Source organism: Vicia villosa, unplaced genomic scaffold (assembly GCF_029867415.1).
Source record: "Vicia villosa cultivar HV-30 ecotype Madison, WI unplaced genomic scaffold, Vvil1.0 ctg.000321F_1_1_1, whole genome shotgun sequence".
Lineage (NCBI taxonomy): Eukaryota > Viridiplantae > Streptophyta > Magnoliopsida > Fabales > Fabaceae > Vicia > Vicia villosa.
This window is the reverse complement of record NW_026705143.1, coordinates 489-72,577: the sequence shown is the minus strand read 5'-3', so window position 1 is coordinate 72,577 and position 72,089 is coordinate 489. Positions and strand designations below refer to the sequence as shown.

Sequence of the window (72,089 nt, the reverse complement as noted above, 5' to 3'; positions counted from 1 at the left end):
TTCGGAGGACAATAAACTGTTTATAAAAGTAATATTTGTTTAGACAGATATTTCTGATCTATCAAGTATTTTGTAATAACAAAGATTTGTCTATACCAATATCATGTTTAGAAATAGTTTACTGTCCTCCAAACTATTCGTTATTACAAAATATTTCAAGAATTTTTTCCCTGAGATTTTTCTTCATTCCTAAAGATCAATTTAAGACTAGAAAATTCTACGATTTTATTCTGGTAAATTTTGAGTCTATTACGCTTACCCATCAGACTGATAAATCTAAAACTAAATTCTCTAAATTCAAAATTAATAAGGTATTATCTCCTTCTCATTGGAAATAACCTCCATCGAAATTAAATTCTTTTTCTAGAATGTTTACTCCACATTATTATTCTTACTTTGATTACATGAACGTTTGGTTCAATTTTTTGTCTGTTGAACATTTCAACCACACTTGGTTTATATGTTTCAACAAGAATATTTCACTTAGCTCCCTTAATTGGTTTATCTAGTGGTTCCAAATTGTTGGCCTAATTTTAAAAATATTTCCTGATTATGCCTCAAAAGCATTCAACAATTTAACAGAAAAAACTACTTGTCCTCATTACAACTCTTTATTATGTTTCTGTGTTGTTTTTGGAATTACATGGATTTCATCCTGAACCATTATGAGAAGGATCCTCTTCTATTCAATTAGTCAAGAAATTTTCTATTAAATGATGGTCAAAGTTTAATCCATATTTGCTTTCTCCATCAAGACTAGATTATTGGTTCAAGTCTCATCTTGGTCTTTGCAAAGAAAATGCCATCTCCCCAAAAGATACACATTTCTTGTTAGATTGATCAAAATTATTTGCCTATTTATCTGCTGCTTCCAGCCATAAAGAATTGTTAAGCAAGATTAAAAAAAATATGACTGTTTTATTTGAAAGTGATAGTGCTTCTAGCACTTCTGAAAATATTAATGAGGACGATTGTTATGGAATCATGGATCTTGGATAGGCTGAATCCTATAGACCAGTCAATTATTTCGAAAAATAAGTTCAATTGTGTTGAAGATAAGATTATGAAGATTTCTCTTGTCAGCATTATTTTGCAGATAAAATCAATTATGGTGAAGATAAGAACATAAAGACAATAATGCCCCCTTGTTGGCTTCAATTATCTTCCACATTGACTTATTTTTGAATTATTGACTCTACTATATTTTTGAATTGACCTTTTATATAGGGAAGTGTTAGAAAATGGTATGATAATCCTGGATATCTTCAAGAATCGTGTTCGTTCACTTTCCGAACAAAGTATTTCGACCCTATTCTTGTCTGGGTTCACGAAATCTTTGCGGGGATAATTCTCGAAGAACAATCTGTTTCTGACAATAGAAAACAGATCAGAATGTAGAGGAAGTATATTTTTCGTATCCGAAACCGAGGCCAAATGACTCCTTATATAGGAGATCAACAATAGAAACCGAAATGACACACCTGTTCGGTAAAAACAGTTATGTCTGTTGGGAAACGACACACCTGTTCGGTAAAACGGTTATGTCGGTTGGGAAAGGGTGCAACTATTCAAACGAATTTTTCGAACGGGGCGCTGCCCCGCACCCTGCCCGCTGACCTGGCAGCGGGACCCCAGCCAGGGGCGCTGCCCCGCACCCCGCCAGGGGCTCCGCCCCTTGGACCCCGACGGGGCGCTTTCCCGCACCCCCCAAGGGCTCCGCCCCTTGGAACCCCGTTTCTATTATTCGTATTCAATTGCATGTTTGGCTCTACGAGCGTGCACTCCGCACTATCCTAACTCGTTTCAAGCTTAACGCATAATTGCATCGGCCTACAGTAAATCACATTACTACCAAAATACATTGATGATACTAAAATCACCAACAGGTAGGACATCGGGCGATTAGGGTCGGTTTCGGATCATAAATTGCTCATCCAAAGAAAACCGCGGATGGAAGAACAAAGACCATTTTTGTCCGTTTTGGGTCTCGGTTAAGTCGAACTATGAGTTTATCGGGTTTCAGTTTATTTGGGTGGTTTCAACCGGTTTGAAATCGATCTAAATTTTGAACTCTTGAGAAAATAATCCAAAAGAAAGTAGAAACAACTCATACATAAACCATTAAAACAACAACAGCAACTATTAAAATAGATAAACCATTAAAATAACAATAGAATAACCATAACTTCAGTAAAATAGAATAAATATTTTTAATTGGAATAGATGAAAACGTTGTGAAAAAGATAACTTCAGTAAAATAGTAATTGGAATAGATTAAAATGGTTGTGGAAAAAAGATAAGAGAAGTAAGAGGATGATGGTTCTTAGAGAAGACGAGAGGTACACAATACACAGTAAGAAGATCAAGAAGAGAGATTGAGAGAGGGAATGAAAGAGAATACGTGAGAGAGTGGGAAAGTGATAATCAGTTATAGGCTAACGTGATAGACCCAATTAATTTGTTGGGTCTATCATATTAGCCTAGAAATAGCATACTATTAGTACAGGTGTGCACAACTACGTGCATGTTTGGTTTGGCTTTTGAAAAGGCCAAAAGCAATTCTAGAGGTATAGAATCCATTCTGGATAATTTTAAGATGTTTGGTTTAACAAAAGTAGAATTGATTCTGTCTCCAGAATTGATTCTACTTGAAGCTAGAATTTGTAGCTTCTGCCTCCAGAATTGATTCTGGATGATTTTTACACTGTAATTTATTATTCAACTCACTTTTACAAAAATGTATCCAAACATAAATCAATTATGCTAAACTCAATTCTGCTAGAATCAATTCTATCTAGGGATGGCAACGGGTGCCCGCGGGTGCGGGTTTCATACTACCCAAACCCGCACCCGAAATTACCACCCGAACCCGAACCCAAACCCAAAAGCTATTCGGGTGACAAAATAACACCCACGCCCACACCCGTTGGGTTCGGGTTTTTTCACCCAAACCCGCAAAAAAATACATAAATATATTTTTCCTACAATTTTCTTACAATTTTCCACAATATATATATATATATATATATATATATATATATATATATATAATATTTATATATAATATATATATATTTTATATATACATATATATATATATATATATACATATATATATATATATATATATATATATATATATATATATATATATATATATATATATATATATATATATATATATTCGGGTGTGATTTCAGGTTTCGGGCGCGGGTTTCACACTACCCTAACCCAAACCCGAAATATCGGGTGGCACCCGAACCCAAACCCAGTCAACTCGGGTTTTCACCCGTTGACTCGGGTTCGGGTGCGGGTGGGCCCCGCGGGTTTGGGTCTGTTTGCCATCCCTAATTCTATCAAACTCAATTCTACTAGAATCAATTCTGTCCACCGCCAATCCAAACACACCCGTACATCATTAGGAGTTTCACTATGTACATCTAAATTTTTTAATTGATATAATTTCGGACGGATACGGATACCGATAAATATGATTTTAGAAACTGAACCGTCCAAATATATCCATAGTAAATCGGTTTTTTGCAACTTTGACACCCATATCCGAACCAACCCACTCGAAGTGATAATAAATATTTTGGTTTTTTGATTTTTCGATCGGATCGAATTATTTTGTCCACTCCTACTTTAATATTATTATTTTCATTAACATCCGTGCCACTTTGGTATATATATATATATATATATATATATATATATATATATATATATATATATATATATATATATATATATATATATATTAGGACCATGGATTAAAAAAAGGTAATATAGCACAAAAGCATGCTAAAAAATAAAATAACTATAACAAATTTAAATTCAAAATTAGGATTCAAATTTTTTATGACAGCATTTAAGCTTCAAGATGAAGAATATTAGTAGCAGTCAACACAAGAACAGGGGAGTTTGTTACTTAGTTATTTAGTTATGTATTGCAATGGAACCATAAAAAGCATTACCGAACGAGGGATTCCAAAAATTCTGATCTGTGTCTCTATCTTACAACCCCATAAAATTTTAATATTTATGACATACCACATCTGTGTCTACTTCAAGAATTTGAGCATTTCAACATTTCATTGTCCGCATAAAACAAGAATTAGAAAAAGTACTAGTAAGTTTCATCTTTATAAGCAGCTACTTTAGCATTTGTTGGTCGAGGCTCTCTTTACTCTCGCAGGAACATTTTATACTTCAATTATTCTTATTCCCTCTTGATATAATATAACAACTATTTGTTGGGATTCAATTGTCGTATCTACTTGAATTATTATTATATTCACTCACATACTGCCTTGTATGTCTCAATATAATAATAATATTAGACTATGACAAGTTACACCATGCCATGACCGGCACGTAAAGGAACAGTGTTTTCTCTCCTCTATGTTGTTGTGATATGAAGTACAAATGGTGGTCAAGTGCTAGCCACGTCCACGTGTCTCGATGAATAATTTCCCTTGTATGTATTTATAAAGACTCCAATGTTCAAGCAAGTTAAGGGAGACTACCAATTTATATCATATTTAAAAAGTTGTAGTTTTCCCTAAGGCGGGTAACCTTTTAAAGGGGCAGATAGAAAATGTGAAATTCTGAAATGGTTAGACAACAATAAATGATAGACACGTAGACAGATGATGTCAGACATAATATCGACACTGACACATTAATATTTATAAGAATTTAAAAAAATAAATAAATTGAATTTTATTAATCTTTTATCAAAAGTATTGACGCTATCGAACTAGACGGACTCTTGGACCCGAAGCAATTTGTTTATCAATTTGTTTATCGTGTCGAGGGAATATGATTGTGTTTTGTTTTTGGATCGAAGAGCTTCATGGTTGAACCATGAGATTGGGTCAAAAACAATTTTTATATTGAAATTTAGTACGTAAGAGAGAATTGTTTCTTTTCAAAAAAAATTAGTTACATATTTTTTAAAATGTGAAAGTAAACAAATGTTATGTTATTTGAGTACCAAAATATGTCAACTTATGTGTTTATTTCAATCTCTTTTGTATTTTTACTTTACATTTTACACACATTTCAAAAGAACACACAAGAAATAAATTGACATCGTATTTTAACAATAATTTTTTATGTTTAAAAATCATTTCTCAAATGTTATATAGAAGATCTCTAGCTTAATCTACTCTCCTCACGTTGAATTCCAACCAGAGATATTCCAATTCTACTTTTAAAATCACAATGTTGAATTCCAGCCAGAGATATCTTAATTCTACTTTTAAAATCACAATTTAAAGATTATTCTTAATGACTACAAAGAAAATGATTATGACTGCAGATGTTTCACAAATAGAAACGGACTGACAGATACCAGAGGTGCATAGCAACTCAAAAAGAAAGAAAATAATAATTATCAGGCCCTAATCAAAAGCAGGATACTAAAAAAACATCTGGAAAAAAGTTTGAACACGGATTCGCCAAATAGACATGACAATGGGGACAGAGTGGGAACGAGTTAAAACATCACCATCTCCGTCCTCAAATTCAATCGAAAGTAACAATGAATCACCATCTCCGTCCTCAAATTCAATCGAAAGTAACAATGAATCTCCATCTGAGTTCTCATTATTGAAGAGTAATTCAATATTCAGAAGATGAGCATCAGAAGTTCTGATGTGGGCCGATCTTCTGATTGTTACTCAGAAGATGTTGTTGACCAGAAGATGTTATCTTTTGGGTCCCATTAGCTTAGCTGTTTAGTAGTAAGGGTACTTTAGTATTTTGTAGTACTGTACTGTTTGTACCTTAGACTTGTTCACTAAGTTTACTGTTTTAGGGCTTATGTGGCAAGATTTTCTTTTCCTATAAATAGCCTTGTAATAGCTATCATTAATAGTAGAATACAACATTTATTCTCTCATCTCTTTTGCACCGTTATTCTATTATTCTCTTTGTCATCATCTTTATTCATTGTGCACCAACAATTGGTATCTAGAGCTCCGGTTCCAAACACAGGGAAACACGAGTGAACGTGAGTTTGTGTGACTGTGTGATTGATTTTGTTTCTGGGAAACAAAGTTGTGTTGAATCACATTTTTCTTGATTGTTTGTGGGTTGGGAAACACTGTGTGAGTGTGAGTGAAATCTGTTTTTGTCTGCACAAGTTTAAAGATGAGTGGAAGCAACTTGAATACCAAACTTCCAGTTCTTGATGGTAAAAACTGGAATAGATGGATGATTCAAATGCGTGTATTATTTGGTGCTCAAGATGTTTTAGATCTTGTCACTAGAGGATATGTTCCGGTTGTAGCGGATGCAACAGAAGAACAAAGAGAAGCGCAGAGGGAAACGAACAAGAGAGATCAAAAGGCGTTGTTCTTCATCCATCAGTGTGTGGATGTGAATGTGTTTGAGAAGATTTCTGATGCTATGACGTCTAAGGAGGCGTGGGATATACTGGTCAGGTGTTACGTTGGTGACGTATCAATAAAGAAGGTGAAGCTTCAATCCCTGAGAAAGCAATATGAGAATCTCAACATGAAGAACAATGAGAAAGTCTCTGAGTATATCTCTAGAGTGATTGTGATCACTAATGAGATGAAGGCTTGTGGAGAAACCCTTTCTAAACAGGTAATCATAGAGAAGATATTGAGGTCACTTACTCCTCAATTTGATTATATTGTTGTATCTATTGAACATTCTAAAGATCTGGAAACCATGAGAATAGAAGAGTTGCAAAGCAGTTTAGAAGCACAAGAGTTGCGTCTGACTGAAAGAACTTCTGAGAGAGAAGTTGAGCAAGCTCTGAAGGCTTCTTTTGTCAAGAAGGACCAGAAGCATAGACGTGGTGATAGATTCCAGAAGGAAGCCTCAACTTCTGATGAGAAGAGATATCAGAAGGGAAAGTATAAGAAGAAAGGTCAATGTTACTGTTGCAAACAGTTTGGCCATTTTGCTAGAGACTATTTGGCAAACAAAGGAAAGAGATCAGAAGAAGCAAATATAGCCAGAGGAGGATCAGATGATGAACTTGTGCTATTGATGGCTTCAGACTCTGACGAAAGATGTTCGTCAGAATGGTGGTATATGGACACTGGGTGTTCAAATCACTTGACTGGAAACAAATAATGGCTGATAGACTTTGACTCTGAAAGGAGGACAAAGATCAGATGTGCTGATGATAAGTATCTTTATGCAGAAGGTATAGGAAATGTCAAAGTCAAAGTGAAGAATGGAAAGACTGTTCTGATCAAAGACGTTTGGTATGTTCCTGGAATCAGAAGCAATTTGATGAGTGTGGGTCAGCTCATTGAGAAAGGTTTCTCAGTTGTTATGAAGAACAATCTCTTGAAGTTGTATGATTCCAATCAGAAGTTGATTATGCAATCTGAACAGGGAAGCAACAGAACATTCAAGGTGAATGTAGAAACAGCTGAAACAGAGTGTCTGAGTGCTGAAGGCTCAGAAGGTGATAGTAAGCTGTGGCATAAGAGGATGGGGCATCTGAACTATAGAAGTCTGGGACATCTAAGTTCTAAGAAGCTTGTACATGGCATTCCAAAGATTGTGAAGCCTGAGAAGTCATGTGAGGTATGCATGAAAGGCAAGCAACCCAGACTGCCATTTGTATCAGAAGTTGCTCCAAGAGCAAAGCATGCTCTGGGAGTAGTGCACTCTGATGTGTGTGGGCCATTTCCAGAACCTTCACTTGGAGGAAATAGGTATTTTGTGTCTTTTGTGGATGAGTTCACAAGAATGACGTGGGTAACTCTCATTAAGTTTAAGAATGAGGTGTTTACAGAATTCCAGAAGTTCAAGGTGAAGGTTGAGAAACAGAGCGGTCAGAAGATAAAGATTCTCAGAACGGATGGTGGAGGTGAGTATAACTCTATAGAATTCCAGAAGTTCTGTGATGATAATGGAATTGAGCATGAGGTTACTGCTCCTTATACTCCTCAACACAATGGTCTTGCTGAACGTAGAAACCGTACTTTGCTTGATATGACGAGAAGTATGCTAAAAGAGAAGAAGCTTCCTCATAATCTATGGGGAGAAGCTGTTGCTACTGCAGCATATGTGCTCAACAGGTGTCGAACGAAGAGGCTGAAGGAAATTGTTCCTTTAGAGAAGTGGACTAAAGAGAAGCAAAGTGTTAGTCATCTGAAGGTTTTTGGTTATGTGTGTTACAAACACGTTCCAGAAGCTAGAAGGAAGAAGCTGGATGATAGGAGTAGAGTGATGTTATTGGTGGGGTACCACAGTACAGGTGCATACAAGCTCTATTGTCCAGAGACTAACAAAGTTGAAGTCAGCAGAGACGTCATTGTGAAGGAATCAGAAGTTTGGGATTGGAGAGAGTCTCAACCAACTTCTGATGTAGAGATAACTTTTGAAGAAAAGTTAGAGTCAGAAGATGAAGCATCTTCTGAAGATGAGTCAGATGGAGAATCTGATTCTGATCCAGATTCTGATGATGATCCAGAGTCTGGTGGTAGTCATGATTCTGGAAGGGAAAACTCTGAAGACATAGGGTATGGAGGACAAGCTTCTAGAGATGATCATGGAGGTGGTGACTCTGGAGTAGCTGACTCTGAAGTAGCTCAGCGACCACAAAGAGTCAGAACTGTACCAAGAAGGTTTGCAGATTTTGACATGTTGCAAGACACAGAAGTTGACTCAGAAGGAGATGTCATTCAGTGTGCCATGTTAGTAGATTCTGAACCAGTGAGTATTGAAGAAGCGCTCAAGAAGAAGGTCTGGCTGAATGCCATGAAAGAAGAACTTGAGGCTATAGAAAGAAACAAGACTTGGAAGCTGACTGAACTTCCAAAGAAGAAGAAAGCCATCAGCGTCAGATGGGTTTTCAAGGTAAAGCTGAAGCCAGATGGATCAGTTGGTAAAAACAAAGCGAGGCTAGTGGCTAGAGGTTTTCTTCAGAAACCTGGACTAGATTATTTTGAGGTGTTTGCTCCTGTAGCTAGACATGAAACAATCAGACTGGTGATTGCGTTAGCTGCGAACAGAGGTTGGTCCTTGATGCATCTGGATGTAAAGTCTGCATTTCTGAACGGTCCATTATAAGAGGAGGTATACGTGTCACAACCCCCTGGATTTGTGAAAAAGAATAAGGAAGGGATGGTGTACAAATTACACAAAGCTCTGTATGGATTGAAGCAAGCGCCCAGAGCTTGGAATTTGAAAATTGATTCATTTTTCAAGAAGCAAGGGTTTCAGAAGTGTGAGATGGAATATGGAGTCTATGTGCAAAAAATTCTGGAAGTAATATGATTCTGTTGTGTCTGTATGTTGATGACATATTGCTTACGGGGAGTTGTACAGAAGATCTGATGAAGTTCAAGAAGGTGCTGATGAATGAGTTTGAGATTACAGACCTTAGGAAAATGTCATATTTTCTAGGGATGGAGATTCTGTATTCAGAAGATGGTATCATTCTGCATCAGCTGAAGTATGAATTAGAACTTCTGAAGAAATTCAAGCTGGAGAATTGCAAAGCTGCTGTTACACCGTCAGAAACGAATCAGAAGTTGGATTCTGATTCTGAAGGTGAAGATGTTGATGCTACGATATTCAAACAGCTGGTTGGTTCTCTAAGGTATTTGTGTAATACCAGGCCTGATATATGCTATGCAGTTGGATTGGTTAGTAGGTTCATGAGTAAACCTAAGTGGTCCCATTACCAAGCTGCTGTCAGAGTCTTGAGATATATCAAGGGAACTCTGAAGTTTGGCATATTGTTTCCTTCTGGGAGAAAGGAAGAATCAGAGTTATTGAGTTATTCTTATTCTGATTGGTGTGGAGACAGAGTTGATAGAAGGAGTACTTCTGGATATTTGTTCATGTTTCTGGGAGGTCCTATTTCTTGGAGTTCCAAGAAGCAACCTGTTGTTGCTCTATCAACCTGTGAAGCTGAGTACATCGCAGGCGCTGTAGCTGCATGTCAAGCTGTGTGGCTTCTGAATCTATTAGAAGATTTGAAGATTAGAGTGAAGAAGCCTCTGAAGCTGATGATTGATAACAAGTCTGCAATCAATCTTGCCAAGAATCCGGTGTTACACGGAAGAAGCAAGCATATTGAGACTAAGTATCATTTCTTGAGAAGCCAAGTCCAGAATGGAACATTAGAAGTTGTGCACTGTAGCACCCAGAAGCAGATGGCTGATGTTCTGACGAAGGCGATCAAGACGGATCAATTTCTGCTCTTGAGGGATGGAATTGGCGTTGTCAGCTTTGAGTGAAGAATATGAATTAAGGGATGGTATTGAAGAGTAATTCAATATTCAGAAGATGAGCATCAGAAGTTCTGATGTGGGCTGATCTTCTGATTGTTACTCAGAAGATGTTGTTGACCAGAAGATGTTATCTTTTGGGTCCCATTAGCTTAGCTGTTTAGTAGTAAGGGTACTTTAGTATTTTGTAGTACTGTACTGTTTGTACCTTAGACTTGTTCACTAAGTTTACTGTTTTAGGGCTTATGTGGCAAGATTTTCTTTTTCTATAAATAGCCTTGTAATAGCTATCATTAATAGTAGAATACAACATTTATTCTCTCATCTCTTTTGCGCTGTTATTCTATTATTCTCTTTTTATCATCATCTTTATTCATTGTGCACCATCACTCATCCGCGTAAATTATAAACAAAAATTTAAAAGTAATTTTTTTATAGCAATAAAAATCAATAATTAAATCAAATAATTATTTTGATTTAATCTATATTTTCAACAAAATAAATAATAATTCTAATAAATTAACTTGATGTTTTAAGATTAATAAGGATAAATGAATAATAAAATTATTAAAAATAAGGATGATAAAATTAATTTAATAGGTGGGGTGAGACAATATGGTGGGTGTGGGATGGATATTAGTGTTTCCCGTTCACGTAATTAAAAATCAAATTTTTTCGCACCCGTCTCCGCCTTCAATTTAATCGAGTTTTCCATTAGATTTAGGGCGGAGACGGCTGAGCTTAGATTTCCTAGAAAGAAAAATGCTTATACTCACGTCCTATATAGTAATCGATGTTTTAAAAAAGATAAGATTATTACGGAATTTCCAAATGTTCTATGCCACATAGTACGAAATAAGTGCCAAATCAATTATAATTCCAGACATTGTCTCTAAGATTTTGTTTAGATTGATGGAATCAGATGGAGCGGAGCGGAATGAAATAAAATAGAATGATATTCTATTGTTTGGATAATTTAAAAGTGGATGGAGCAAAGTGAAATGGAGTGGTATAGATTTCATTCCATTCCATCATTTACCAACATATTCATTCTCATCTGATTTGGACGGAATGAACAACTTGTCTTGTTCCTTCCTAAAATTTTCAAACAATGTAATGTTATCTTCGTTCCTCTCTTTTCCATTACGCTTCATTCTACTTTGCTCCGCTTCATTTTATGATATCCAAACATAGCCTAAGTATTAGGCAACCCAAACAACATCAAAGGTTGGTTAGGTAGACTTGAACCAGACTATTTTCTTATTGATATGAAAATGTTTGAACAACTATTTATACAAATGATATATATATATATATATATATATATATATATATATATATATATATATATATATATATATATATATATAATCTAAAATGTAATCTTATCATAATTCCAAAAGATACTAAAAGATAATAGTACCATAAATATCAATATCTCAACAATCTCCCTCAAGATGAAACATATATATCATATGTATTCATTTTTGACATATGAAGGTTATTCCAAGAATTCATCGATATTTGATTAAGATATCGACATATTAATTCATGGAATGGTATTTAGAAAAAATATTTTTAATAAAATGACAACCAACTTTTATATGTTTTGTCCTTTCCTTAAAAAGTTTATTGGAGGAAATGTTTCAAACATACAAGCTCACATGTAGCATGAACGATATCTCGATATTCAATTTTTGTACGCGATCGGGCAACAACGGTGTGTTTTTCATTCTTCCAAGAAATCGAATTTCCAATCACAAAAATACAATAACAAGAAGTAAATCATCCATCACTTGCATCTCATATCCAATCAACATCCGAATATCCAACAATCTTTGAATGACCTCTATTAATGAAAACAAATCCTTTGTTAGATGCTCTTTTAATAAACTTAAGAATTCGAACAAATGCATTTCTATGAGTGTCATGTGGAAAGTTAAGGAATTTACTTACACTTGGTGATCTTGTCATTGTGAGATAATTCAATTTTTCCATTAGTCTTTAGTATCTTCCTGAGTTGAATACGACCCCCCTCTAATAAAGAAAGAGCTTCACATCAGGATTCATAAAAATATGGCCATTTACCATCTATAAGATTTGTCTTCTCCAAAATATCAAGGGCACACTTCCTTCATGAAATAGAAATACATAACTTTGATTCAGAAATATCAATCCGAAAAAAGTAATGTAGAGAAGATAAGCCCCTCATTCGAAAGTTTTAAAATATGTTTTGTTTCTATGCTTTTATACCTTCATGATAATCACCTATAATCACAAGGTTATCAACATAAATAACTAAAATAGGCATATTTATTTGATGATGAACACATAAGAAAAGACTGAATGATTCAATTCACAATAGATTATTTCAAAGTACTATAGAACTTGGTTGAATCGACCAAACCATGTACGAAGTGATTATTTTCTCAAATTGGGTATTTATCTCTGAATAAAACGTATGAAGACACGGGAAAGTATTCTCTCCCATGAACATTGTTGGGTCATCATGGGAAGCATCCACATTGAATCAAGGTGATAGGTGTATGAGTCCTCTCACTTATAAAATCCTCAACCTCTACTTTTCCAAGCAACGTGGAACTAACAACTCACACTTGTACACAACAATCTCCTCCTCAAGTGTGAGTCTATCCACTATACTCCCCCTCAAGCATAAGCTCTTTCTTCCACACATATTTGAACCGCCTTTGCGAACACTACAACGGGACACGCCGCATAACCACAAACTTGTCCAGATGACTTTTAATACAAGGAGCCGGTCCCTTACGTGAACCATCAGCTCTAATACTATTGTTGGTTAATCATGGGGAGCATCCACATTGGGTCAAGAGCAACACTCAAATGAAAGAGACACTTTGGATGAATATATGGTGTCTCTTTCACTTGTGTTGCTCTTGACCCAATATAGATGCTCCCCATGATTAACCAACAGTGGTATTAGAGCCGATAGTTCACGTAAGAGACCGACTCTTTGTATCGAAAGTCATCCTGACCAGTTTATGGTCATGCGGCGTGTCCCGTTGTAGTGCCCGCGATTATGGTTAAAAATGAAAAAATGAAGAACCAACAATTTTAACTTATTTAAACTAGAATGACTCAAACGATGTAATAGTCACTGCCCCTAAATATCATATACCACAAAATAGTCACCACCCCACAAATAACAAAGGTAAAAAGAGGACTCTGTGATCCCTAGGTTAGGCCTACAAAGATATTGACGTATATTGATTTTACATTAAATTAGACGATATAGTACAAATGTGCCTCTTATGTTTTGTTTGTCTTTTTTTTCTTCTAGTTATCATTAGATTAAAACAAGTTTGGTGATAGCAGGTTGTGCACTACACCTGCACAGTCAGTCAGTCACGGTAACCATTTGAAAAACTACCTGCATCAATGTTGACCAAGTCAGGTTCAGAAATATCCCAACGAGACAAATTAGATATTTTGTTGGCCTCCTTAGTTGTGGTCTTGTTAAAAGTTGGCACAATGATAAGGACTGAGGAAACTACTAGGAACACATTTAGTGGCAAGGAAGGACTAAGGAAAATCACTCAAAAATTGGTACAGCGATTTTTTTTGTCCCTTTTCAATTATTGAAAAGACATGTAGAGGTTTTCATAACAAGCTTAAATTGCAGAATTTACTTAAAGATATAATTGTACTTATGTTATTAAGACAGCTTTGGCAGTAAACTTACCAAAAAACCTTCCTTCAATAAGCAAATTACAAACAAGATAAACATAGGTTCTGGTATTAGTTATTTCCAGCTTATTTTTCTAATAGTAACTATTCACAGTTTACTTTATATACAATTCTAATAATGCCGCAACTTTGTGATTCACAAAATAAGTCATTTCACTGAACAACATTTCCTAACAAGCTGTTTGTTGAAGGTGAGCTAGGTCTACTTGACCAAGTACCATGAACAGATTCAGGAGAACCATCCTTCACTTCCTCTATTGTATGCAAAAAACTATTAGTCTTTTGTGGAACAACCAGGATTTCATTCTTTGAGACTAAATTCTCATTTCCATTATAACGAGGTGATGAACACCCGGATCCAACCGATGAGCCTAAGCATATAGTTTCCTCCATTGTCGCCCATCCGCTACGTCTGATATGATCTAACTCCTCAGCAACTTCAATCATACTGGGCCTAGATTCGCTATGAAAAGCGAGGCATCTAAACGCAAGCTCAGCTACCTTGTTAACAGAATAGAGTGTCCATGCGTCCCTATTAAGATCAAGGAAAGGATCTATGATGTCGTCGACACGGCCTTTCCTAATTTTTTCAATAGCAAGTGCTGCCAAATTTATCTCACTTTGAGGTCTACCAAAATCAACCACTTTCATCGCTGTTATTATCTCTACCAAAACAACTCCGAAACTATAGACATCACTTTTATCTGAAAGATGAAAGTTTTGATGGTATTGTGGATCAACATAACCTGGAGTCCCTTGTGGCGCGGTTGAGATATGTGATATTTCTGTCATGCCTAGCCTAGAAAGTCCGAAATCTGCTACTTTTGATTGAAAACTAAAGTCCAATAGTATGTTACTAGATTTTATGTCTCTGTGATAAATCGGAGGATTTGAAGAATGAAGAAACGCTACAGCATTAGCAGTTTCAGAGGCAATGGTGAGTCTTATTGTCCAAGGAAGTGTTCCACCTCTTTCCCTTTGTAAATGTTGAGATAGTGTTCCATTTGGCATATACTCGTAAACAAGTATGTGTTCTCCTTTTTCTATGCAGCAACCTAAAAGTCGAACTAAATTCGGGTGACTTACCGAAGATAGGAGTTTGATTTCATTCATAACTTGGTCAACACTGTTGGTGTCTCTATACCTGATTTTTTTTATAGCAACCAATTCGTTGTTGTGAAGGTTTCCAGCGTAAACGGTGCCGTAAGCACCAGTTCCTAGCCTGTGTTTCTCAGAGAAAAAATTTGTGGCCCTTTCTACTTCTTTGTAAGGGTAGAGAGGAACAATGTAGTTTCCTGCAGCTTCTCTTAATAGGCGCCTTACTGTCAGTTGTTTTGTTAGCCATGTCGATCGGCGATTCGTGAAGTAGCATACTAGAGACAGTGCAGCCGTCACTGAGGCTCCAATTATGATCACTGCAAACAATCAAGTAGCATTGGCTTATTTTTGAAAAAGAAAAAAAAAAAGTGAACAATGAAATCTGTCCAATAAAAAATCGGAAAATAGTGAGATTGTACCTCCAAGAAGTAAACCAATTCTGAGTGCTTTTGCACATTTGCTAGACCCAAGTGTTGAAAGACTGCAATGTGAAGCTGATGAAAATGAAACAACATAAAATTATTATCAAAGTTGCCAAGCACATAAAAGGTTACTTTTCCAAGGAAAAATCAAAGAGTTTTAGTGTTGCAGTTACAATATGATGCACATTATTCTTTTACACCTTGTATAACTTTAGTCTTCATCACGACACCAAAACAAAAAATAATATCATCATTAAATAATTCAGATCCGAACAACAAAGTCAGTGAATTTTGATCCCATATATACTTTCTAATTTGCAGCTGGATCAGGTGTATCTAGTAATGTTCCTTGTTTGATTTTGTCAAACCTGTATTTTACTTAACTTTTAGTTTTCTAGAACTTGTACCACACTCAATTTCTTTTGTCTGAAGAAAAACATGAGTCCTTAATATCAGATTTGGATTCCATTTTAGCCGTCCATTCTCAAATCAACAGTAAAAATTATCATAAGACGATTCGATAACGGTCAACATTGAACCTACTGATCTTAAATCAATGAACGAGATCATCCAATACGCGTGACTACATGTTTTTCTAAATGTAGGAAATCGTCCTGAACTTCCAAGTTATATGTCAATATCAGGTATTCAGGTTCATTTTCTAATCCCTCACATGATGAATTTATCTGTCACCAATTTCCCCCCTTTGACCAGTTATAATGGAATTAAAAAAAAGATCTAGAAGACCATGCATGTGCATCACCTAATATTGATCTATAAATAATCCAAATAGGCTACCAGAAAATGTTGAAATTTGAAGCATTCTTTCTTGCAAGTTACCATTCAAATTTTAGAACAATATAATACAAAACAATGTTACAACAACTAAGCAATGAACATTAACTATGTTTCTCTATTCTCTGCAAAGTTATGCTACCTAACATAATCTCTCATTAACTATAAAAAATTCTCAGTAACCAATTACCACAGCAAGAGAGAAAAGAATAGTGAAACTTATTTTGAAATAATCAATATACCACCCATATCCACAACAAATAAAATCTTATCATAATTGACTTTCATAAAGAACACAATTATCTCTACAAGATTCCCTCAATCTTAATCCTAAAATTCTGATAGGCACACTGTTGTAGTATTATATTTTCATTATTCTAATCACCCTGGTTGGCCAGAGAATAAATCATCATGCCAGAAACCACAAGTCAAACCTCAATTTGTCTTTGTTCAACAATTACTGATTACCATTCATTATAGCCGCCATCATTATCGTAATAAGTTTAGCGTGTAAACAACACTAACACGATCAGATAGAGAGAAGTCAAACAACTACAAGAAAATTAAGAAATATTTCGAGATTAACGGATAAAAACATGTTATGGCGGAATTTAATATATATAACTGACCCCACTTAGTGGACTAACCTCTCTGGCAACCAGTACCGTTTACAAATCCATCTCCGACTAAACCTTCCCGGCAACGACACCGGAAACCTTGTTTTCCTCCGGCAAGACGAACCTCCGTACAATTAGCATCATCAGTACATAAACAAGGACCTTCAAGCCACCACCCTAACTCAACCACCTGAAACTGAAGCGGAACCTCATCGACTGTGCTGTCATCAACAGCAATAGCAGAGAACAACAATTCACATCCAGTTTTCTTCCAATCATTAACCGTAAGAACATCCTCACGTTTTCTCTTACGCTGTAATTGCGTGAAGCAGGTGATGTTATCACTTTTTCTTGAATCACAACCTTCAACGTCTGTACGTGTTCCAGCAAAAATCGAAGTTGGAATAACACAACCATTAAGACTTGGGTTACATCTCTGGACGAGGAAGGTGTTGTTCCAGGTTGGAGCATAGTTTTTACCGAAAAGCGGGTATATGAAACTGGTGCTACGGTTGCATTTCGCTGGTAGAGATATGAATATGCTATCAGAGTTCAGTTTTTGAACCGTTGAGTTACCAATTTTGATTTGATTGTCGTTGTTGCTGCAGGTTAATTCGATTTTGCATCCTTCTGAGAATCCGAATGGGTAGTTCACGGTTTGTTTTCCGCATCTTCGCTTGCAGTGATTGTTGTTTTGATCAGCAGTTATTGCTGTTATGAAGATTGTGATGATGATGATGATGAGAGTAGAAAGCTTTGAATTGCGATGATGATGATGATGATGATGATGATGATGATGATGATGATGATGATGATGAAGGAACATTTTCTGATGAAAAATATTGAAACTGAGGTTAAAACTTTATAAAAGGAAAATCAGATAATTTTATTTGATCTGATTTTGTTTTTATTGGGAAGATATGTAATGAATATTATTCAATAAATGCTGAATAGAACAAGGAAAGAGAAATTTCAGTTATAATTTTATGCATACCTTTAATTTAAGTTCTGGCTCTGGCAGCAACATGGTTGGAAATTAATGGGTGTGATTCATGAAACAAGTAGAAGAAGAAGATTGAGCTTGAACTTGAAATTGAAATGGAGTTAAGGTAAAAAGAAGAGTTAATTATTGTCATGGACTTGTAGTAAGGAAGAAAAGTAAGAAATATAAGTATAGTGAGGAATTGAGAGTCTTTTTTTATGAGAAGCTATTTGTGTTATTGATGGGTGGGACTAGTTGTGCTGCAAGTGGAGCATAATAAAGTAGGCGTTCTTATTTTCATTTTGTGAATGATCAGAAGTCATAACTTTAGCTTGGTTGATTTATTCTTTTTCACATAAATAAAAAATCTCACTACTCTTTGGAGATCAAGGATGAGAATGGTAGGTTGGTCAACTTAGTTCTCTAATATTTATTTGTTCTCATGTGTAAAAATTATAGAAAAGTTTGTAAGTAATTGTATTCTAGTAGAACAAAGAGATTAAATTGTAGTTTTTTTTAGAAGACAAAGACACTAAGGGAAAGTTAGTTGTTTGTGTTGAAAAATCTATAATATAAGTCTATATTTGAATTGATGGAATTGGAAAAATGAAATGAACAAGATGAAATGTATTTTTTTTTTTTTTACGGAAAAAGGTTTCCGTTAGAGCATAAATATCGGGGGTGGTATTTGCCACATGTACCACTTGTGTCATAATAGTATGTATAATTGAATGCAAATGATGTAGTATTATATAACCACATATCCAAATAATGCAACGGTGCTTTTCAATTTTTTATTATTTTGCAGCAGCCAAGTCCTAGACACAATATAATGAGAAGGAGGCGGGTTTGACTGTGCGATGCAACCCAACCAAGTCCTAGACCCCTCACTTTTGCCAACCCCCACCATGAAATGAGCATCCCCATTGATTTTTCTATGATAAATGACAGACGCATCAGCAAAGGATTCTAACAAAATCCTACAGTCCACCACAATATCATGAAAATGGCCAAAAATACGAAGGTTATTAATGCAATCAACAACAAAGCGGGCATCATAATGGAGGATAAAACGCTCAATACCCATCCACTTTTCCATTTGGAGGCACCATCTAATTGCCAACAATTCCGCAAGCACTGACTCCACTCTACCATGACTCCTGCAACAGGCTGAGAGGAAGATGTCCTTGCCATGATTCTTGATCACACAACCGAAATAATATGTATCATAAATAAAGCAACCAGCATCCACAAAGATAAGGGCCAAATTTTTGTGATCTATTTTCGGACCTGTTGGCATCTGCCTTAGAGGTATTGTTGCTTTAGCCTTTGATGCCTCATTAAAATCCAAAAGCGCCTCCATAGCTTCAGCAGCCACAGCAGGAGGGGGACTATTGCAGTTTTTAAAGACAAAACAGTTTCGAGCATCCCAAATCTTCCACATGATATAACAGCATAAGTGGATACAAAAACTATCATTGGAACCCAAACAAAAATCAAGCCAATCAAGGATGTCCATACTAGGGGTTATGCGACAACCAAGGGTGGAAGAAAACCAAACATGTTGGGCAACGCAAGAGGAGGTGCTCAGTGGAATCTTCAGTCTCCAAACAAAATGGACATAGTCCTTCAACTCTCTTACCTTTTTTTCCGGAGATTTGACCTTGAGGGGATAATATCGCATGTGACTCGCCACAAGAAATCTTTCACTCTATTTTGGACCGGAGCCTTCCATAGTTTTTTCCACACAATATCCCAAGAACCTGACGAAGATTCAGGGCGCATGTTGGACCGTACCTGGCCAAGAAGCCTATACATAGACTTGACTGAATGAACCCCGTATTTCTCATGATGCCAAATCAAAGCATCTTCAAGTTGTCTTCGTGACAGGGGCATGCTGAAAATACGAACCACGTCGTCATGGATGAAACATCTGAATACCAAATCACGATTCCAACAATGCAAGTCCCGGTCAATAATATCACAGACCTTGGCGCCAGCCTCTAGAATACGCACTGGACTGTTGATGCAGAAGGAATTCCCCCCCAAGACACAATTATCCCTCTAGATTTGCACTCTCGTGCCATCGCCAATTCTCCATCTATGGTCCTTAGCTATCAACTCACCAGCACTCGTAATACTTCTCCAAGCATAGTCAAATAATTGAATGCCATATTTATTCTACTCCACTCATTTTTTGTCGGTTCCACTCTAATCGTTTTAAAATATTCAAACATAACCTTATTGAATTTGTAATTAGTTAGGTTATAGTGAAAATTTCTCAAGTATGTGGGAACTGGATGTAATTATAGATTGTAAACTAAATCGCGATAATTTTTGTGTCTTTTGTCTTCCATATCTCTTTAACTTTAATAATTATGTTTAAACCTTTGTTTATTTTAAACAAACTAGAAAATATGGCTACAAATAACAACAATGTTTAAGAGACTAATAATACTTCTTACTCGGTCAAACCTCATGTGCTTGATGGCAAGAGATTTGACTATTGGAAGGACATAATTTTTAGTTTCTTTATGTCTCAATCTATAGATAACTAGGATATGGTAGGAGAAAGCGATTGAATAATAAGCGGTTGAATAATAAAAAATGAATCACAAGGCCATAAACTTTATAATGAATGTTATTGAGTTCAATAAATTGAAAAAAATTCTGATAAAAAACTTTGTGTATCAACTATGAAGGAAGCAAAAAAAGTCAAAGAATTTAATAAAAATATCTTAGTAAGGAAGTGTGAACTTATTCAAATTGAAGAAGATGAAAGCGTGGAATCCATGTTTTCTAGATTCCATATTCTATTATCAGGATACAAAGTTATGAACAAAAGCTACACTACTATTAATTTCGTCCAGAAAATTCTCATAAGTCTTCCAAAAAGTGGAGACTGAAGGTTATTTCTATTCAAGAAGCAAAAGACTTAACCATATTAACTCTTAAAGACTCCATAAGTTCCCTATAGAGTCATGAGATTGAATACAATAGGGATGAACTTAATAGGAATGTTAAGTCTATTGATCTTAAGTCAAAATACAAGAATATCAATACCAAAGCTTTCCAAGCTAAAGAATTAGAAGATGTAGATTATGATGATAAAAATGAAGCATTAGATAATGATGAGTTTTCTCTCATCTCGAGAAAATTTAATCGTCTATGAAGTAGAAGAAAGAAGCAATTTTCTAAGAAAGAACTCAAATAAATCCAAATATTCTAGAGACATGAGAAAAACTTACAAGTATGTGATATGCTATGATGCAAGGGGCTTAAACACTTCAGAAATAAATGTCCAACGAATACACTTGATAACTATGAAGATTCATTTAAAAAATTTCATGCTAAGAAAGAAGAAAGAAGCAAGTTTATAAGAAAGAATTCAAATAAATCCAAATACATGAGAGAAACTTACAAGTATTTGATCTGTTATGATGCAAGGGGCCTAAACACTTCCGAAATAAATGTCCAACGAATACACTTGATAACTATGAAGATTCCTTTAAGAAATTTCATGTTAAGAATATAAATAGCAAGAAGATGGCTTCAATAATCTATGAAGCTAGTAGAAACAACAAGAGAGGTATATGATAAATTAGTGAGCCAATCAGAAAAGCTCATGATCCTACTGCTATATGCTTCTATTATCTTTAAAGAGGTTGCAATTAGAAACCTTGTCTTACGCTAAAAATATGAAAAGGCATGAAACTTCATAGAACTAACCCAATATGACCTAAGGAAATTTGGGCACCTAAAGAAAAAAATGTATACATTGTAGATTTTTTAGAAACCATATTGGGCACCAACTTTGATATCTAAAAAGTGGATGCTCGCAAAACATGCTGAACAAAATTCATATGGTTCAAATCATAACAATGAAGGACGTAAGCATCGTTAGTTTTGGAGGAGGCCGAAATAGTAAACTCAAAGGCTCTAGTACAATAGGCAACAATTCTCTTCCCTATATCAACAATTTTTTATTAGTTGAAGGGCACATGAATAATATATCAAGCATAAGTCAATTAAACGACATTGGTTATAATGTAGTTTTTATTCCAACATCGAGTAAGGTATAAGTAAAAAAATATGGCTTTGTCCCATTGGATTGAGTAAAAACAACGTTTACAAAGTTAAAGTGACTGATTTACAAAAAAATAAATTAGAATGCCGCATGTTTGCAAATGAAAAGAAGTTAGTATAACATAGACTAATCACAATGCTCAACAAGTTTAATCTTGTAAGGCATGCCAAAAAAAGAGAACTTGTAATAACTTCTTTACTTTCTAAAAACATTATTTCTTCCTCAAGACCATTAGATTTACATATTGGTGTGTTTGTGCCATTGAAAAATTCATTTGTCAACAGTAAAAAAAATATGAACTAGTCATTGTTAATGACTACATCAGATGGACATGGATAAAATTACTTAAACATGTAGATGAGTCACATTTTTTATTCTAAATCTTTTGCAACAAGTGAAAATATAAAAGTATTTAGAAATTTCGACAATTAGAAATGATCTTGGTGGAGAACTTGAATATAAACTATTTGAATATTTTTTTTTGAAGAAAATAGTATTTCCCACTATTTATCCACTCCTTGAACTCCATAAAAATGAAGATTTAAAAAGAAAAAATAAATCGCTTCAAGAGTTGGCCAGAACGAGGATGAATGAGAAAAATATTGTTAAGCACTTTTTTAAAGATGTAGATATTGTGTGTTATATTCAAAATAGAATCTACATAAGACCTATATTAATTAATACTCATTATGAACTATAGAAAGGTAAAAAAAAATTAGCATTTTATATTTTTATCAATTTGGATGTACCTATTACACTTTGAATATTGCAAAACACCTTAACAAATTTGATTCATAGACACAAAAGTGTATCTTATTAACATATTCTGACGCTCTAAAAATACATAGTATATAACAAAAACATCTTGGTTGTGAAAGTATTGACTCATGTAAAGTTTGATAACAAAAAAAAAGCATGATATTAATACTTTAAAGACAGTTGAAAATTTTGACAACTTCAAATCAAAGAGGAATCTGAATCAACACCATCTAGATAAAATGCATCGAATAAAAATCCCTCTGGATATTATGAATCACGTAATGTAGTCTAAGGTGAAGAAATTTCTAGGTAAGAAGTCTATGGAAAATCAGATGATAATAATGGCTTTGGTGATAGTCTAAAAATACAAAGTGTCTCATCTGGGAGATTATATCTTTGAACACACAAAGAAGATATTTTGAGAACCATAGTATCATTAAAAAATGATTACTCTTTTGTGGGAATACTATCATTTGTATAACATTCATCCATATATGAAGCTTTAAATGAAGGTAAACAGATAATCGTTATGCAAGAAGAACTTAACTTGTTTCAACGAAAAGAAAGATGTTTGGTATCTAGTTTCATCACCTGAAGGAAAGAACATCATTGAAATAAAATAGCTTTTTGTAAATAAAAAACTGATTGAACAAGGAGAACTGATAAAAAATAAATGTAGACTGATAGCTCAAGGTTGTTGTCAATAGAAAGATATTTATTATACTAAAACTTTTGCTTATGTATCTAAATTAAAAAGTTATTGTATTATTATTAGCTTATGGTTTTGATCATAATATCATCATATATTAAATGGATATCAAAAGTTATTTTTTAGCTGATGTTATTACTAAAAGAAAGCCCATATAAAACAACCTCTTAATTTTGAAGACTCTAAAAAACTGGAACATATTTTTAAACTTAAGGTTAAGTCACACTCTCAAAGATTAGTATAAACATTTAAACAATTTATTTATTTTTTTAAATGATTTTGAAAGAGGTAATGTGGACACTACACTTTTTTATATACAATTAAGAATAAAAATTTTAATAGTTCAATATCATGTTGACTGTTGGAGCACAAGGTTGAAGATGTAGATGATGAAAGAGAGAGAAGAGAGAAAATTGTAACTAACTTTTCTCAATTGAAAACAGTTACAATGAATAATGAATGATTCTTTCTACTCTCATTACAAAGGAAAAATGCAATATATATACCAAATGCATATTAGGTCAAACTAATTAAAGTCGAAGGCTCAAAACAACTTAACAACAAACACTCAGAATGTGCAATTACACTTTAACACAATCACTTAATTCACATTCAGAGATAAAATCAACAACACCAATTCCATTCCTCAAATTGATGAAGTGTTCAGTCTTGACAGCTTTCGTCGAAACATCTGCAAGTTGCTTTTGGGTGCTATAGTGAACAACTTCTAGCACTCCATTATGGAATTGATTCCTTAAAAAAATAGAGCTTTGTGTCAATGTGCTTGCTTCTCCCATGCAACACTGGGTTCTTATCAAGGCTTATAGCTGATTTGTTGTCAATCATCAACTTCACAGGATTTTTCACCTTGATCTTCAAATCCTACAACAAATTCAGCAACCACACAACTTGATATGCAAACAAAGCACTTGCAACGTATTCAGCTTCACACGTTTATAAGGCAACCACATGTTGCTTCTTGGAGCACCAAAAAATATGACTTCTTAGATATTTGAATAAATATCCAGAAGTACTTCTTCTGTCAACTTTATCACCACACCAGTCAGAGTTTGAGTAGCACATCAGCTCTGACAAACATTCAACATCATAAGGGAACAAAACTCCAAACTTCAAAGTCTCCTTAATATACCTCAGAATCCTAACAACAGCTTAGTAATGTGACCACTTTGGTTTATTCATAAACCTACTCATTATTCCAACTACGTAACAAATTCCAGGTCTGGTATTACAGAGATATCTCAACGAGCCTACCAACTATTTGGAAGTTGTATCATCTACATCATCACCCTCATCATCTGAATCCAGCTTGTAATTCGTCTCAGCAAGTGTAATCGCAGATTTGCAATTTGTTAGCTCGAATCTCTTTAGAAGCTCAAGTTCATACTTTAGTTGATACAAAATGATACCCTTCTTAGAGTACAAAACCTCCATCCCTAAAAAATATATCAACTTTCCTAGGTCAGTCATCTCAAATTCATTCATCAGCATCTTCTGTAACTTGACTATCTCAATAGAACAGCTCCATGTCAACAATATGTCATCAACATAAAGACATGCCGTAAACACATTGCCTCCTGAAGTATGCTGAACATAAACACCATATTCCATCTCACATTTCTGAAACCCTTACTTCTTGAATAATGAACCAATCTTCAAATTCCAAGCTCCGGGTGCTTGCTTCAACCCATACAATGCTTTATGGAACTTGCATATCACCCCTTCCTGATTCTTTTTCACAAATCCAGGAGATTGCGACTCAAAAACTTCATCTTGTAAAGGATCGTTCAGAAATGCATATTTAACATCCAAATGTATCATAGACCAATTCCTATTAGCAGTTATAGCAATCACCAACCTGATTGTTTTAGGTCTACCTACAGGTGCAAACACCTCAAAGTGATATAGCCCAGATTTCTGAAGAAAACCTCTAGCTACTAACCTTGCTTTCTGTTTCCTAATTTATCCATCCAACTTCAACTTCACCTTAAAAACCCATCTGACGCTGATGACTTTCTTCTCCTTTGGAAGTTCAATCAACTCCAAAGTCTTGTGTTGACACAGTAAAGAGGCAATCAAAAGATTGGTAGTATTCTAGGTTTTATCGTATCCACGGAGAACAATGGAGGGAAAGAATGTCATTCAACCATTTCCTTGTTTTTGAGCTTGGGTTAAAATGAATTAAAAGTAAAACGTATAAACAGAAAAATAAATACATTCTTCAGAGAGAATAACCTATCAAGCATGAATATACACTACTCATCACAAACTTAAACCTGTCGATCAGTTGCACTGAACCTACAATACTCGTCAAAATCATCACGTATCTCTCCCATCAGTGTCCATTTCTACAACACCGGCGAGACGTATCACAACTAAGGTTATATCTAACGCAAAGTTGCAAGAACATATATATTCTCGCACTAGTGCATAAATAACATTAGAATTATTCATATCACACCTATTTTCTTTAAAAAAGGTATACAATTTATATGTAATGGCAATTTTGTAATTAAAATGAAAAGTTAAGTTTTAGAATTAACCATTAACACCAATTATTTATGAAAACGGGTGATAAATATGAATCAAATTTAAGACAAATAAATTGATTTTATATTAGATATCTGATTTTAACAAAATCAAGTATAAAATCAAAAAAGTGACAAATCATGTATTTATATCCATGCCTAATTTTAGTAAAAATAAATGTGATAAATTAACTGTTGGATTTGTTTTATACTCTTTATGAAAAGAATTTGCTCTAGAGCTGCTAAAACAAAAACACTTCCGCTTCAAACGCCCGCGCTAAACTAAAATTTCATAAAAATGTCTACTAAAACTCTTATTATCTCATTTGATTCACACGGTTCTACCTCTTTTTTAATTCTTCTCTCAATCAATGATACACAAAAAATCCTCTCTAATTACATTCAGAATAAAAAAATCCTTTTGAAATTAGTTTTGAATCACAAAGATATCAATTATCTCTTCCTTTTGAGATTTAATCTTTCTCCAATTGGAATCAATTTCATTCTTAATTTATAATTTCTCTCGATTTATCTCTTGTTGTGTGTTACTGTCCTCTCTGAGAATCAGTGTTCTCACTTTGTTCTAATGCACATCAGGTTATCAAAACAAACCGCAAATTGTTGAGATATTTATCTCTTATTTTTTTACTATTTTAAATGTTAAAAATTTATACTTGTGACTTTTATTCTTGTGACTTTTATTATCGAAACAAACCGCAAATTGTTGAGATATTTATCTGAAGGTATTGAATATAAAATAGCATCAGTGACTTTTATTCTTGTGGTAATTTGAGTGTAATGTTAGAGGGAAATATATTGATTTATAAGAAATTATTTGTTTTATTTATTTATAAAGTAGTTAAAAAACTACATTTCTTTTGGGAAAATTAAGATTAAATACATAAAAAGATTCAGTGTGAAGGTATGCCAACTTAAATTTATTTATATCCAACATATTTATTGCTATTATATATCAATGAAAATATCATGAGTTTATAATTCAATATTTGATATTAATATTTTTATAATACAGTTACTTTTTATTTTCAACAAGATATAATAATATTAAGACAAATTAAAGATTCATTTATATAAATGACATAGTCATTATTATTTATTTAATTATGTCTCCATTCTCGTACTATTTCTAGAAACAGTGCATAATTCATAACAAAAAATAATCAATGGTATTTAAATTTTTGTTTTAAGTTTCTCAACAACTCATAATTATTTCCTTCTCTTTCTTTTGAAATTTTGTCTTGTCTTTAAATTTGTAAAGAAAATTGTCTTAAATTCATTGATATTTTATAGGACGATTAATGTTTATATATAATTGTTATATGCATTTTTTTTGTTCATTCAATATGTAGGCACATCAACAAGACAACACTTGGACTTGTGGTTATTATGTGATGAAAAATATGTTTGACAAGACGGATATATTTCAAGGATTACACAAGGTAATAATAAAGAATTTCAATTTTCAATCTGTAAATCACATATCTTCTTGTTTTAACATGTACTCGTTTAATTTATTTTACCGTTTGACTTTGTAAATATATGATGATCCATCACCATATGACAAAGATGTCATTGATAACATCCGACAACTATGAGCTCAATTTTTTTTGCAAATAGTCGAAGAACAACATCAAGTTAAAGAGAAAGTAATAAGGAGTTAGATAAAAGATTTATATAAGAATTAATAGTGACTTTTTTTACTATAGAATTTTGTTTTTAAATTTTTATTTACATCATCAAGATTTTATTTTTATACTATTTATAAGGTTTGGTATAATTTGTTATATCTAAATCCAAAATTTACAATTTTAGTTTTATTGAGTTGAAAAAGCAATAATACTTATTTAATTTTATTAAGCTTAAACAAATATGCTAAGTATTCTTTCATACCCATTTTAGAGAAAAATAGGCGTTTCAATTTAAATAATATCAAAAATATATGTCGCCTATACCATCAACTTTAAGAAACAATGTGTATTATACATACGTTATACACCTCTTTTAAGAAAAAAAATAGATGTAAAAAATTGATTTCAAACTAAATAACGTTTTCCATTAAACTTTAAACCCCCTTTTTTGGAAAAAAATATCGGTATGATATATATGTTTAACATCCATTTTATAAGAAATAAAAGTGTTATAAGTTAGTTTCTAATCCAATTTTCTCTAATAAATTTGTTACACCTGTTTTTAGACAAAGTAGGTACTAATTATAAGTTTACACCAGTTTTAAAGAGGATTAATATGCTAAATGTTACTTTTGAGACCCATTTGTAACACTTATAACACCAGTTTAATATTGGTGTTAAATCAATATATGATATCTGTTTTAAAATAGGTGTTAAAGTCATACTTTCAATACCGATAGCAATCACACCGAAAAAAATAGGTATTAATTCTCTAAAAAGGTGTTAAATACCTAATTTTCACTAGTGTCGCGTCGGCGATCTCTCGTGTGAAACTTAAACACAGAAGCATTAAGCTTCGATACACAAGTGATTGTTAGCTCCAACCTTATCTCTTGAATCGAGAAACTAACAGATTCCATTCCCTGATCAAGACTTGTTATGTCTATTTCTACAACAACACAAATTCAAACATAAATGAAAAAAGATTAAGGAAAGAATCCAGATTGATTTGCAAAGCAGATTTTGTGCTACACCATGATCAACAAAAATACAAATGTTCAGAGTAAATATACAAACAAAATTCAACAAAAGAGAAATGAATAAAGAGGAATAAAGAAAAACCAAACATTTCACGGGTTATCAGCTCCAATTAATGAGAAATCCATCTCCGATCATCCAAATGCAAAACCCGATTATTGTTTTCTAAGCTAATCAAACATAAGAATGAGACTGATGGAATTGAGACAAAAAAACCAAAAACCATAACCCAGAAATGGCTGAAAAATGAAATACATATAGGCAAAATTTACACAGTCGCGATACACTGGCTCACTAGACTTAGCGGGATGCCACATATTGAAAATATCTGGGCAGGAAAAAGTGACCGCGCTTAGCGGTCTGAGAGCGCTAAGCGGGCTCGTAAACCCAACTCTGGTTCTGCCAATGAAAAGTGGTAGCGCATTGGACTTTGGGCCTATCGGCCTCAATCATTATTTTCTCCAAAATTGCGCATTTGAAGCCGTATTTTCGACACTTTATTGCTCAGGACTCCAATATGCATCAATACCTATAAAATGAATGAACAAACGATCAAATGGTACATAAACGAATCAAAAACTCAAATAATACACTATATGTACAAAGATAACGAAAATGTATGCATTCACACACAAGTTTAGAAAAAAGAGCCGATAAGTGTTGTAAAACTATATACAAAAATAACTACAATTTGGAATTTATCATCTTGTTACTCTCTATAATCTCAAGTTCTTCCTTCATGGCCTTCAGCCAAAATTTCTTCTTGAGTGCTTCATCTATATTCACAGGTTTAGAGTATACTAACATGGCACACTGAAATGACTTCGCCTTTAGAGTCTATTTCAGCATGCTCCTCATCATATCAAGCAAAGTACGATTTCTTCTTTCAGCAAGACCATTATGTTATGGAGTATACGGAGTAGTCACTTCATGCTCAACTCCATTTTCTTCACATAATTGTCTGAACTTTGTAGAGTTATACTCACCTCCACCATCAGTTATAAGAATCTTCAGCTTCTGACCACTCTGTTTTTTTGCCTTCATCTTGAACTTTTGAAACTCAGTAAATACCTTATGCTTAAACTTGATGAGTGCTACCCATGTCATTCTTGAAAACTCATACACAAATGACACAAAATACTTGTTTTCTCCAAGTGAAGGTTTTGGGAATGTCCTATACTCATCAGAATGCACAACTCCTAAAGCTTGCTTTTCTCTTAGAACCACTTCTGATGCAAACGGAAATTTAGGTTGCTTACCTTTCATCCATATCTCACATGACTTCTTAGGTTTCACAATCTTTAGAATGCCATGTACCAACTTCTTAGAACTCATATGCCCCGAGCTTCTAAAGTTCAGATGCCCAATCTCTTATGCCACAGCTCACTGTCACCTTCAGCACCTTATGTACTAACGCATTTAGTTTCAATTGTCTCCACATTCACCTTGAATATTTTGTTGCTTCGATGCTCAGATTGCATAACTAGCTTCTAATTGGAATCATACAACTTCAAGAGATTGTCTTTCATAGTAACTGAGATACCTTTATCAATTAGCTGACATACATTCATTAGATTACTTTTCATGTCCGGAACATACCAAACATCTTTGATCAGAACAATTTTACCATTCTTCACTTTGATTCTGGCATTTCCCAATCCTTTGGTATTAAAAACTTATTATCAACACATCTAATCTTTGTCCTCTTTATGGAGTAGCCAATTATGTGATTTGAGTAGCCAGTATCCATATACCAACATTCTGACAAATTGACTATTGTCAAACTCATAAGCCATCAATATCACAGGTTCATAATTAGACTCTCTAGCTATATTTACTTCTTCTGACTTTTTTCCTTTATTTTACTTACACTCAGAAGCATAATGTCCAAAATTCTTACAGAAGTAGCATTGAATCTTCTTCTTGTCAAGCTTATCCCTTCCCTTCTGATGTTTCTTCTCATCAGAGTTTGACGCTTTTGACTTCTAAGAACCACCATGTATCTTCTTGGCTTCTGAACAAGAAGGCACATGACTCTTCCTACCAGAAGAAGGTTTCAGAGCTTACTCTACCTCTCTCTCAGAGGTTCTCTCTATTAGACACAACTCTTGTGCTTCTAGACTACTTTGCAACTATTCAATTCTCATAGTGCTTAGATCCTTAGAATGTTCAATAACGACAACAATGTAATCAAACTGAGAGTAAATGATCTCAGTACCTTCTCAATAATCACTTGTACTGAGAGCGTTTCTCCACAAGTTTTCATCTCATTGGTGATCAGAATCACTCTGGAGATGTACTCATGTACCTTCTCATTGTTCTTCATGTTAATATTCTCATACTTCTTACGTAGAGACTGAAGCTTCACATTCTTCACTGATGTGTCACCGCCATAGCACCATACCAGTGTGTCTTATGCAGCCTTCACCTTCGTCGAATCAAAGATCTTCTCAAACACATTCACATCCACACACTGATGGATGTAGAACAAATCTTTCTGATCCTTCTTCCTTGTTTCACGTTACACGTTTCTTTGCACTTTCGTTGCATCTGTAGCAACCACCATGTAACTGTCATTGACGAGATCAAGCACATCTTAAGCACCAAACAACACACGCATCTGAATCATCTAATATTCCAATTGTTTGCATCAAAAGAACATGAGACTAGTTAAAAGGTGGATGAAAAAATATTCAAAGTACGGTATGATCTATTATTTATTAATGTATTTTCTTATGACATAATTGTTCTTGCAAAAACAATTTTTAAAAACTTGAACTTTAAAATATTAATTTAGAATCTAAAAAGATCTAACTCAAATGTTAGATTGATCATTGAATTTATTTATTAATATCGGTAATTTTTATAGTCAACATAAATAAAAATAGAAAAAAATAAAGTTATATTAAAAATTAAAAATTATCATTGTTTAAAAATATAATATGACAATATGTTAATCACCTAATTTGTGGGTGATAAAAGTCAACTAGGAATTATCACGAAAAAGGGAGTATACAAAGAAAATGGCCCACAAAATTACTTTAACAATGGAACATCTTGATGATGGTGATAGTACTTGCCCAATAATAAAAACAATTACTAAGACATAACACAAGATGATCAATGGAGTGGGATACGTGTATTGTGTGGACACTGGACAGCAACTACCACCATTGTTTGTGTCTCGCCCTTAGGTCACAAAATATAAAATACTACTTGTGTCCTTATACCTAAAACCTCATTCATAATATATAAAAAAAAAACATTGATAAAAAATATTGCATTACATTTTTTTTAAATGACGATAAAATTTGGCAAATATTATAATAAGATTGGGTTTAGTGAAATGTGGTAGATTGAAAACATAGAAACTCTAAATCTAGGAAAGGGTTCTTAGACACTATATGCATTATCAAAAATGTCATTTTGTTAGGTGTATCTCAGAAAATATTTTTTTTTATTCAACGTTGATTTGTTTCGTAGATGTATTTACGGAACCTTCTCTTAACTGAATTATTTTGAAAATTTTCTCAATATTTTTTTATTTAAAATATTTTCGTAGATGTACCTTCGTAAAAACTTAAATTTTAATATTAAAAAAGTATTTTCTAATATGCATCTCCGTAAACAGGACATAAATATAATTGCACTAGATACATAAGAGTATTATGGGATGAATAGAGATATTGTCTTAAAAAAATTTCTCCTATTATTGGCATAGTGTAGTTGTTGTTGGAAGCAACTTGAAGAGAATAAAGAGATTAGCATAGTGTTATTGTTGTTGGACGCAACTTGGAGAGAATCAAAGAGAATCTACTTCTTACCCAATCCAACATTTAGGTCGAGTTAGATATGCTATATCTCTAAGCCAACTAAATATAATGCACGTATGCTCATTTGGTTTAGATAAGAAAAAGAAACAATTCATGTTTGGTTAACCGAATTAACTTAAATATAGAATAATCACTATCCTAATTAATTGTGTGTCCATTATTTGATTATTTATAATTAAGTTATTTTGTATGTTAATTTGTTTTAAAATAAATATACTTTTTAAATAGATTTTGTATATGATACTCAAGTTAATTTCTTTTTTATTACAAAGAGGGCCTACAAAGAAATATACACACACCAAACAAAAAGAAGGGATAACATCTCTAGCATTTTTGTCTAAAAGTTTCGATAAAAACTTCTGACACCAAATTGAAAAATACAATCCCTTGATTTATCCTGCAACCAACTCTAACAAGAACATCAACATATTTATTCATCTCCTTAAAAGAATGACAAAGAGTTTCATAAATTTATATGTATAGCGATGTATTAATGTTATAATTTGTTAAACACTTTTCAATCTATAGGTCATTTTAATACATTAATTACCAATTATAAACTAGTTAATTTTGTTTGGATAAAATGATATTAAAAATAAACATTAATAATTTATTGACATAGAAAAACTCATATAATAAAATATTTATTTAACTAGAATGATATATTATGAAAGATATAAAGTGACATTTGTTGGTGTATATTGGAGTGTTAAAAGTTAATTAGAGGAACCCTGAGAGGGATGGCCCTGCGGAAGGGAGCTCGAGTCTCAAGGAGTTAGTTATAGAGGTTTTTCATAGTGTAATTAACTCCAATGCACTTTGTAATAACTCTATATAAGTGAATGACAATAGTTTTACATAGTGTCTCCAGAAATACTACAAAAGAACAAGTTGTTGAAATTCCTCGATAACCTGGCATATGATTAAGTTGGGAGTTATACTCCGATGGATCCACATGCATTTGCATAGTCGACTTCGTGTTGAGTTGCATTTTGACGTCGTTGTTATTGCTATGTTGCTTGGTTGATTGTTATATTGTGGTTGTTTCTGAATGTGGTGAACATTGTATGATTCTATGTCTAATATATCAATTATGTCTAATATATCAATTATCATACTTTTGCTTATACTTTTCGATATCTCACCCTTTCTTTATTTTGTTCGATGTTGCCTTTATATTGGTAACGTGCATGTAGCGAGGAGTAAGGACTTAATAGCTTATTGGTGTCGTCGCTCTGATACGTAGCACTCGGGGGGATTGAACGCTTATTTGATTTTATGTTGTTTCCGGTTGAACTAAAGTTGTTATTTTGAAAAGTTGTTGTATTGATTAAGTTGTTTAAAAGATGCTATGTTTCTTTTGAAGTATTAACATTGTGAAACCCGTTGCAGTTATTTTATTAAAGTTGAATTAATTAAAGACTAAATAATTGTTTATAATTCTTCAACTTATTATGTGCTATGTATCCGTTATAATTTAGTTATTTTGCCGTTGGTTTTCAAGTTGAAATGTAATAACTCAGTTTAAGTTGAAATTTTGGCACTCTGTTTTTAATATAAATGTTTGGTAGATTTGGGGTGTTACAGAAGTCACAAAGAGAAATCGTTTGTGAGAAAATGTATGAGTTTGCGTCCTTTCCTTTCAATTTTTAAGTCTTTTTAATCAAATCATTTACTCTAATGACATTTATTATGATTTTGTCTATTTTCTTCTTCCAAAGTAATTCTATATTTTTTTCAATTAGAGTTTATGTTCAGTTTGTCAATATTCAAACATCTAAGTTCCAATGACAAACACTTTTCATTGTACTTTTCTGCACAAATTGTCCTTAGAATTTGTTTTCAAGTTTAATCCATTAAGTGAACAAAAAATTGTGATTTGATTTATTAAAAATACCAGTAAACAAATCGACACGCTCAGTGAGACCCTTTTGTGCAAGAAATTTTAACTTCTGCATGAAAAGTGTTGTGTCTTTTACTGTTTATTAGTTCTTCATACATGAAATACTTTCAATTATTGAGTATGTATGCATCTAAGGAGTGGTAAAACTCTTCTAAAAATGAATCTTCTGATGTTAAAGAAACCCCTTCCCCGAACAATGCTCTAATTGTAGAAGAACAATCGACTGAATCGGTGGTTGATAGTGCAAGAACTTCAACAAACATTGGAGTAACTCCTCCTGTTATAAGCCATATATTAGTGTCGATGATATCACCTAAATTGGTGGTTTCCCCACCTTATTATGTGAGTATCCCAACTACCACTGAGGTCACACAAGCAGTAATGGGAGACCAGAGACATTCTTTCCTCCCAAGCTTTAAGTTACCCCCTAGTAGGGATTATCTTTATGGCATGACAATTACAATAATGACATATCTACAAACTAACACATCGACATATGTAGATAATGCAATGTCTATTGTGTCACCTCTCAATCCATACTTAGCATCAAGATCTGCAATAAACAATATCATTCGAATGGAAAAACCACAAGGAGGGTTATGATACATCCCTCAAGTTATGTCGCTTTTAACACTAATTCCCTCCAATCAATGAAGCAACAAATGGATGAGAGTAATCATGACATGGTTAATATGCTTACGCAACAAATAGGCCTGGTGTTTAATCCTTGGATTCAAAACACTAACTAGAGTTATCAGCAATTGGCACAACATATAGGTCGAATTGCTGACTTCTTTGGTGCTTCTCAAGAGCCTATTCTACCAATTCATTAAATCCAAAATGTTATGCCAGTGCGAAACCTAGGAGCGTCAACAATGAAGGGATTCCTAATGATCAAGGGTAATAACAACTTGTGTCTCAACAGGTCCAACTACTCTTACCAAAGGTAGTTGGGGACAATGTAAGTTAAAATGATTCGGATATATTTTAATTAATAGAAATCCCTTATTTTAAACTCAAACTGTTTTAATTTCCTGTTACATTTTTTTAAAAATAATTGATGAGGGTTTATTTTTTAACTTATAAAATTCTTCGATATATTTAAATACTATGATTTATTATATTTCACAAAAAAAAATCTCATTTAAAAAATAAAACATTATTAATTTTAAATACAAAAGTATAAAAAGAAGATTATAGTTGTTTAAAGTTAAAATAAAAAGACCAATTTAATGAATCAAGTCAAATAGAAGAGGATATATATAATTAAACAAATTTAAGAATTAAATAGATAAATATTTACATGTCATTTTACATTCATAAGAAAACTAAATTTATCAAAAAAATAATAATTTTGATTAACTTGTTTTTCAGTTATAAATCATAACTATTTTAATTTTAACTTCTAAAATAATAATGGGGTTTAACCATTTAATTTGAGCATAATTTACATGGCACAAAACAAATCAAACTGGAGAGTTGTGTTGGATTATTTTATTAATCCATTAAATATGACTCATGTAATTAAAAGTTTGGCTTTAAATAAAAGATACCTTAATGTGATCTTAATGTGATGATTATTTAGGTTTATGGATAATTAAGTCAATGGGGTGTTTATTTTGAAATTCAAAATAAAATTTAAATATTTCTTCTCTCTCTTCGTGACTATAGGGACATGACTCTTGAAAATGAGTTGCAACTGTTGGAATAAAATGCCTATAAAAAAACACCTTTAGGCAAGCAACATCAACTTTTCTCATTTCCTTTTCATTTCTCACAAATACACAAAGGTATATTCATCATCAAAGATACAAATTAAAGGAAGAAGGAAGAGAGAAGAGAACAATTTCATTCCAGAATCAAGAACAGAACAAGAATCACCAATATGGATCCGGGTACGTGCTTATTGTTATTTATAGAAATCAGAACACCGTGAAAATCATGATATCAAGATCCAAAACATAAAATTTTGCTAACAGTTGGTATGAGAGCATAATTACCGATATTATAATTTTCCAGCATTGAATGACATAATATAATATATATTAATCAATTCAAATTTTAAAGATAGTGTTGACATGAATATGAATTTGAATTGTTAATTTTCACACACAATGGTTTGATTATAAAATTCATTGCTTTTGTTTATTTTTCAAATTTAATTTGTTTAAGGATAACTGAAATTGAAAATTTTAAATTTTAAAGTATTTGTTAGATAATCAAAGTAGATAAATCTATTAAAGTTTTTATTTTCATATTATACCAATTCAATTATGTAATTCATAATAATAGTGTTTAATGGATCTAGAATTTGTTAATCACCAAAGTGGTCAAATTCATAAAAATTTACAATTGAATATTGATTATGAACTTCAATTTATTATTTGATTTTGAAAGTGAAAAAGTGTACCGTTTAATTTGGAATTATTTGGATTAGAAATTTGTTAATCACCAAAGTGATCAAATTAATTAAAGTTTATAATTTTAAATTATGCAATTGAACATGATTAGGATGTTACGAGATAAACATATTTTGTTCAATAAAATTTATTATAAGACATAAAGATCATCCAAATATGGATCATGACTTATAATAATGAAATTAACGTATTTGTTGTCATACTTGATGCTTGTATATCCAAAGATAGACATGCATGTCGTTTTGAGTATGATTAACTTTTATTGAAATGATGCATTTAAGTTTTATCCAAAGGTGAACTTTGATACATGTTTAAAGATGATTAGTTTGAATCCATGAAATTTAATCAAAGCTTTAACGTATGAGCGTGTTTTAAATCTTCGCGGTTACTAGTATGGTGTTATGGACTTAGTTATGATATTAATAATGGATGAAAAATGTGCAACCATTATAGAGGATATTACATAAGATGAAAGGTCTAATAGGTTGTCTTGAACTTGATTAGAAAGGATAATGTCTAGGTCCATTTACAAAGTTTCTCTAAAGTTGTGGTAAATGTGAACAATATACTCTGCATGTCGCACGACAACAAAATGGTGTTGTTGAAAAGCATAATGTACTCTCATGGATGATCAGTTCAATGTTAAATTATAATAATATATCATTTTCAGTGTGGATGTACACATTAAGGACCGCAGCGTATTTGCTTCAATATGATTCATGGCAAGACAATTCCTAAGACTCCTAATGAACTGTGGACATGAATGAATCTAGTTTAAGATATCTTTATGATTATCAAGCAAAAGAAAAGGTGTATAAAACATATGAAAAGGTATAGTTTTATTGAAAATGGCTAGTTCAGTGGAAGTGAGAAATCACATAAAGTGGACATTATGGAGACTTATGGACACCTAAAGAATATTTTTTATGTTAGTGTCCATATAGTTGTGTCGTCATCATACAACACAACTAGGCAACAAATAATTATTCACTTAAGCATTGATGAGGATCCAATCTCGTTCGCATAAGTCATGGACAGTTGCAAGGAAAGTTCTTAGGTACTTACAAGGCACCAAAGATTAAACGCTCACATATAGAAGGTCAGATCACTTGAAGTGGTTGACTATCGGATTTAAACTTTGGAATGTGTGGACTCAAGGAAATCCTTATTTGAGTATGTTTTCTTCTTACTGAAGGATCAATATCATGGAAGAATGGAAAATAGTCTATAATTGCTTCATCTTCTATACAGGCAGAATTTGTGGAATGTTTTGAGCTACAATTCAATCATTGTGGTTGCAGAATTCTACCTTAGGGCTTGGTATTGTCGATGGTATAGTAAGGCCTCTAAGGATTTTTGTCATAATTCTGCATATGTCTTTTTCTCTAAGAAAGATAAGCATTAAAATGGTGATAAACACATGAAATTAAAGTACTTATTATTGAAGGAAGAAGTGCAGAAACAAAAGTGTCATTTGAACATATTGATAAAGATTTTAATCATAGCGGATCCGTTAACTAAAGATTTACCGCCCAAGACATTTGTTGGCCATGTTTAAAGAATGGGCATTATATAAAAGTCCTTGTTAACATTATAGTTTGAACGGTATATATACATGAAAAGCTTAATGTTCGTATTGTATGACACTTGTGAATTCAATTAAAGTTATGTTTCTGGTTAGTTTTGTTATCTATATCATATTGTATATATTATTGTTAATATGTGATGACAAATGTGTTTTTGTTAAAAAGGACATGAAAAACACATTATTGTATTCTTTAAAGTTATTTGAATTGGATTGATTCGTGATACATGGAAGGAATCAAGTCGATGAATAACTTGAGACCGCCATGATCCGGTCATTTTAGTTTATTAAAGATAATGACTTATTGATTTCAATGAATGATTCACAATTATGGTATAACATTGAAACATCAAGTTGTCACATGAGTCAAGTTGTTGGATTATTTTATTAATCTATTAAATATGACTCATGTAATTAAAAGTTTAACTTTAAATAAAAGATACCGTAATTTGATGATTATTTAAGTTGATGGATAATTAAGTCAATGGGTGTTTATTTTGAAATTCAAAATAAAATTTAAATCCCTCTTCATGACTATAAGGACATGACTCTTAAAAATGAGTTGCAACTGTTGAAATAAAATGCCTATAAAAAAACACCTTTAGACAAGCAACATCAACTTTTCTCATTTCCTTTTCATTTCTTACAAATACACAAAGGTATCTTCATCATCAAAGGTACAAATTAAAGGAAGAAGGAAGAGAGAAGAAAACAATTTCATTCCAGAATCAAGAACAGAACAAGAATCACCAACATGGATCCAGGTTCTCATTTCCTTTTCATTTCTCACAAATACACAAAAGTATTTTCATCATCAAAGATACAAATTAAAGGAAGAAAGAAGAGAGAAGAGAACAATTTCATTCCAGAATCAAGAACAGAACAAGAATCACCAATATGGATCCGGGTACGTGCTTCCTGTTTATTATAGAAATCAAACACCCTAAAAATCATGATATTAAAATCCAAAACATAAAATTTTGCTAACAAAATAGATAAGTGACTTGAACTGATTGAATAGAACATTAGTTTAAATTGACAAGAAAAAAAAAACAAATAATAATATTCATACTAAAATTATATATATATATATATATATATATATATATATATATATATATATATATATATATATATATATATATATATATATATATATATATATATATATATATATATATATATAAATACTTAGGTTAAATAGATAATTCAACTTACTATTTACTAATATTTGTCTATACAAAGTAAACAAAAAACTTAAACACGATGCACTCGAGGGTAATTAGTAATTAAGTATACTAGTTACAATCTGCATAATAACAGAAACAGTTATTCAAGGCCAGGTCATACATCAGATTAAAGGTTGGTCATATCATAATGCATGCATGTTTCTATTAATTAAGGAGAAGAGAACGTGTCATCATGTTGGAGCAACTTCTGTTCTTGGGCGTTTGCCTCGGTTTTCAAAATTCCTAGAAGAGATTCAAAAGCGCTTTTGGCTTTGTTATAGGACTTGTGTTTCTTGATGCGTCGAAGGACAACATGTTTATCCATTGTTTGAGAAAAGGATTTTAACTGGAGCTGGCTTGAGATGTCATCGCCAACTTTCAAAGAGACCTTATTATTGTCCCCTTTGTCTTTGTTGTGGTGATCAGTACTTCCCTTCCCCTTCTCCGCAGTCAAAGCTGATTTAGAACTTGAAACCGTAAAAGCCATTCTCGTTTTGTTGATAATAAGAATAAGAATATTGTTGTTGTTAATATGTCATGGTATAGAGTATGGTATATAGCTAGCACGAACATAAGGTTGAAGTTCACTCATGTTATATTATGGTGGTGACAGAAAGACGGTGTAATAATTAACCTTATTATTTGTATAACTTCATTTATTTATTTATTTATTGTTATATACTGCTGAGCCAAAATATAGGCGTAAGGAACAAAGAGCACGTAGCGAATGACGAGACCGAAAAACCAGCGGAGAAATTCTGTTGACTCTGCTAAACTATGTGTTGTCAAGGTTGCGCGATGCCACATCTCACTTTTTTCTACGTGGCTAAGTTTATTATGCTGAATCAACTTGCATTTCATTTGCTATACTACAACTACTATAAACTCAAGCATTTGATTTAATAATATGCTTTAGTATTATAGTTACTTGTAAGGTGTTTAGCACTTAAATTCCAAATATATACATACTTAACAATGCAACAGCTTGAAAATAAAAACAGGATAATCCAAAGCAAGGGAAGTGTTAAAATGTATTACCCGACCAGCAACTAGAAAAATCTCCTATGATATATGCAAAACAGAGATACTGTATAGTCTAATTCATTTGAACTTGACACTGCAAGTAAGTCACTGATATTCTCATGTACAAGATGAGCGTGTTTCAGCATGTCACGCCACAAACGGAGACTTCATCCATCACATCCTCTATTGCTTTTTGCGAGCATAGCTTGAATAGTGGCAATTGTAAGATTATTTTTCATCATTGTTGTCAATGTAACTTAACATAAAACCACTAACTACTCTCCTCACTACAGGATTGGGAATCCTACGACATAAACGGCCGTCAATATAAGCTAACAAACCAGACAGGATAAATCTGGCGATGCCCCATTTTTGAAGGAAATTCACTTTCTGCACTTTCTGAATAATAGAGTTTGCAGGCTCATCTGAATGATCACCAACCTCTGACTGATTTTCCCGCTTAATGCTCAAAACGAACTTGTTAGCCTGCCTTCGCAGTATGCGTATTGCAAAGCTAACAAAAAGATGTTCGCACAATGTCAATAATGTTGGTCCTATTCGCCATTCCTGCAACAAAGAGTTTCTGAATCAATGTGTTCGTACATGACTGGGTAGATTACTTAAGGATTATGCCATTGTTGATTGTATACAGCAAGAAGCATATAAATTACCCTTTACAAAAACAAGTCAAGCACGCAATATGGATTAAACTTTAACTGTAAAATCAAGCGTAACATTTTGAAGCACCTCCAAACTAAATTAATGCATTCCAAGATGCAAAGTATTAGTTTGGGAATTCTTGATAGCAAGTATATTTTGTATTTAATATTTGATTTTTTTGGTAGGACACTAAGACTCCTAAGATAGCTGATTTTGTTTTCATATGATTGTAATATTATGGGATTGTATTTGCTTTGGCTCTTGTATATATAGTAGACTTGTAGTTCTCTGATGAATACAATGACAGATATCCAGGTTGAAGTGGAAGTTCAACCACAAGATCTTAAATATATGAACACATAAAAAGAGAACAAGATGCTTTAAATTAGAGGTAGGGAACATAGGCCAACAAACATCATCATTCATAATCATGAAATTTAAGTAAAGTGATAAAAGATGACTAAAAGGAAAACATAGATACTAAAAAGAGAAGAAAAAGATGCAATAAAATGATAATAGAGCCATGCTCAATAGAACAGAACATACAGTTTCTCCACGAAGACGGCGTAAAGGATGGGAAATAGTTGAGAGATCTCCTTTTAGCAATGCCTTACTCATAAGGAACTCCTTAACATGATCCATAATGTCATTGATAAGAGAAAGATTTGGTGGTAAGTTCTTCAGGATAACCTAAACATCGCAAGATTCCATCACAACCAGACAGTATATGGATTTTTTTTTCTTAAATAGGAAAAGAAATCCATTAACAAAGCATAAAATTACAAAGAAAAAATTTATGTCCTCTACAAGAAAACTATTCGAAAAAATTGCAAACAGCCTGCAAACCAAAACTCAAGAATAACAATGCACAACAGGCATCCCAATCTCAATGCAGTTAAGAAACAGAAACCCCCTTAACAAGATGTTCTTTGTTAGGGATTCTGTACAAAACAAAAGCAGATAATAAAGTGAAAACATTGTAATAATTTTAGTAATTAAAATTAAAAATAAATAAAAAATGTAAATCAAACAAAACGTTAGCCTTTTCCTTTCCCCCAACAGACTAGTCGTAGTGCCTAACATCCTTTCATCCATTGTTTAATATATATTGTTCAATGATTTCACAATTTCTATGCTTTCCTGTGGTAAAAATCGAGCAATTATATCATGCAAATGTATGCGAACAACATTCTCAAAACAAGGTTTTTGCTTAAACTTTCATTCCAAAGAATGTGCTAGTAGTGTTCTCCCAAGACATGAAAATAAAAATTTCCACATGAATGTCAAGTTTCAAAAAAATCTCCTATGCATACTTCACCATATATATGTACACATAACTTAACTATTACCTGATTGTCAATAACTCTGACTCTAAGATATTCTTGTCTATAAACTGTATCCAGCATGGCTTGGATATATCCTTCAATGTATAACTGCAGCAGACCATGCATCTGATTAGTTACTGTGGACCTCAATGAGAAATTCAAAAATTAAATGAAAAAATAAAGAATAGGTTTTTTTTAGTTATACAAATGTGTCAGAAACTGAAGTCATTATCGTAATCAATATAGTTAACATTGAAAGGATATTCTAAAATATGCCTTACAACTAAGCTCTGATATCATCTTAGAATTTGAGTAGGGTTTAACTCGTCCTTACAAAACCAGCTTGTAAGATGAGAGCTGCCCAAATTTTATAAATACTGCACAAGTCATATCTCTAAGCAATGTAGGACCAAATTCACCCCTTCAAACACAACACAAAGTAGGTGTTGGAAGCTACAATAAAGGCAAACCAAACGTCACAATTAGGCGATTAGGGGCGGACCACAATAAGGCAGAAATTCTAACGAGCCTGAAGTGTGGGCAACGCGGGAAGCCCAACAACGAATCTAGGATGACTTTGATACCAGCTTAGAATTTGAGTATGACCTAACTCATTCCCACAAAAACAGCTTGTAAGGTGACGGCTGCTCAAATATTTTTAACACTACACACGTTATATCTCTAAGCAATAAGCAATGTGGGAATAAATTCACCCCTTCGAACCTGTTAGAGGCTGCAATAAAGACAAGCCAAATGCCACAATCAGGCGACTAGGGAAGGAACACAATAAAGGCGGAAATTCCAACACTTTTGTTGTTAGCTTAGTCAGTCAATTCATGCACCGACCAACGGAGATTCATTTACAAGTTGCGCTCTGAGTTATACAATATTTAAAAGAAACAATTGGTAGAGGAATTTTGTTTTAAAGGAACTGGAGAGTGGGTCTTGAAACATATACCGATGCTGACTATGCAGAGTCAATTATGGATAGAAGATCTAACCAGCAAAATGCCTTTTTCCGTCTTGAAACCACAAACCAGCAACAGAAGCTACCCACACTTTGCTGCCACCCACTGTAGTTCTCTTTCGCAAAGGGATCCATGGCAGTTCTCCTCCGCAAAGGGACCGAAAGTCTCACAGCCGGGCTCTGCCATGACCAAAGGCCAGGGGCCATTGCCCTCCTCCACTAAGACCCAGGCCTTTCTTGCCACTACCAAGAGTACCCTTCCCTCTTATTCTTGAGTCTCAATCTCTGTCTCATCTTAGCCTATGTTGACCTATTTGTACAGTAAACATGACAAAGCCAAACTCTGTCGCTGCCTCTGCCAGCTTGAGGGCTGACTCTACAAGAACTGCAGTGTGACTTTTAATTACCCCCCTTCTTCAAATAGACTTTTAATTAATATTCTAAAGGTTAATAGCATATTGGAACTAAACAAAACTATTTAGTTCCGTCTTCTTTTTAGCTATTTGTATGCTTAGTATAAGCATACATTCCTTACACCCTGAAAATAAGTCTGAAATATTTGTTGTTGATATAAAAAAAGAATCAAGAAATACTCTTCACTCTTCAGTAAAAACATACAATCAAAGGGAGAAAAATACAGAGATTTTCAACATAATTTTATTCAATCTTAAAATACTATAGATATAACAAGATTATTCAATACCTCATCAACTCCTGGACTTTGATCAAGCAATATCTTTCTATCAGAACCACCTTCCATCAGAGCAGTTCCCAGAACTGATGGCTCCATAGCCAATTTCAGAATGCCTTGGTGAAACCCACTCATCTTGAAAATCAAATTTGTCAAAATGCAAACATCAAACACATAACAATTAATGCAGCAGAGAATATAACCCGGCTTAAGTGAACCTAATCAAATTTTAAAAATAAAACGAAAGGTGCTGATTCAGTACCAATCCGTCAAAACCATTTGCTTCTGCACCTCTCAGAATTGAGTCTGATATCTCTGCTACAGCTGCAAAAGCTATATTGGAACCTGCGGATTTCAACTGCGGAGCCATCACAAATTGATTAATCTCCTGATGCTCCATACTCAAATATTTAATTCGATGGAATGATTATAGACAACAAGGAACTAAAAACCTACGGTTTTCCCTAGATCGCCAAAGTATCGTTTTGTCCCGGAAAATCCCTCCCCTTTAACGCATTTACTTATCAATTTGAAAGTACCTGATATATAGACAAAAATAATCCAAAATATTAGAACAAATAATATATATAAATTATGTCCTAACTATCTGAAACAGTTGAAGTAGTAACTCTGTCTGCTGCACATATCAGACAGAAATTAATTGAGAAATAAGGGTTCCCAATTATCCATCTCGACTCCTATCATAGTAGAACACGATCTACATTCTTCTGCAAGTGCCTCACCCTCGGATCATGCATGAATTGGCTCACCAAATAAGCCAAATCAAGTCTAGTGTGTGCCAAGTAAATCAACTTTCTCCACTAGTCTTTAATACTGTAACTTGTCAATTTCGGCACTATTCAAAGCTCATCGAGAAAAGAGAGTAAAATTCAAGAAAACTTCATATCTTTGAAAAGTAAAAACTAGAGTATATTGCAAGATCCGATGCTGGGGCTGAACATAGGACTGTGACACTAATAACTTGCGAGCTCATTTGAATGAAACAGTTCCTCAATGAGCTTCAATTTAAAGAGACAATGGCATTGATATATGCTAATCAAGTGACGTTGCATATTTTCTCTAATCCAACTTTTCATGAGAAGGGCAATTATAGATTGCCAATTGTCATGGAGAAGATCGAATCAAACTACATCACCGCTAACTTTGTCAATTTCAATGATCAATTGACATATGCTTCATTATATCACTGAGGTCCTCGAATCAGGATTAACAAGCTTGATGCATATGATTTATATGCTAAAACTAGAGGGTGAGTAATGAAAATAAGATTATGATTTGTATACATATTGTGTAGGACATACATATCATATCGTGTAAATAGGGATAGAACATGATGTAGTTGTGAAAACTTAATAATATATAGGGATAGAACATTTTCCCAGTACCCTCCTCACATCAAGTACTATTGGACTTGAGCGTGGACATATATGGTGGATGGCCCAATTGGTAAGCTATGATACCACTTGGAGAGCCCAAGAAAGTCAGAAATAATGAGACCAATGCTCCAGGACCACAAAAGAAGATGTACATCTCCAACCAAAATTTTAAGGCACTAGGTATATATATGGGTCACGTACAAGGTACATCTCCAACCAAAATTTTAAGGCATTAGATATATATCAGACAGTCTGTGAAAGATCGAAATACTAGGATCGTAGCACAGAACGTAAGATCCTACCGAAGGGAAAATTGGTAATTTCATATAAATCTGAAGCCATAACAAAAGGGAGAAAATAGTGTTAAGAAAATGATGGGGGAAGAACACAAATATTGATGGTAGAGGGAGTATGTGGAGAAGATTAACAGCAACAATAACAGGGGCAAGCAGGGAAAACAACGGAATGGGGAAGATTGAAGCTTGAAAGTTGCAGAGGTACCAACACCTACGGGAAAGATGCAGTTGTTTCTGTTTTAGGGTTAGGAGGGAGAACCTAATTGAAATAATAACCAGGTTTTCACTTAAAAAACCCGACCCAGTTAAACAGCCCAAAAAAACAAGCCCTACACTATCTTTTTACGATCTTGCTCTAGAAAGCTCAATCTTGACCACGCCGTGTACGAAAAAAGATATTTCTTTGATCGTCGCACTAAAAGGCAACCCCAGCACATAAAATCTTAAGATCCAGCACTCGATCTTGACTAAACTGATCACGTATCGAATAAATCCATCATTTTACTCATTTATACTCAAAATAGGATTTAATCACTCACACTTGAACCCAACAATCTCCCTCACAAATATGAGTCTCCCACATCCTAAATCAAAATCCAACACAGGATTCAGCTCCCGCTCCCCCACCAAGCTGAATCAGGGTCGGGGCTCTGATATCATGTGAAAACTTAAAATATATTTTAAATATAAATAATGTGAAAATGTTAATTTCTTTATAAAAATTATTTAAATCTAATGAGTCTTACTATTGAAGTAAAGGTCCGAGAAAAAATTTATACTAATTGATTATCTCTCTCCAAAAATTGAGTCCATTTATTGGTTCCGTACACAGTTTATTAGAAAATAAAAATGAGCGCAAATAGGAAATTGATAAAGCACATCATATACCTAAAGTTAATCCTGGAAGGTTTGGTAACCTATGTGAAGGATCAAAGAAGACATCAAGAGATGACGAAGCCAGGTCATCAAATATAGAAACAAAATCCGGAGGGAGCAAAGGACTTCCTTTGGCAATATATATAGCCCTCATAGCATACCTGAACATGCACTTCAAATTCAGCCATAACTCTGATAATAATAATAAAAAATAAATAAAAATATTGTAGGCTTACCATGAATAGTGTTGTGCACATTTAATAAATAATTCACGAATTGTAATCAAAGCATGGGTTATCAGAACCCCATTTAGTTCTACTACCATATTTTTTATGGAAGGCACCTGAAAAAGAGGAAGATGAGAATTAAACATGAATAAATAGGTAAGTATGAGTACACGCCATGGTTATGAGGAAAATAGTCAATGAAGTATACTAAACAAACCTTAACCACACTATGAATTAAGGATCTTAGAGCCTCCTGCGATGAGCTATAGGTTGAATGTGATTCCCCAGGTATAAAATTGGCAATGATCTAAAAATTCAGGATAAATTATAAATTAGTTATTGGATATACTGTTGAATATTCTTAGAATTTAGACTTTAGGATTTTACTTCACTCCACAATACCAGCTTGTAAGGTTAGACTAAACCCACCCTATAGGAGATATACAATACATTTGCAAATAGAAATGTCTTAACATCCCATTGTAAAACTGAATAATTGTAACTGATTTTGTAGCAATGAAAAACAGTTAAACAAAATTACAAATCAAATATACTTTATCATTCTCTCTATAATATGATATGATATCAACAAGCTAGTTCGATCAATAGCGGATCTCACTCCCCCTCCGTCACCACCACGTCTGTCACATAGTGGTAGTTCTCCGTCTGAGCAGTTGAATTCTCAACTTGTCTCTGAATCCTGTTCTTTGCTTCAATTCTCTCTTGAAAAATCTCAGAAAAACTCAATGAAGATAATTTTCATCTATGGCCCTAACAAGTAGCACCATATATCAATGCACACAATCTCACCGAATTTGTTGTTTGTCCAAGAATTCCAGTGAAATACTTGCACAATGCGGATCACAACAAAGGATTGATGAATCATGTGTATCTGTCATGGAGATCCCGTGATCAGATGCTCAAATTGTGGTTACGGTCCACGCTAACAAGCAAAATATTGTCTCGCATTCTCGATTACTCTCATGCACATGAGCTATGGAACAAATTGTTCACCTACTTTCAAAAATAGACAACATCTTCGTGTTGAACTTTATGCGAACAAGCTTGAAGGTGCGAAGGTAAAAGTGTATCTTCTTCGAATTCGCAAAATTGTGGACGCTAATAGTAGGCATAGGTGGAATGTAAATAGTAGGTGTAGGAACATTATAAGAAAAAGTAGACAATGTAACATCTGCGGAGGTGGACAGCGATAATTCTTTCTGTTAAAAAGAATGTATCATTCATGAGTCTTCCTGTGTTAAAACTTAACTCTCCAACAAAAATGGGATTGTTGAGAAAAAGAATGGGCATTTGTTAAACCAAACACTAAAGTCTTCCTCACAAGTCTAAACACTATAATAGTACCTAATTCTCTATCTAAGGCATTGTCTGACAGAAAATTGAAGCAAGCCATGGACTTGGAGATGGAATCACTGGATAAGAATAATACTTAAGAATTGGTTTCTCTCTCAAATGGAAAGAAAACTATAGGGTGCAGATTGGTATGCATGTAAAATACAAGGCTAATGAATCTATTGAGGTACAAGGCAAGATCGGTTGCCGAAGGATTCACCCAAACTTAAGGAGTAGATTACTCAGAGACATTTGCTCCAGTTGCTAAAATGAATATCGTCAGTTGCTAAAGTGTGGTATCCAGATCTAATACTGAAGCAGAGTTCAGGGGAGTGGTACAAAGGATATGTGAACTAATATGACTTAAAATGATCTTAGAAAATTTGAAGAGAAAGAGTGATTAACCGGTGAGACTTTATTGTGATGAGAATAATTGTCCTATAAGACTGGTGTGATAACCAGGCAATGATACATATTACATCAAATCAAGTCTTTCATGAAAGAACAAAACACATAGAGGTAGAGTGTCACTTTTTCAGAGAGAAAGTTCAAGAAAATCTCATATCTACTTAATATGTTAGGACATGAGATCAACTAGCAGATTTGTTTACAAAGGCATTGAATAGAGTGCATAGTGATTTCATTTGTAACAAATTGAGCATGATTAATATATCTGCTTCAGTTTAAAGGGGAGTAGTAAGAGTTATAGTATAAATTATAAATTACAGTATTACATTACAAGGATTTAGTATTAGGGTTTGCCTCATTTGTCTTTCTTATGTACCTCTTTTAACCTATTAATGTAAATATAAGGGTTACTATACATAGTAGTGTATCTCATACATTATTCTTATTGCTTCTATCTTTCTAAAAACAATGTATATGACTTTCAAGTATAGTAATTAATGAAAAGTACTCAAAGTAGGAAAAACAAATTGTGGAAGGAAACCTTTATTGGATGGATTTCAAAATGATCAAAGTAAATCCGCTGACTCTCTGAGTCACTAAGAGATGTTCTCCAAAATGAAGCAAGTTTCATTAATGTCTCCTCATCAAGGTTCAAATCCATAGGCTACACAAAACAAAATGCCGAATCATATAAGAGTACGACCAATTCATGTGCGGAGCTGTTAAGTCCATACCTTAAAATTCAATAATATTAGAAAAAGCCAACATCCAACTTTACCTGAAGAAAAATTGATGAGTATCTAAATTGCTTCACATTTGAACTGGACGTGAGTATAACAAAAACAACCTTCAGTACACTATCATTTGGGTCACTGCCATCTGATTGATGTCTGCGAAGCATTGATGCAAAAGGAGCTCCAGTCCGCTTAAGCTCCAAGTTCATGTACTAGATCGATAACAAATAGGATATGATCAATAAAGTCCTTAAACGAATTATTTTCCTCGGACTTGGTATAAAAAAAGGTGAAATAAATAGTATTAATCAATCATGCTGTTGAATTAAACATGTTACCTGTATACTGAGCTGGTTATATTTCTGATGATTATTAGAAACAGTAACCATGTGAAGATTCTCAAGCTTCACGACTACAATTGGTGTAAAATCTTTGCGCTCATTTTCATCTTCCTGCTTCAAATAGAAGCTTGACAATTACAATAGAAAACAAAAACTGGAGCTTAAAAGTTAGAGAAAACAATTTATCATACCTTCTATGCTTCACTAAGAATTGAACACTAAAATATCGCATAGACCAGGAAAAATCACTCCCATTTTCCAGGGCAACACATTTTATGACACTAACTTCAAAAAATCTACTTCTGGCAGTATTTGAAATTGAGCCACTGATTTTACTATCATATTTGATTACAGATATATATGAAATTTTCCTATCAATTTTTATTACTACAAACTGAGAAATGCCCGGTAAGATCGGATGAAACAGGGAATGTCTTTTGTTCCAAACTTAGTTTTATTCAAGTTCACACAGTATACACGTTAGCAAGCATAAATTATAAACATGGAAAGTCCAACTTCAACAAAAATCAACAGATATTAGACTTTGGTGGTCAAGCACCTGACAAAAGCTAGGATACCTGTGTTACATGTTCAAGTATGTGAACCGCAAGCCGAGAAACTCTCAGTTGAAATTTTGCATACAAATCAAGAACTGCATCCTTCTTGAAACTATCAGAGAACTCACAAATTCGCAAAACTCGAGTTGGCCCTTCTGCATATATTTCATATCCCACTTTTGTGATCTCAAAGGCATCAGGCTCACTGATCTGATCTTTTGATCTTTTGTCTGAAAGTAAGCGTGTGGCCAAAACTCTTTGTTGACCAAGTTTATAAAAAGCTCTCCATGTTCTCACCTTATCCAACTTTATCTCTCGTAATTGAAGGCTATCTACAACAGAAATCAACAGCACTATTAGTTTTTCTTAAGTTTTTTTCTTTTATGATGAGCTGATTATTTATCCAAATCATGAGAGACTATTAGATTGATAGTGTAAGAATGAAAAGCCAGAGAGAAATTTAACTTATAAGAGTCTTTGTTGAGTGAGAGCCTTTGTTTATTTATATAACTCAGAAAGAAATATAGCTCATAAGAGTCTTTGTTAACATAAATAGATTGCCTTAAGAAGCTCAAGATAACTGAACCATAACTCATATAACTACATTTATTAGTAGGGTTAAGTGAGTTCAATCCAAATTTTAAGAGTTACAATAGAACACTTTATTCTTTAATTTCTTTCCTTTTTTTCTTTTCCATTCATACAACCATGATACATGTACTTATCAGCTCAATAATTTATTTCCATTTTTCTTAATTACGAATATTTACGAGAATCATTATTGTTGTAAAAGATTCCAGACGGCCGACATGGCAGATTCTAAGCCTATAGCCACTCCTATCCTTGGCAACTAAGTGGTTAATAATGCTTGTAGAGTGCACTATTCTTAGAATTTGGGCTTAGGCCCTAACTCATCAGGATAGCCTAATCCATATAAGCACTACAAAAACCATATCTCTAAGCGATATGGGATTAACCCACCTTTCAAGCCAGCACGCTAAATATGTTAGAATGTTGCAATGAGACAAACAAGGAGTCCAATAACAGACCATAGGGGTGGCCACAGCTAAGGCAAATTTTTAAAACCATCAATGTCTTAACCTCATGTATACTTAACTATTAGAGTTATATCTTAGAATATGAATAATCAGCACTATAGAATAATTAAGTCCAGCCTTAATTTAATAGAATAAGAAAAGTCTTCCTTAATTGTAGAGCTTGAATGATTCAACTCTTGAATGTTCATCTCCTCTTGTATAAATAGAGCATAATGCTCCTTTCCAATTCAGCAATAACAGAATCTGTTTCTCTCTTTTCTCTTTTAGCTTTTTCTCTCTTCTCTCTCATATCTCACTCTAATATGGTATCATAGAGCTTCGGTTCTATCCATGGCAGCGATTCCAGTAACTACAGCTCCGGCCACCCCAACATCTATGTCCTTCCAACTCAAAATCACGGAAAAACTTGATAAGAAGAATTTCCTACTTTGGCGCCAACAAGTAGATCCTTTCGTTAACGCGAACAATCTTCAAAACTACCTTTACCTTCGTGACATACCGAATCGATACCTGACTGATGAAGATCGTGCCGCTGCTCGTGAGAACCCTGCGTATCGCACCTGGATTACGCAAGATCAGTGGCTTATGACGTGGCTTCAATCCACGCTTTCACCTTCAATTCTTTCACGTGTTCTTGGATGCGTTCATTCCTACGAGCTCTGGGAACGTATTCTTGCGCATTTTCAAAAGCTTACACGTGCGAAAGCAAGACAACTACGAGCGGAACTCAGATCTACAACACTTGAAGACAAATCTGTTGGTGATTATCTGGTTCGCATCAAAGCTCTTGTTGACGCGCTTGCTTCAGTAGGAGATCCAGTTCCAGATCAGCAACACATTGATGTGATTCTTGAAGGTCTTCCTCAAGACTTTGCCTCTGTTATTTCAGTTATTGAAAGCAAGTTTGATTCAGTAGAACTTGAAGAAGTTGAAGCTCTTCTTCTTGCTCATGAGATGAGATTCAACAACTATAAGAAACACTCACAAATGGAGGTGGCTGCCTCAGTGAATCTCACTCAAGCCAATTCTCAACCTGAAACTGATAACTCGAATAACAAGAACAATGAACAAGCTGTGAATTCAACCTTTAATCCAACCTATTCAAGAGGAGGCCGTGCAGCTGGCCGTGGTGGTGGACGCGGCCGTGGGAGAGGTAGGTTCAGCAACATTCAATGTCAAGTTTGCTTCAAATATGGTCATCTTGCTGCTAACTGCTATCATAGGTTCAATCAACAATTTCAACCTAACATACCTGCTGATTTTCAAACAATGAACCTACAAAATTTCTATCCGTATCAACCATTTGGTGGACCTCAGTTTGCTCAGCCCATGGTTAACACTCGGTCACGCCCAAGCTATCAACCAAGACTTGCCCCTCTCCCTGTTCCTCAGTCACATATCACTCCCAATGCTATGATTGCTAACACAACTTCAGTTCCAAGCAGTGCCTGGTTCCCAGACTCAGGAGCTTCTTATCATGTTACCAATGCCTCTCAAAACATACAGCAAACCACACCTTTTGAAGGTCCTGATCAGATCTTCATTGGTAACGGTCAAGGTTTGCACATTCACTCTTCAGGCTCTTCTTATTTTCCTTCTCATTCTAAACCTAACACTCCATTAGCTCTTCATAATTTACTGCTTGTTCCTACTATTACAAAGAACCTGATAAGTGTCAGCAAATTCTGTCTTGATAATAGAGTTTTCTTTGAGTTTCATGCTGATATGTGCTATGTCAAATCTCAGGCTACCAATGAAATTCTGCTCCAAGGTCGTGTAGGAAGTGATGGCCTGTACCAATTTTCCCATCTTCAGCTTCTTAAGTCTCCTTCAACAAGTCAAGTCTCATGTCTCACCTTAGACTCTAATGCTCATGTTTCAAGATTTGATTCCAGCACTAGTGATAGGGTTTCAGTTTCTAATCAAAATGTATCAGCTAATAACTCATATAATTCTCAACATACTTGGCATTTACGCCTTGGTCATCCAAATTCTAATACTATGAGACTTGTTTTAGCTCAATGTAATATTCCTTATTCTAATAAAGCTGAATCTATCTTTTGTTCTGCCTGCTGTATGGGAAAGGCACATAGGCTGCACTCCCCTCAGTCACAAACTCAATATCACTCTCCTCTTGAATTAATTTTCAGTGACCTATGGGGTCCTGCCCCAGTCAAATCCTCCCAAAACTTTACCTACTACATCACCTTTGTTGATGCATACACCAGATTTACTTGGATCTATTTGCTCAAAAATAAATCTGAAGCCTTAACTATCTTTAAACAATTCAAAGTCATGGCTGAATTACAATTTGGATTTCCTATTAAATCTGTCCAAACTGATTGGGGTGGTGAATTTCGCCCATTTACAAAGTTTCTTTCTGATCTTGGCATTATTCATCGCCTAGTTTGCCCTCACACTCATCACCAAAATGGTGTAGTGGAGAGGAAGCATAGACACGTTGTTGATCTTGGTTTAACCCTCTTGAGTCATGCCTCTTTACCTCTCAAATTTTGGGATCATGCCTTTTTAACCGCTGTCTACCTAATAAATAGGTTACCAACCATGTCTCTCAATCAACATATACCATATGCTGTCCTTTTCAATCAAAATCCTAACTATAAATTCCTTAAAGTCTTTGGGTGTGCTTGTTTTCCTCTCCTTCGCCCATACAACTCTCAAAAATTTGACTTTAGATCCCACGAGTGCCTTTTTCTAGGGTACTCTACAGCTCACAAAGGTTACAAATGTCTCTCTCCAAGTGGTAGAATATTCATCTCTAAAGATGTTCTTTTCAACGAGTCCAAATTTCCTTACAATGATCTTTTTTCCTCTAATGTTTATCTCCCCTCATCAACCATTCCATCCTCCTCCTCATCTAAAGTAACCCTTAACACACAAGCTCTCCCTCATGTTTTTCCCGTTCCTACTGCTTCCACTACCTCACACTCCTCTTCTTCTTCTCAATCCAATTCCAGCCCCACACCTATTGTCTCACACTCCTCTTCTTCTTCCCAATCCAATTCCAGCCCCACACCTACTGCCTCTGGGTCAGCAACCCCTATAACACAAACAGCCAGCACTAATCCTACTCCTTCACCCTCTTCAAATGCCAACAATCAGCCTACTACTACCACTTCACTATCCTCCTCCTCTATTTATGCTCCTAGGGATCCTAACCTTCAGCCTCTCCCCACCAATACTCATCCTATGACTACTAGAACTAAATCTGGTGTACCCTTACCTCGTCTAAATCCTTCCATTTTTCTTGTCAATTCTGAGCCTAAGAGTGTTAAAACTGCTCTCCAAGATCCTAAGTGGTTTGCTGCTATGCAAGAGGAGTATGGTGCCTTGATAAGGAACAACACTTGGTCTTTGGTACCACTGCCTGCTAACAGGAAAGCAATAGGCTGCAAGTGGGTTTTTCGTGTAAAGGAAAATGCTGATGGGACAGTAAATAAGTACAAAGCTAGGCTTGTTGCTAAGGGGTTCCATCAAGTCCATGGATTTGACTTTAATGAAACTTTCTCCCCTGTTATTAAACCGGTCACAATTAGAATTATTTTGACTCTTGCTCTAACTTACAATTGGCCTTTGCAGCAGTTGGACATAAACAATGCCTTTTTGAATGGCATTCTTGAAGAGGAGGTCTATATGATGCAACCCCCTGGATTTACTGCCCCTAATTCATCTCTGGTTTGTCACTTGCACAAGGCCTTGTATGGCCTAAAACAAGCCCCGAGGCAATGGTTTGAAAGACTCAAAACCACTCTTTTATCCTTTGGCTTTCTAAACAGCAAGTGTGATACTTCACTTTTCATCTACAAGCATCACAATGCTGTCATTTATATGCTGGTTTATGTTGATGATATAATCATCACAGGAAACTCCCCTCCTCTCATCAAGCAAGTTACTCAACAATTAAATCATGTGTTTGCTCTCAAACAACTTGGTGACTTGGATTATTTTCTGGGCCTTGAGGTGAAGAAATTGTCCAATGGAAATCTCCTTCTCACTCAATCTAAGTACCTAAGGGACTTGCTAATCAAAACTGATATGGAGAATTCCAATCCAGTTGCTACTCCTATGGCATCCTCCACCAAACTCATCAAAACAGGGTCTGCTGCCTTGTCTGATGCCTCCCACTACCGGTCCATTGTAGGGGCCCTGCAGTATGCAACAATTACACGGCCAGAAATCTGCTATGCTGTTAACAAAGTATGTCAATTCATGGCACACCCCTTGGAGTCCCATTGGCTAGCTGTCAAGCGTATTTTGCGCTACCTAAAAGGAACTATCACCTCTGGTTTATTGTTCACTCCTGCCTCCACTGTTCCGTTCTCTCTGCAAGCCTATTGTGATGCTGACTGGGCTGCTGACCCAGATGATAGAAGATCCACCTCTGGGTCAGCTGTGTACTTAGGCCCTAATTTGATCTCTTGGTGGTCCAAAAAGCAAACTGTTGTTGCTCGTTCTAGTGCTGAGGCAGAGTATCGCAGCTTGGCTCACACCACAGCTGAAGTTTTATGGGTTCAAACTTTGCTAGCTGAACTAAAAATTCCCTTGACAACTCCAACCATCTATTGTGACAACCAGAGCACAGTTGCTATGGCTCATAACCCTGTTCTTCATGCAAGAACAAAGCATATGGAAATTGACCTCTTTTTTGTAAGAGAAAAGGTGATTAATAAGTCTCTCACTGTCTGCCACATTCCTGGTGTTGACCAGAAGGCTGACATCCTCACCAAGCCTCTCTCATGTTCAAGATTTATGGAGCTCAGCAGCAAGCTCAACCTGTCTGCCTCAAGTCAGCCTTTGCAGCCACCTTGAGCTTGTGGGGGAGTATTAGAGTTATATCTTAGAATATGAATAATCAGCACTATAGAATAATTAAGTCCAGCCTTAATTTAATAGAATAAGAAAAGTCTTCCTTAATTGTAGAGCTTGAATGATTCAACTCTTGAATGTTCATCTCCTCTTGTATAAATAGAGCATAATGCTCCTTTCCAATTCAGCAATAACAGAATCTGTTTCTCTCTTTTCTCTTTTAGCTTTTTCTCTCTTCTCTCTCATATCTCACTCTAATATTAACCAATTAAGTTATTCATAAATCAGGATTTTTTTGCCAAGATGTCATGAATCAAATTTTTTTTATAAAAGGCAAATCAAATTTTTTTATAAAAGCATGGCTCCATCATTATTGATGCTGAGAAGAGATTATAGAGTCTGCAACAAGATTCAAATGAGCACCATTGATGCGGACAACCAGTCTACGAGGAAGAGTTAGATCATCCCAGACATAATCAGCGCTGCCTGCAGGTCCAAGAACCTCCGGCTCTAATGAACCCTGGAAATTTCACAAATGATGTGAGGGGGAGGGAAGAAAAAGAAAATGATTATATAAAAATCCAAAACAAAGAATCGCTGTATACCTTTTGATAGTAAGTTATTGATACGTTAGGCAAACAATTTTGAATTCGGTAAGGAAGACTCAAATTTGGTGGCTTGTAGAAACTCAAAACAAGAGTAGAACCTTCTTCTACCACTTGAACAGCTGCAAATTGTATCATTCTGTTGTCTGATGCTGTATCTTCTTTTCTGAATTTCAGGAAAAAATGCCCTAGTGAAGCTAAACACACTGGCCCAGACCATCCCAATCCAGGCTCATTTGTTTGAAACTGAATATATAACAAGGAATTGTCACTGTCAACTCTGTGTTTTCTGATTAACCGCTCAAATACACTGAGCTCTTTTTTCTTGCTTAATCCTTCCTTCAGCGGCAATGACATTCTCTGTTTGCTTTCAATGGAGATAACACCTGCCACCTCATCCTTCACAGAAAGCTAAGTTAAGTACAGGTTATACAAAAAACACACTCTCTCTCTCTCTTAAACTATTATATACTTGATGCATACCTGGAAATAGTATTGGCGAACAGTAATACATTGTTCTGATTCATTACAAATAACATATCGTGGAACCAAAGTAACCGTTTGGGAGGGCACAACAATCTCTCCTAAAGAAGGACCAATAGACACTCCAAGCTTTGTTACGGATTTAATCCCAGAACCTTCTTCTTTTTTAAAGCTTATTTCTGTAAGGCCTGATAATGAACCCAAGTCTAGCAGTGCCTCAGATGTATGGTCTTCCGGCAATTTCAGTTGCACTCTTTCAGATCTGGAAACATTGAAAATAGAATAACAAGTAAACTTAGGTACCATTACAAGAAACCACAAATTTGACATATTAAACAATTAAGTTATGGACAATAACTAATCTTACTTCAAGAACCACGATCTGGTGGACTTTGGAAGCAAACATAATCCTAGCTCTGAAGGAATGTTTGAATTCAAATTTTCTAATTCAATTCTGCATATGGAGAACCAACCAATGTCAAAAATGGCCAAATATAGCATTAATAACCTATTAAATGACTAGAAATGTAGGAATCACCTGGATAGAGGCCACCTTTTTGTTGCAAGAACATAAATCGGAAAGTCTGTCTCATTCTTCATAGAATAGGATGTAAAAACAACAACCTGCAAGTAGTTCCACAGATGCACAAGATATATGAGAAACTAAACAAAAGCATGATATAGAACTTCACAACTAGATGTCAGCTCTACTCAATGAAAACAAAGGCAGACATAATAACCTCCAGCATGCCCCTGTTTCCTCGGTACAATCTCAAGGTTGCGGAAAACTTTCCTCCATCGAAGTCCAAATTTATATCAAGATGTTGGATTTCATTGTTCTGCTTCAGTAACTTCTTAACACAATCCTTACTATTTACAGGCTTGCAACTTGAATTAGAAGAAGTTAAAGTAACCGTGAAATAGATAACTGCTGGATTGGCATAAAAATCAGCTGTTGAACCACATGATATCCTTGCCTGCTTCCCAATTTTCTCATATCCAACCAGATTCAGCTGATCTTAACCGAAATCAAAATTAAACATATCCAACCAGATTCAGCTGATCTTAACCGAAATCAAAATTAAAAGTTAATGTAGTGTAAAAAATATATATAAGCCAAAACATGCATTTCTTTACCTGTTTCACTTAAAAGGACGTCTATGTCAGAGTGCAATAAGTTTGTCAACCGTACAGTAGGAAGAATATGTATTTCTTTCTGCTCCAGCAATGAAACTTTTGAATTCCCATTTTTTAACACAGCAGCAGACTTTTCAGGTTGTGCAACAGGAATATCTTTAGCAATTGTCTGAATGAGAAAATGCATATCGGACACGCATAAACCCTCAGACATGAGTTTGCAATGCACAGTGCTAAAGGAACATTTAACAGATTTTACAAATAACGCCTTGCGAACTTTGTAGTTTAATTTTTCAAATACTCCAGTTAGACGGACAGCTTTCCCACCTTTAATATAATCCGACCATTCCAGCGAAAGAGATGTTTCAGAGTTACTAAATTCCTCAGTCATTTTAGGTCTACATGCAAATAAGAAGTTACCTGAAAATTAACCATTAAATCAAATTAACTCGGTATAAAGGTCAATTGATTCAACAAAGTCTTCCAAAACATTAAATCAAATTAACTCGGTATAAAGGTCAATTGATTCAACAAAGTGTTCGAAAAACAAAACAGAATGAAATATATTTGTTGTAAATAATTAATTTTACTACTGTTATTTTTAGTATTATTAGTAATTCATGTTTGGACCTTTAGTAAGGCCCATTAGGTCTGGATACTCTATTTAAAGAGATTAGTGCTTGTATATTCATTATCACAAAGTAATATTCGGATTTAACAATATTATAGAGAAAAATAGGCTGCATATTTGTTTAAAATTGAGGTTGTGGTGGGCTTAGTTTTTATTATTTAAAAGTGATATTAATGGGGTCTAGGTTTGTGGGGTTCGAATGGATTTTGGTTTGAAGATGAAGATTGAGGTGGGTTTCTCGAGCTTGGTCCTTGTCTTCCAGAAATCATCTGCTGTTGCTTTTGTTCCTCTTGTTCCAGAATCACCTGTTTCTACATCTGAGTCACTTGTTCCTGCTCAAGTTCCCCCTTTACCCTCTAAATCTCCTATTTTTGTTAATGTCCCTCCTTTGGCCTCTAGTACATTCAGCACCCGTATCAGAAGTAGTGAGGACAAAGGCCAGTGAGCCAACATTGGTGTACCAAAGAAGATACTCAAAACAAAACATTGGCACCTGTATCAGAAGCAGTGAAGACAAAGACCAGTGACCCAACATTGGTGTACCAAAGAAGATACTCAAAACAAGACATTTTATATCTCAGAGGAAGTATAAGTATGTGCTTGATCTTTTGCATGAGAGACAAACTTGGATGCAAATCTGCAAGTGTCCCTATTAAGAAAAATCACATAATGAGCGTCGATGACAAGTGCTAAGGTTGACGAAGTTCAATATCGGAGACTAGAAGGTAAGTTGATCTACTTAGCCAACACAAGAGCAGACTTGGCATATGTTTTTGGCATTGAAAATCAGTTCATGCATGATCCAAGAGCCAGACACTTTTGGGTTGTAGATCGTGTTCTGCAGTATCTCAGACACTTATGGGTTGTAGATTGTGTTCTGTAGTATCTCAGTCACTCCTAAGAGAAGGCTGGTGTGAGTTTGAGTATGGAGGCTCATGTTTACAGACAGATCATATTTGTTGCTTTTCTTAATATACTGATTGTGTTTATATACTTCCTAATTTGAGCTTGGCATATTTGGGGTATTATGGATGTTTGTTGTTTTGAATATTGAGATAGTAAAATAATTTAGTCTTTAATATTTTTTTCTTTGATTTTAATGACTTTTTAATTCAGTATCAATGGTTGACATTCTGTTATTTATTGATTTATTGTACAAAAAGTGTGAGTAACAAGTATGGGCATGGGTACCCACCTAAGTGGGTTCGGGTACTAAAGTTGTTACCGGCGCAGATACAGATCTGAGTGCGGATATTTTCTCAACTATGGGTATGGGAATGGATATTGCCACCCAATCGGCCGAAGCATTGGACCGACTCTTATCATCACTAAAATAGGAGACAAGGATGGAGAGGGTCATTCTAATCCCCGTGTTCATTTCAGCATTCAATTAGAATTCCAAATCTTATGATTCTTTTTTCTGTCTTCCGTTTCAATTCTCTGGTTCCTAACAATGTGATAGGAACCGACCGGTACCAAAGTACAAACTGTTTATAATCAACAACTGATAAATAAACCAACCTCTAGGATTTAGAGAGCCTAGTCTCTCCCAAACCAACCAATATACCAAATACCTGATCCCTTCCTTTTCCCTTTCACCCTATATTTATAATTCTAACTACCTAAAGCAGTTACAAAGCAGTTACATAGCAATTACTGCACACACAACATTTAATAATAAATAAATAAACTACCTAATATGCCTATTACTAACAATACTCCCCCCCTAAACTATCACCTTGTCCTCAAGGTGAAGATGAAGGATAACATAAGTGTCCGCCAGGGTCCCATAACTTGAAGCAGAGTGATAGAGCAAGGCGTGAAACATAATAACTTATGCCTGGATCATACACTCTGTTTTGAGTGGTCTGTTTGATCCAAAAACATAGCATGACAGCAGTAGGCATCAGCAGTGCCGGTTTTATCAAACCAGAGGATAATCCACCCTTAACCAAGGACTCGTCTGGACCTGGTTGCTTTGGCGGCGGTGACGGCGCTAGGTTGTCCAACTTGAGTGAAGCCCTGCTTTCTCCGATAGTTGTTCTAGATAGTCTTTTCCTCTATTCATACACCATTCTGTGGTCATGCTCATCAAAGTGTCTGTTGATACCAAAAAATTTGCAAAAGTCTGTTTTTGTCACTTGTTGCTTTTCGACGGTGACATTCACGAGAGAATTTCGGCCATCTTCTACATTTGCAATTTCTACGACCTTTTCCTCATTTCTTTCTTCCATTATATGAATGAGAGCGGAATTTCCTTGGTTTGTTTCTTCTTGTTGAAGGTTGAATGTGTGATGCATCGACGACTCCGATTCCAATTCAGGTTCCTCTTCTTCATAGGATATAGGAAGGAGGTCTCTATACTCTGGCTTAAAATGCCAAAGTAGCGCAACCGGAAACGTTTGCAAATTCACTTGTAAATGGCATCGACTCCACCACTGCCACCATTTGAGAGCATGGTTTCTCAAGGCTTTCACTGCCTCAGACAACTTCTCACTTTTTGGTGTTCCCACAACATCAAAATGCTTCTCAATACAAATCAACCACCAATAGGCATCTTCGCTGCCGTCAAATTGTGGCATGTCCATTTTCCCCTATTGTGATTTTTCTTGCTTCGGATCAGAACTGCTCTGATACCAGTTGATAGGAACCGGTACCAAAGTACAAACTGTTTATAATCAACAACTGATAAATAAACCAACCTCTAGGATTTAGAGAGCCTAGTCTCTCCCAAACCAACCAATATACCAAATACCTGATCCCTTCCTTTTCCCTTTCACCCTATATTTATAATTCTAACTACCTAAAGCAGTTACAAAGCAGTTACATAGCAATTACTGCACACACAACATTTAATAATAAATAAATAAACTACCTAATATGCCTATTACTAACACAATGTCCCTAGCATCATTTCTGTAATATCTAGCTAGTTAGAAAGAAACTTAATCTTAGGCATCATTCTAAATTATAGTAAAATTACATGTATAGAAACCAGGAATAACATTAAAAAAGATGATTGGAATTACTTTAGAGAAATACTCTCAGCTTTTTGTTATTTATAACTAAAGAATGCGTTCAAATCAATAATCAAATCTCTTGAATATAGGGATGAATAAATTAATAAAACTAATCTAATAGAAATTTTCTCATCAGAATAGAGATTTTCTCAACGGAGTATAACTTAAATCTATACATATCTTAACAGCATGTATGGAAACCAGGAATAACACTGAAATAGTATTTAAGTAATTTGAATGGCAAAGATGAAAATCTGTGGTGTTATTAATAAGGACAGAAATCATTCATCTTTCACAAAGGAAACCACAATGATATGTAACAGAATTAGAGTTGGTCTAATTCATCCCTCCCTGCAAAACCAACTTGAAAGATGAAGAGTGTCCCCCTATATAAAACTCTTTGTAGGCTCTATCTTTAGCCAATGCGGGTGGGACTTGGATTTTTTCCAATACGCCCCCCTTACGCCCAGCACTACTGGCTTGGTGCGTGTATATAAACGATGGATAACCCGAATTGTCGATATATGTGACTTGGTTTTTCCATACAGCCTCTTATACCCAGCACTATTGGTCTTGGTGTGCATATATGAATGGTGGGTCGCCCGAATTGATAGGCTCTTCATACCATAGTAGAATCAAAGTTTGGCCTAACTCATCCCTATAAAACAGGCTTGTAAGGTGAGAGATGTCACTCTACATAAACCTTTTGTAGGCTCGATCTTTAACTAATGTGGGACTTGGGTGGTTTTTCCCAATAATATGAAACAATATAACTTTTAAACCTATCAAAGGTTCACACTGTGAATAGTAGAGAATAGAGAAAATAGTGTGAAATGAAAAGGAATAGCAGTGTATAAAAGGGTAAGCAGATGAAAGTGTATACCAACACTTAAGGACATTAGAGCCCTCTTTACTCCCCCAGAGAAGTTTATTGCATCAAATATAGCCATAGAATCATCTATACAATCTCCTGGTTTTAACAACACAGATGCAAACTCATCTTCCAATGGAGCAGGTCGCTGGAATTGAAGTTCCATTGAAAATCCAGTTTCATTATGTATTTTAATCAACGGAGAAACCACAAATGACAGGCCAACCTGATTTAAACAAAAAGAAAAAAAAACATGGCTTATACATGGAGATGAGGAAATCTATCTCTGACTTAAATTACACTAACACTCAAACAAAGGCATGTATAATTATTTTTACTTTCATTAGTTTATAACATTATATATGATTACTTATCATAATTATTTATTTCTTACAGTATTTAATTCTTTAATTGATTATACTCCTTTATTAACCCAATTTCAAATTTGCAAAAAATATGTGCTAAATGGAAAAGAATTATTTGCAGATACCTCTGAATCTCTAGAAATGTTAACCACAAGCATTGGCCCAGGAAATGTTCTTGAACCTGTTAAATGAATAATGAATATGATAAGGACAGCCTTCATAATTGCGAAATCCCAAGATGGCGACCCAAATATAAAGAGCATCCAACAACTTCAACCACTCAGTTTCTCATGACATGGCTAAGAAACTGCATAGTATTAGATGAATATGAAATATCGTTTTTACCAATCATTCTTCTTCAAGATCAAATAAACACCCTTCTATTGAATGTGACATATATGGTTCAAGAAGATACAGTATCAAATACCAATACCGATACTTCCCTGAAGTACTACTTAAGAAATGCAATTCATTCATATACCTTGGAGGCTAGAAACAACATCAGGAAGGAGGAAAAGAGAAAAATAATATTAATTCCGACAAGGAGCCCATAGTAACAAACTATCTTTAAATACTTAAAATGTAGAGAGCATTTAGTGAATTTCAGGTTGCACTGGCCAATGGACAAAAAAAACAAATAATGCATGGAAAGAAAGTAGTTAAGACCTTCTCTTGACATGATTTGGGCTTTCCAAGCAAGAGTCTGTGTTTGTGGAAGTAAGAGACGAATAGGAGAAGTTGCAAAGGAACCACCATCCGCAAGTTGGATAGAAACAGATATTGCAGTTTCTAAATCTTGAACTTTGAAATCACAGAGCCTCCTGTCACATGACAGGCACAAATTAAAAATCATAGAAAAAAAAAAAAAAAAAAGGTATTCAACATTAGCCATTAGAATTTTGATCTCGGGTAACAACATGAATGAGCAGTAACTCAATTAGAGGATTGGGGCTCAAACTAGAAGAGGGGGGACAAAAGAGAAAGGAAATATGAGATCCTTTGAAAACCACCTCAGTTCTCATAACATTAGTCAAATACAAAATATGACGCAAGTTTATCAAAACCTACCATCAAATAAAATATCAACCTAGATGAAGTAAAAGTTAAGATCTTGGATCAAACACTCAAATTTACAACCAAATGATTGTGAAATATTTTTCATTAGAAAAGTCTACCCTCTATCTATGATATATGATCAAGGACCAAAAATAAATTTATCTAATATTCAATTATGTGCCATATACATGGCCATGAATAACAACTGCAAACCTTAATAAAATGGAGGCAGACTGTTTTCTGGGAATTGTTACTTGTTGCTGATCGAAGTGAAAAAGAAGATTCAACCCTGACTGATTCTCCACCTGCCAAGTAGCATAATTAGTTGATCCAATGGAACCAATTATACCATTAATTCAGTGGTGCTCAAAAATATAACTTTCTAGGCATTAAGCAGAGAAACTACAGACCAAAGAGAAGCTAAAACAAAAATGTGGTTGAGCAAACATCAAGTAAGTCCTCTTGTTTCTTTCTAATGGTGAGAATAATAATATATACATGCACTAGATCAACAACCTTGCAGAAATTAGCCAGAATCACAGAATTTTGTAGTGAATAAGGACCGGATAATTTCAATTCCCCAATCATGAAGAGAAGCACGTCCAACGAATTTTCATTCAGTGATATGTCCAACTGCCCAGATGATTCAGAAATTTCAGAAAATAGCAATATAGTTGTTTAAATAAAGAGGAGATACATAAAATCAGATGTAACTCTAAAAACCTCTTTTATTCTGCAGAAGAAATTAGTAGGCACTGCACGAGATGCATATTCTGAAAGCTGGGCCTGAACATTAGATCGGTAAAAAATGCTAATTTCAACGGGATGGAGAACTTCTCCCCTGAAATTCAAAAAATCAAATATTATGAATGTAGTTCAAATAAAACGTGAATGGTAAAAAGGAAGTTTATAATTTAAATGGGAATTTAGAATAACCATAAGTTTCTTTGAGCATCAAAATAATTTATTGATGCACTTGAAGTGCTTATGACCCTAGATTTTGTTGCCAATATCTGTACAGTAAGTTGTGTATCGTTGAGGGATAAGCAAATGAGAGGGAAGAGATCTTCGGTATCAGAAAGTTCGTGAACAATATTCAAGGAAATTTTTTCAATTTTAATATCAATACAAGGAAGTTTTCCACCCCGTGAAGATGTACTTTCTTCATCAGTCGGCAAACAAATTTGCATAGCCCTTCTAGGATAGCTAGCAGTCATGGAAACATCATAAGTAACAGAAAGATCATTGAAAACTTTGAACTTGATTGGACTCCCAGGCTTCTTGACAAACTCCAGAGTACCATCAACGAAAGCAATAGCAGAGCTATTCATTTTGTTCTCAAGGTAGAAAGCTCTCTTCTCCGATTGATTGAAAGCCTCCAAGTCGGCTACTCCTTCATAACTTTCAGCCTCGGGAGGATAAACTCTCCAGAGTGCACATCCTCCATCATTAGTACATGAGATGTCAACAAAACATGATCCTGGTCGATAATTCAATCTCAATGGTACACCCATATCATTCTTAGCAAACAATGATACGAGGGAAACCCATAAAACGGTAGACGTCCATCCCTTTTGGAAGCAGTGTTTGACCTGCGGAAATGCCTTTGTTGTTACATTTGCGAGATACACATTATGACATCATAAAAACTATATAGAAATTGTATTTTTGTGTAATGCTTGTTTCTAGACAGAGCACACCTTGTTTGTATCATAACAGAAATAGAAAACATTTACAATTAATGCAAAATAAGAATAACTGATATGACAACTAGCGAATCATACTCCCTTTAAGCTTGTGACAACAAAACAATTCGTCACAAAACTTGAAACTAAGTCTGACAATTGTTAGCCTAGTGTGAGGCATAACCAACATAAGTCACCACCAGGTTGATCATCATTGACGAGAAAAGAAGACGCCATTTATGATCCATTTGTGGGAAAAGAGTCACACCGGGTTGATCGTTGGTCGGAAGAAAAGGCACCAATAATATTACCTATATGTGGGAGAGAGAGACACCTCCGGAATGATCATCGGTGGGAAGAGAAGTCACCACAATAAAATCCACGAATGAGAAAAGAAGGCATGAAAATCAAACAAAACCAAAAAATATCAAGACCAGATCTCTGTGTTTGTGCACCAAAACCAAACACCAAGACCGGATCTGAAACCAGTGGGCCGAGGCGACACCTGAAAGGAAGATGCACGTGGTAGTGATGGTCTGAAGATCGGCCATAATGCGGGCTTGAGATGGCTGGCGACGGCGATCTCTTGGGGGTAGGATGGTCTTGAAGAGGCGGTCATAGTGGTGTGGTCAGTTGCTTGAAAGCCCCGTCAGAGTAGACGGTGAAGGACAGCTATATGTGGCAAAAAATTGAAAAAACTGAAAGGTGGTGCTGACAGCAGCAGCAGCAGTGAAGCACAGAGACAGGTCACAGAACTTACTCTGATAGACTGATACCATGTAGAAATTGTATTTTTGTGCAATGTTTTTGTTTAGACATAGCACACCTTGTTTGTATTTATAAGAAATGGAAATCATTTACAGGTAATGCAAATTAAGCATAATTAATATGACAACTAGCAAATCATAAACTAAAAACCACCAGTATTTCCATCAGATAGAATTAAGATGATGGAAATCTTAGCTCAAGAACAAAGCAGGGAAAGAGCCAACCACTTATCTTTTGGCACACCGTCTACTCAATCAAACTAGATGAAGTTAACACAAATTTCACATCATATCAACATCTTGTACATTAACCCCTGCCAAATACAAGCAGCACTATATATTTGATTGTGCCAAATAAAATATAATAGCAATGTAGAATTATAAAGCCCATTGCCCTGCTAAGGCCCTAAACAATTATACTGTTTTTATAAAATCAGATAATCAAGAGCTTGATGAGAACATCAAGAATCAGCAGATCTGCCAAATTTGCAGCAATTAACAGGAAGAGCCAATTATTGAACAAAGATAAAGAAATATATATATATATATATATATATATATATATATATATATATATATATATATATATATATATATATATATATATATATATATATATATATATATGCTACACTACTTTCATACCCTGAAAAGAGCCCTTTCTCCTGCAAGAGAGTAATGAATGGCACCACCTATACTGAATGAATTTTCTTCACCGTCAACTGTAAAATACATATGTTGGTTTACATCTTGAATAGCAACAATTGCACCTACACAAGATCGTTGCTAATTAAAACAGTAATTTCCCAAAAGGTTATAAACAAATGTAATTGAGCTTTTAGTCTGAGTACCATCAGGAACGATTGCTTCAAAACTATTCTCAACTTGGCTACTAGACCAATGATTTTTCTCCGATGCTTCTGTTGTGTTGTGGCTGGATATCCCAGAAAATGAGGAGGCCATTGACAAAATCGTCTAGCATATTGGCAAATTGAAATAAAAAGTCAGAACAAATGTGTTAGAAAATGATAAAATGTTTTAAAATATTTTGATATTACGTTAAGAGTATCTTAGTTTATAACTCCTTAGACCAGTTTATAATGTTAGAGTATCTTAGATTATCTCCTAGGATTGGTTTACATATTACTTAAGTTATTTTATGAATTGTTTCCTAAACTCTCTAATTATAGTCATTTTGTTTCAATTAACTATCAAGTTTATTATACCATGTTACACTCTAATCATATTTCTTCTCAATTTATCTAAAATCTATAACTTCAACAAAATGTAGCATTGCAGTATACGCAACAAAAGAAAATTTAATAATGCAAGACAGCCAAATTTGATTCTAAAATATTAGCGAGAGCAGCAGCAGGGACAAATAATAACTAAGCAATACAAGAAATTTATAACAGGAAGAAATCTCACCTGGATTTCATATACAGAAAGAGTCATATCGAAACCTGACAGACAACCATTACCAAACCAATACCCCAAAAAATGCAAAGAATCATTATCCGGCTTCTCTAATGATATGGAAGCTCTTAAATTTTTTAAAATTTGGTTCTGATGACATAATTGAACTGGAGTAGGGTCTTTTGAAGAACTTGCATCACCATCGGAGTTCAATTCATCGAAGTTTTGAAATCCTGAAAAAGGATCTGCTGACGCAAGGTGAGATGACAAACCTTTGGATGTCACAGAAGAAAAATGAGGAATTATCATTTCTTTTTCCACTCTCTCATGGATAACTTGTGAGAGGATTAATAAACGAGAAAGCTCAATTGTCAACTTCATCCCAGTAGTTCTCAATTCAAATGTTAGACGGATGTCAACCTCCAGTACAATTTCTTGGATACCACCTACAGTAGTGAGTTACATATTTAATAAAAAATATCCCAAGTTACACTTCAAAATTAGCAAATAGTTAATTACCAGATTCGTTTTCAAGTGCTAAAACGAGAGCAAAGTGAGACAAAGATATGTCAAATGCATCTGGCAATTCACTTTCAGCTTGTTGAGATGTGCCAACAGTCCCTTGATCAATATCAATATTACATCTCTCCCTGCCATCTTCTGTCAAATTGATGCTTTTATCATGTTGCTGTGCAACAGAAGTGAGATTGCCGATATAATGAAGATATAAAGAATAGTTATCAATGGCCATTGGCAAAGATGATGTTTCAAGAACAATGACTCCACCCTGCCCAGCAATATTAGTAATTCAGTAGAATAAGATAAATTTTAAAACCTGAATACTATTATTAACAGATAAAATCTTTGAAATTCAATTTGTGACAAAAGGCTCAAAACAAAGATGCGGAAACATGTCTGAGATTATCATGTCCTCACTGGCTTCTCAAATTATTACCTGAATCTCCCAGAATATCATATTAAAGTCTCCACCAATAGAAATCAAAGACAGAAGCTTATTCACTTTATGTGCTCGAAGTAGATCACTTTTCATCGAGCATCTTCCGATGAAAATATTGCATACTGCAACATTCATTACTAACCAATGACTTTCTGAATCTTGCATGCTAATATTTGTAGGAGGCGCCATTTTATTAACAATGAGGGGAGACTGGTTATTAGACCTTTCAAAGACAGACAAATTGGTTTCCTGTACCAAGTGAGATGTACTACCTTCAGAACTACCAAATGTTTTGATCCCATTTTCTGAAGATGGAGTATTTTGAACAAGACCCAAGCATAAAGTAAATCTGCCACCAGAAAGAGAGATTTCGTGCAAACAATTAACAGATTGCAATAACAAACTTTGAAGTACAATATTTTCATGATTGTTTCCAATTGAGTTCTGGTATTCAAAAATAGAAGACATGATTCCAGATAAATCGATAAGGAAATCCATTTTCGCTTCTTCACAAGATATTACCGTAATTGCCTGTTGAATAGAAATCCATATTCCACAGTCAGGTAACGTTTTCATAGCCTTTCTGTTACCAGTTAAAATGTCAAACTTTCTGGTATTACGCTCTAGATTATCATTTGTCCTAGAATTGTGAAGAATAACATCCACTGAATTGAATCTGCAGGTCCCATCAATAAAAAATGGGAATATGTCATTTGTTTGTATACCTCCCGGTATAATTGCTCCATTGCTATCAGGTACTGCAAAAAATGCCTCCCATTTCATGATTTCAGGATGTGTGCAATCAACGTCTTCAAAGCTTCTAAACAGATAAGAAACCACAGAAGAAAATTTTGCAATTGCCTGTCATCAAGGAAAAAGTTTGTTTAGTCATGACCTGGTAACATACAACATACACTAACAGAAGTGCATTTATGAGACAAGCTCTTGCACACGCAGGGGGGAAATAAAATTAACATGTAGAAGAATCATGTCCAAGCTTGTTACAACTTGGCATTGAACATAGCTTGTGCCTCCTTTTCCACCACATCCATTTCTGCCCCCGCTTTCGTGAACTCCAGAAGAAAATATTACCATTAAAATACGTATGCCAATATTTTATGGAAATTGATTCTGAGATAAGATGTTTTAAGAAGGTTCTAGCAGTTTTCTCCCCCCTCTTGTGTAAACAATGAAGCACATGTTTGTTAGTTTTCAGCACATGGCAAAATGCCAGCTGCATCAGCATAATTAACTCTAAGTCAGTTAGAGCTAAGTGTAGGATTAGGAACCCTTGGGTGTGAGATAAGTAAGGACTCGTATAAAGTCTTGGATTCAGTTGAATCTTATCGTTTTTGTAACAATATTCTTCAGATATATGAAAGATGGATTACATTTTCTCCCAATTTCTTTCCCCTTAACACTGATGAAACTGATTCTGAAATTGTTGTTGCGGTCCAAGGGATTGAGGTCGTGATAAGTTGCATGAGGAGGTGCAGATTGTGCAGAGTTATTTGCAAAAGAATGAAGGCCCGGCGTTTTCTGCAGCATATTGTTGCAACAAATTTTCATATATCTCTCAAGTTGTGCTTAACTTTTTTTTATTTGTGAAGACTCGCTTTTAGGGTTCGTTTGGTTCAACGGAGGGGAGGGGAGAAATTTTAATAAAGGGGAGGGGAATGGAAGGGAGGTGTTTTAATTAAATGTATGTTTTGTTCAAAAGAGGGAGAGGGAAGGGAGGGAGAATTTTTAATCAAAAATATGTTTGGTTTACAAGGGGAGGGGAGGGATTTTAAAACTAACTTACCTTTTAACCCTTAAAATATTATAACACTTATGCTAAATAAAATAAAAGTGATATTCACAAATATATATATATATATATATATATATATATATATATATATATATATATATATATATATATATATATATATATATATATATATATATATATATTGTCAATTCATAAACAACATAGATGATAAAACACAAAATATTTAATATTTCAAATACTCTAAAATATATTAAAACATAAATAAAGTATTGATAAATTTCGTACAATAATTATATAATCCATTATCAGATGAATCATTTTATCATTTTGATGATCCATCTAATCCTATAAAATATTTATAAAATTAAATTCTAAATAATATAATATAGTTCATATACTACAATTATATATAAATATGTAATACAACACAACAACTTAAAAAACAAAATAATAAATGAAAATGAACAAAAATAAAACACGTGAAAAAATAAAGAAAGTTGAGTCAGCATATAAATAAAAACAATGGAGTTGCCGTAAAGAAATGGAGGAATTCTAATATGGGGACAAAAATTAACGTATAATATTTATTAAGAACAACTTAGAATTTTAATAAAAAAGTGAAGGTAATTTTGTCAATATAACAAAAATAGATTTTATCATAACTTAAATTGATTACTATTCCAGGAGGGAATATGATTATTTTCAATCTCCTCTCCTCCCCTCATAAAAAATTGAACCAAACATCCCTCTCCTCCCCTTCTTTCCCCTCCAAAAACCCCCAACCAAACGGACCCTTATAGTGACTAAGTAATAATAAAATTGAAACTCATGAGCTAGACCAACTAAAACAACATCAAGGTTATAGAAAGAGAAAAAGGTTATAGAAAGAGAAAAGTAGTATGAATAACCAATAAGATACACTACAAACAATGTGTAATGACCCTCATA

General features: G+C 34.3%; 1 protein-coding gene, 1 long non-coding RNA gene and 1 pseudogene across 4 annotated transcripts; 1 reads left to right on the top strand and 2 right to left on the bottom strand.

Moving 5' to 3' along the window:
* Positions 1–13,456: 13,456 nt before the first annotated feature.
* Positions 13,457–18,027, bottom strand: LOC131626788 (wall-associated receptor kinase-like 14). Of its 3 annotated transcripts, none has more exons than XM_058897624.1 (5): positions 17,888–18,025; positions 17,697–17,722; positions 16,924–17,657; positions 15,479–15,553; positions 13,457–15,376 (listed from the first exon to the last, which is right to left on the bottom strand). In XM_058897624.1, the coding sequence occupies exons 1-5, from the start codon at positions 17,918–17,920 to the stop codon at positions 14,115–14,117; spliced, it is 2,130 nt and encodes a 709-aa protein (XP_058753607.1). In that variant the 5' UTR covers positions 17,921–18,025; the 3' UTR covers positions 13,457–14,114. The 3 variants fall into 3 exon arrangements, with proteins under 3 accessions (XP_058753607.1, XP_058753606.1, XP_058753605.1); XM_058897623.1 differs by having other exon boundaries at positions 13,458–15,376; positions 16,924–17,681; positions 17,712–17,722; positions 17,888–18,027; XM_058897622.1 differs by having other exon boundaries at positions 13,460–15,376; positions 16,924–17,722.
* A 22,494-nt stretch (positions 18,028–40,521) lies between these two features.
* LOC131626787 (uncharacterized) lies at positions 40,522–41,567 on the top strand. Its single transcript, XR_009291278.1, has 2 exons — positions 40,522–40,878; positions 40,950–41,567. It is a non-coding gene; the product is annotated as an uncharacterized LOC131626787 (long non-coding RNA).
* Positions 40,572–71,140, bottom strand: LOC131626786 (uncharacterized; annotated as a pseudogene).
* Between the last annotated feature and the right edge of the window lie 949 nt (positions 71,141–72,089).

Excerpts from the sequence above, each read along its gene's own strand:
- LOC131626788 (XM_058897622.1), bottom strand. The coding sequence starts at position 17,920 with ATGTTGCTGCCAGAGCCAGAACTTAAATTAAAG. Across the intron at positions 17,723-17,887 it reads AGCCAGAACTTAAATTAAAG|AAAATGTTCCTTCATCATCA; the intron begins GTATGCATAAAA and ends ATTTTTCATCAG. Across the intron at positions 15,377-15,478 it reads AATTGGTTTACTTCTTGGAG|TGATCATAATTGGAGCCTCA; the intron begins GTACAATCTCAC and ends GATTGTTTGCAG.